Source organism: Eucalyptus grandis, chromosome 7 (genome assembly GCF_016545825.1).
Source record: "Eucalyptus grandis isolate ANBG69807.140 chromosome 7, ASM1654582v1, whole genome shotgun sequence".
Taxonomy (NCBI): Eukaryota; Viridiplantae; Streptophyta; class Magnoliopsida; order Myrtales; family Myrtaceae; genus Eucalyptus; species Eucalyptus grandis.
In genome coordinates, this window is record NC_052618.1 from 49,999,183 (window position 1) to 50,071,271 (window position 72,089).

The 72,089-nt window shown below is 40.2% G+C and overlaps 2 protein-coding genes and 1 long non-coding RNA gene across 3 annotated transcripts; 1 reads left to right on the forward strand and 2 right to left on the reverse strand.

The window, feature by feature from the left end:
• Window positions 1–18,684: 18,684 nt before the first annotated feature.
• Window positions 18,685–21,249, forward strand: LOC104443042 (putative receptor-like protein kinase At3g47110). Its single transcript, XM_010056406.2, has one exon. The coding sequence runs from the start codon at window positions 18,685–18,687 to the stop codon at window positions 21,247–21,249; it is 2,565 nt and encodes an 854-aa protein (XP_010054708.2).
• A 12,918-nt stretch (window positions 21,250–34,167) lies between these two features.
• LOC120295614 lies at window positions 34,168–37,931 on the reverse strand. Its single transcript, XR_005552978.1, has 3 exons — window positions 37,579–37,931; window positions 35,870–36,009; window positions 34,168–34,359 (listed from the first exon to the last, which is right to left on the reverse strand). It is a non-coding gene; the product is annotated as an uncharacterized LOC120295614 (long non-coding RNA).
• A 2,162-nt stretch (window positions 37,932–40,093) lies between these two features.
• On the reverse strand, window positions 40,094–40,573 carry LOC104441538 (basic form of pathogenesis-related protein 1). The gene has a single exon (XM_010054690.2). The coding sequence runs from the start codon at window positions 40,568–40,570 to the stop codon at window positions 40,094–40,096; it is 477 nt and encodes a 158-aa protein (XP_010052992.2). The 5' UTR covers window positions 40,571–40,573.
• Window positions 40,574–72,089: the final 31,516 nt, after the last annotated feature.

Here is a 72,089-nt window from a genome sequence, read left to right on the forward strand (position 1 = left end):
GTTGTGAGGGGTTAATAGACGGGTTTTGAGTCCAATAAAGAGCTTGTGAAAAGAGAATACGAGAGGTAAAAGGCAAGAGTGTGTAAGCTTAATTGAGGGTGGAAAAAGCCTAGACTTGAGTTAAACACGAGGGGAGTGACAAACACCTTGAGAGAAACACGTGAGGGAGCAATTGGTGAGGATTTTTTTTTTTTTGTGATTAACGTTTACTTGCAGGTCTAAAATATGTCACGCAAAGAAAGAGTGAATCAAAAGGAGGTTGACTCTATACGAAGGGATGAAGCACTCATGGAAAGCATCCAACAATTGAGGGCCGTAGTGGAGGAGCTTAGTGGCCGAATGATAGGGAATGGTATAAGGGTTGATGGTGACCAAGAACTACCCCGGGGAAGGCCGTAACATCAGTGAGACGCCTCTAAAACACGACATAGAAGGCATCGGCATTATGATGATGATGAGGCCGACATGGAGGATGATCGATATGCTCGATTTGAAAGGTGGAATGGAGCCCGAGGGTTTAGACACCGATAAGATAATGAACTTAGCAATATCAAGATGAAGATTCATTCTTTCCAAGGGAAGAATGATCTCGATGCGTAAATAGAGTGGGAGATGGAGATGGTATTTGATTACCAATGATACTCCGAGCTCATAAAAGTAAAAAATTACAGCTGTTGAATTTACTGATTATGTTATAATTTGGTGGAATCAACTTGTGACTACTTGTGACTAGTAGGAGGCGCAATGGTGAAAGACCAATAGAAACGTGGGATGAGATGAAGGTAGTGATGAGGAGATGTTTTGTACCAAGTCATTGCTATCGAGATTTGTTTCAAAAGTTACAAAATCTCACATAAGGCAATAAGAGCGTGGAAGAGTATCACAAGAAGATGGAGATTGCCATGATCCGTGCTAATGTGGTGGAGGATCGTGAGGCCACAATGTCAAGATTTTTGAGTGGTTTGAGCCGAGACATGGCAAGGGTGGTGGAGCTGCAACATTATGTTGAATTGAAGAAATTAGTGGACAAAGCCATCAAAGTTTAGCGACAATTGAAGTTGGATTGAAATCACAAGAGTGGAGGAGGTTCAAATTATAATTGGAGATCCAATTTGAAGAGAGATGAGAAGCCAAATTGGAGAGGAAACAACACCAAAACCGAAACCTCAAAGGAGAAGGAGAGGGACGGTATAGTTGGAATGAATCTGGCTTTAGGTAAAACCGAAAACCCTAACACTAGAACTCATGAGATTAAATGTTTTAAGTGTTTGGGCAAGAGTCATATGGAGAATCAATGCCCTAAGAGGAGGGTGATGATTATGACTGGACATGGTGTTATTGAGTCCGAAAGTGAAGGGGAAGAAGATGATGGGATGCCACCGTTGGAGGATTGTAGTGATGGAGAAATAGCTATAAAAGGAGACTTATTGGTGGTTAGGTGTTCTCTTAGTGTGCAAGTAAAGGAGGAGGAACATCATCAACAAAGAGATAACTTGTTTCATACAAGATGTGTGGTGAATGGTAAGATCTGTAGTTTGATAATTGATGGAGGTAGTTGTGCAAATGTGGCAAGTTGTATCATGGTGGATAAGTTTGGTTTGAAGACGATAAAACATCCTAGGCCTTACAGACTTCAATGGTTAAATGATAGTGGAGAGGTGAAAGTATCGAAACAAGTTCGAATCCCATTTGAGATAGGGAGCTACAAGAACGAGGTAGAGTGTAATGTTGTACCTATGCAAGCTGGTCATATCTTACTTGGAAGACTATGGCAATATGATCGAAATGTACATCATGATAGGTATACTCGTTATTCATTGGTGATGAATCAAAATACTTATACCTTGGTACCAATGACACCTAGTGAGATATATCAAGATTAGTTAAAGTTACAACGAGAAGTCGAGAGAGCGAGAGAGAGAGAGAGAGAGAGAGAGAGAGAGAGAGAGAGAGAGAGAGAGAAAATGTGAGAAATCCGAGGGCTTGCGTGGTGTGTCTGAGATGCAAGGAAAATGAGAGGCCGATAGAAAGATTGTGGTAAAAATCGAGGGAAAAAGAAGAGAGGAAAGAAAATAGGCAAAAGAATTTTTATGCAAAATCGAGTGAGGTGAGGAGAGCTTTAGTTCTAGACCAACCAATGCTTGTACTTTTGTACAATGAGGTTTTGTTTTCTACTAATAATCTTGACCCAAGTTTGCCTAGTCCTATTGTATCTTTATTGCAGGAATTTGAAGATGTCTTTCCTGATGAATTTCCTAGAGGGATACCACCGATTCAAGGCATAGAACATCAAATTGACTTGAATCCTTGGGTGCCATTACCTAACCGACCTGCATATCGAAGCAATCCTGAGGAGACAAAGGAACTTCGGTGGCAAGTTAGCGAACTATTGGAACAGGGTATGTGAAAGAGAGTCTTAGCTCGTGCGCTGTCCCTGTTTTGTTGGTGCCAGAGAAGGATGGAACTTGGCAAATATGTGTCGATTGCTGAGCAATTAATAACATTACGGTAAAGTATCAACATCCTATTCCTAGGTTAGATGACATGTTGGATGAGTTGCATAGTTCTTGCATTTTTACTAAGATCGATTTGAAAAGTGGCTATCTTCAAATTAGGATGAAAGAAGGTGATGAATGGAAAACTGCATTTAAGACCAAGTATGAATTATATGAGTGGTTAGTCATGTCATTTGGATTAACTAATGCACCGAGCACGTTTATGTGACTTATGAATCATGTTTTGCGTGCTTTTATTGGTCGATTTGTGGTTGTCTATTTCGATGACATCTTGATATATAGTCGAGGCCCTGATGACTATATTGAGCATGTGCGAGATGTCTTGTAGGTTTTAAGGGCCGAGCAATTGTACGCTAATCTAAAGAAGTGCTCTTTTGTTACTAACAAATTAGTATTTCTAGGATTTGTTGTTAGTGCTGATGGTATACAGGTTGATGAAGAAAAGGTCAAAGCAATCCGTGAATGGCCAACGCCTACGATCATAGGAGAGGTGCGTAGCCTTCATGGATTGGTGAGTTTTTATCGGCGATTTGTGAGAAATTTCAGCACCATTGCCGCGCCTTTGACCGAGGTTATCAAAAAGCATGTGGGTTTCACGTGGGGAGAAGAGCAAGAGAAAGCATTTAATCTGCTAAAAGATAAGTTAACTAATGCTCCTTTGTTATCTTTGCCGAATTTCAGTGCTACTTTTGAGATAGAGTGCAATGCTTCTGGTACAGGAATTGGAGCCATGTTGATGCAAGGAGGGCATCCCATAACTTATTTCAGCGAGAAATTGAGTGGAGCAACATTGAATTATCCTACCTATGATAAGGAAATGTATGCTTTATTGCGAACTTTGGAGACTTGACAACATTATTTATGGCCAAAGGAATTTGCGATCCACACCAACCACGAGACCTTGAAGTACTTGAAAGGGCAGTAGAAGTTGAATAAAAGACATGCCAAATGGATGAAGTTCATCGAGACTTTTCCATATGTGATTAAGTACAAGAAAGGTAAAGAGAATGTGGTAACCGATGCACTTTCCCGAAGGTATGCGATTCTAACTATTTTAGAAGCAAAATGTTTAGGTTTTGAGCATATCAATGACTTATATACTGATGATAATGACTTTGGAAGAGTGTTTGAAGCATGTGAATATACTGCATTTGATAATTCTATAAGCATGAAGGTTATCTTTTCCATGAAAACAAACTATGTTTGCCTAAGTGTTCTTTGCGTGAATTGTTGGTGCGAGAAGCACATAGTGGTGGTTTAATGGGACATTTTGGCATTAATAAGACTTATGAAGTGCTGCATGAACATTTTTATTGGCCACATATGAAGAGAGATGTCACACGTGTTTGTAAGAGATGCATTGCTTGTAAGCAATCGAAGTCTATAACTAAACCGCATAGCTTGTATACACCATTACCTACTCCAACGCATCCTTGGATTGATATTTCTATGGATTTTGTGTTAGGATTGCCTAGGTCTAAGTATGGTAAAGATTCTATTTATGTGGTTGTTAAACGGTTTTTAAAGATGGCTCATTTCATACCTTATCATAAAACTGATGATGCATCTCATGTTGTTGATTTGTTCTTTAGGGAGGTTGTACGTTTGCGTGGCATGCCTAGATTGATTGTTTAAGATCGAGATTCTAAATCTCTTAGCTACTTTTGGAAAACATTGTGGAAGAAACTATGAACACGGTTGTTATTTTCTACTATTTGTCATCCACAGATCGATGGTGAAACTGAGGTAGTTAATAGAACTTTAGGGGTATCGTTGCAAGCTATTATTAAAAAGAGCATAAAATCTTGGAAAGATTGTTTGCCAAATATTAAATTTGCATATAATAGAAGCATGCATTCTGCTACTAAATTTACACCATTTGAGGTTGTCTATGGTTTTAATCCGTTAACTCCGTTAGATTTAACCCCTTTACCTGTTGATGAGCGTGTGGACTTAGATGAAGCAAAGAAAGCCGAATTTGTCAAGGCGTTGCATGAGAAGATGTGCGCAAATATTGAGTGCAAGACTGAGCAATATGCAGGGCAAGCCAACAAAGGGTGCAAAAAAGTGGTGTTTGAACTTGGTGATTGGGTTTGGGTTCATATGCGCAAGGAGCGATTTCCTGAGCAGCGACATTCTAAGTTATTACCGCGAGGGGATAGACCATTCATGGTGTTGGAAAGAGTTAACAATAATACCTATAAGCTTCATCTTCTAGGTAAGTATGACGTTAGTGCTACATTTAATGTTTTTGACTTGACTCTTTTCAATGCAAGTGATGATTTGAGGACAAATCCTTTGCACGGGGGAGGGAATGATGTGGACATCGAGCTGTATTGAGGAGGAGGTGCTAGGGACCCATTGTCTATTCCGATTGGTTCGATCATTCGAGCGCGGGCCAAGCAATTTAGGCAAACCGTTCGTGTCATGGTTCATGCTCTTTGGTGTGGAGATGACTTTGGATCAAATCTTGAAGAATCTTGCAAATCTTGGCGTAATATTTGGCGTGGAGATGGCCGAAAATCAAATCTTGAAGAATTTTGGAAATCTTGGCGCAATTTGATTATCTGGTCACCAAATATTTGACCAAGTAAAAAAAAAAAATTATCTTCTTATTTAGATATTTTCTAGAATATAACGCATTAGATTTCTAAGGTTGGTTTTAGGGTTTGTGTGGCAACTAGAAGGCCTATAGTAAGGACTGGTCGACTTTCTTTGGGAGACAGATATATTTTATTTTTGAGGAAAAGAATTGAGAGATTCTCTTTTATTGTTCTTTTGAGGACTTGACCTTATCAAGATTCTCTTGTGGCAATCGATTCGACTTATCGAGCGAGATAGCGAATTCTTTCGCTCGTGGCGTCTATAACGCTGGTTGGTTGACACGCGTTCGTCAACAGGTCACGTTCATAACAAGATTGCCAATCACAAGGTCGATTGGAGGTCGAGATTTGCAATTCGCACCATCCGGGCCTTCGTAGAACGATCTTTCCGCAACAATTCACATTAGGTTCGAATCCCCACATTCTCAAGCAGGGTTGGGGTGGGAACGCATTAGTTTTAGGAGTGGGCTTTGACTCCCACGCCCGGCAAGGAGGCAGGGCAAAAATCTGAGAGTGAGCGTTAGAATAGTTGTAGAGTAGGACCAAAAAAAAAATGCAGGAAAATAATAAGAGAAAGATAACAAAAACCACCAAATGCTTCATTCCCGCGAGCAAAGAATTTTCCTTTTTTTTTATTAAGACATTTTTGCCATTGATATTTTGTAACATATTTGAAATGTTAGGTTGAGCGGAGCTTTGCTCAAGCCTGACAACCAGAAGTGGGAGGTGAGCAGTCGGTTATTAGGCTTGAGCTAAGCTCCCTCACCTTGCAGTGGTTTTGACATCACTGCAACTCCCCCTGGACGCGAAAAGTTATTATATTCCCCTATTTGATGGTAGTTAGTATCAAAATATTAACACGTAGTCTATCTTCCCACCAATAGACCCCCTGACTCTAACTCAAGCTTTTCTTTTTGGGTGAATAGGAGTACAAGAGGTGATATTGCAGGGTCTCCCACCCTGCTCTCCTGTTTCTTCTCCCTTAATAATAAGGAAGTTATGCCATTGATGTTTTATAACATATTTGAAATGCTAGGCAGCATCTATCTCCGGCATTTTGGCAACTAAACAAATTGCGATCCCATGCCTGCAACCTACGTGTCCTATGCCTCCAATATTTCGTCTTTTAAATTCTATTGCATATTCTTTTTCTTGCCTTCTTTTCTTCTAAATATGATGAGGAACCACAAATTCCAATCTATAGAATATCCGACTAACCTCAATAATCAGATAAGACATGGATCAAGACATCAAACGAGCACCCGAACATGAGATTATTTATACTAGTAACGTATGGATTTGAGCTGATGTCTTGCTTTTGATCCACACCTCTGTGTCTATTCTTTTGTCACTAAGCCAAAATGAGGAATTGCATGTAATCTTTTCTGCAATCGAGTGTAATGTTTTTTCCTGAAATGGCGGGTCTTCATCGGTCGTGCCCTAAAGCAAGAAGTTTAATTGTGACATTATTCCTGAAATTGCATAAAGCTACTTCATTATAAGTTCCATTAGGTCAATAATTTACTGTCGTCTTTGTCGGTCGTGCCCTAGGACACTCCCGTTTTAGTTCTTATTAATTTGTATTAACATCAAAACACATGATCTACAACTTTGGTTAAAAAATTTTTAGTGATTGACTTAAGGAAAAAGTGTCAATTGATGTTATAAATTAATCGTAGACTTGATCATAACTTTGACGACTTGTAGGTATTCCGATAAAATGGGAGGTTTGATTGAAAATTTTGCGCTTTTCAGCGGGCTCAAGCAATGCATTCTAGGGCCTTGTTAGTGAGTGGCCTAGGCCTAAGCAATGGCTTTGAGGCTCGGCTTAGTTCGCCCATTAATTTATTAAAAATTACATCGATAAAATATTTAATTTAGTTTATCTACCTCAAAATACAAACTTGGTAAATATTGAAAGTGAAAGTGAAAGTGAGGCTTAAAACAGAAGAAGAAAAGTATTTCATGACACAATTAAAGTACAATACCAAAAAATTATGGAATTATTATCTAATTATGTTTCCATTTTATCTATTTTTTAGCTCAGCTTTTTTGCTTTAAAAAGCAAGACATTCCCCATGTGATTGGGCCAATGAATTCAAGTGAGTGAGCTTGGTACTTGTCAAAACCCGCTGGATTGGGTTTGGACATGGCCCATAAAAGCTCGAACCAAACTTGTTCAGTGATAAGGTCTAATTAAGTGTATATTGTCACATCATTTTTAGATATGTTTTCCTCTGTATCCGATGTTTTAGCGTTCGTGTCATATGAAAGCGCCACTACCAGCCCTAAGAAAGGATGGAATAGGTCCCTTGACCACGGAAAAAGTACTAAAAAGTCATAAATTTATGATATTAATATCAATTCAATTATAAACCTTTTGATTAGACCAATTTAGTCCTAAACTTTTTCACTTATTGGTTAATTTGATTCCTAATTTTTTTATATAATATTCATGATCAATAATTTTTTTTACTATGACGCTTCTAGTTTTCAAATGCAGAGAAATGAAATACAGTCCAAGATTTCACCCCAAAAAAAAAAAAAAAAAAACGGTCCAAGATGCTGCAAAATCAATCAATTTTTGGTTAGGGGTTGAATTCTAGACTTATCAGCGAAGTTGGTCCCTAATTATTTTTTTTTAAATAATTGCAATAACGATCAATCCATGAAAACTTACATGTCAACGACTTTATAAAATGTCGTCATTAAAAAAAATCCAAATTTATGATGTTTTGTCGTTAGTCATTACAGATCATCGTCAACCTTCATAAAACATTGTTTTATATACATATCGCATTCCAAAATTAGTGTTCCAATAATAAAACACCAAACTAGTGTTAAATAATGTACTGATTTAGCAATTGACCTCAAACCCGTCTCACTACCCAGCACCAAAAACTCGTTTACCTAACATTGGAGTGATCGGATCCCTGATTATGTACATGCCCGCTTGCTTCCCTAGGGACATTCTTGACCATCGACTAAGGATCTTCACTAAATAATGACGCATGTTGTTCTCCAACCTTTTAAACTTCAATATATAGTGTTCTGCGCTAAATTTCAAATATAACCCAAGATGTGTCATCTTATTGGAAAACGACATGCTCCTTTTGTCAATCTAAACATGTAGGAGAGGAATGGTGCGATCATGATATCTCCTCGTATTTTCAGCAATTCTCAAATAGAAAAACTCTAACGTCCAATCTTATTTATTTATGAAGTTTCGTATAAATACTAAGACTCCGTTCATTTTACGAAAAACAACTTCCTCAAAAATAACTTTTTACAAAGTATTTTTGAAAAACGTGACATCTTCCGCGCAAAATTGACGGGGACTAACCATTGTGTGATTTCATAGAGTCTATCATGTGCGCGCAGATGTCAAAATGAATTGACATAATAGGACCGTACTGAAGAAACTCCGGAACGAAATCCTGATCCACATGTTGAAGTTGTCCTCCTCGCCAAGCTTACTGCATAAGCCTTCTCTCTCTTGGGCGTGTGGCTTCCTTTAGAAGCTGGGGACCGACTTTTCCTGTCCACACGCAGTACGTCGGCGGATCCCAGGGCTTTGCGATTCGGACAGCCAATCTCCTCATTTCTCGCTCTCTGCAACTGCTTCCTCGGAAGCGACAAGCACATAACTCACAATTCTTTGTCTCGGTCGTGCGAGTTTTCTTCCTTTACAATAAAGAAGACACGCGTTCCATACGTTCTCAAAACTTGATTACTCTATGATTTCACCTATGAAGTAATGATTTTAGATCGACCTTCATGAGAGTAATTTATCAGATCTTTTTGTGGTGGGAAAACGACCAAGCCAGGGTTTGATTTTTTTTATTGAACATATGAATGTAAGAAAAGGCGAAAAGTACATAAAAAGTCCTAAATTTATGACATTAATATTAATTCAATCTTAAACTTTTTAATTGGACAAATTTAGTCCTAATTTTTTTTTTTTTTACATTTGTATAAATTTAGCTCTTTCGATCAATTTTGACTAGCCTATGCTAAAGTGGATGTCAGCCTTTGTTGGCCGTCCGGTCAACGTTGATGTTGATCAATTTTGACTAGCCTATGCTAAAGTGGATGTCAGCCTTTGTTTTTTAATAATTTTTTTAATTTTTATTTTTTTGAATTTTTGTATGAGGTTTTTTATTTTTCTTTTTTCTCTTCTTCCTCCTTGCATTTCTTCTCCCTATAGTGGCCGGCAAGGCTCCAACAAAACTCGCCAGCCATTGGGTGATGGCTGCAAAGCCTTCACTCACCACTAGGCGATGGTAGCAAAGCCCTCCAAAGTTGTCTCATTCGTGACCTTGGGCAAGGTTGGATGAGGTTTGCAACCCTCGTTGATGGCAGGTGAGGGCTTCACAACCCTCTCCTAGTGGCCAGCGAGCCTTGCCGGAGCCTTGCCAACCACCGCAGGGAGAAGGAACCTAAAGAGGAAGAAGAGAAAAAGAAAAAGAAAAAGAAATTTAAAAAATTTAAAAACGTAAAAAATTTTTAAAATTTGCCTTGTATAGCTAGTGTTGGTTGGCATCTACGTTAGCACCGGCTAGCCAAAATTAGCCGGAAAAATTGAATTGGTATTAAAGTGAAAAACTTATGACTAAATTGATCAAATCGAAATATTTATGATTAAATTGGTACCAATGTCATAAATTTAAAACTTTTTTTGTACTTTTCTCCCTTGACCATAATTGACTTGGGGATTGGGACTAGATGCCCCTTATTTCTTTTTTTTTTTTCTCTTCTTCCTCCTTGGTGGAAAATATTTTCTAATATATTTTCAAATTTGAGCTGAATATCAAAAAACATTATCATTTTTTTGAAAAATAACTCTTTAAAAAATATTTTTGAAAAACGTAGTATCTTCCGGGAAATTGACGGAGTCTGACCGTTGTACGATTTCACTGAGTCTATCATGTGCGCGCAGATGTCAAAATGAATCGACATAAAGGGTACCGTACTGAAGAAACTTGGGAACGAAACGCCGATCCACACGTTGAAGTTGTCGTCCTCACCAAGCTTACTGCATAAGCCTTCTCTCCCTTGGGCGTGTGGCTTCCTTTGGAAGCTGAGGACCGACGGATCCTGTACACACGCAGAACGTCGGCGGATCCAAGGGCCCTGCGATTCAGACAGCCAGTATCCTCCTCATTTGTCGCTCTCTGCAATTGCTTCCTTGGAAGCGACAAGCACATAACTCACAATTCTTTGTCTCGGGTGGGCCAGTTTTCCTCCTTTACAGAGAAGAAGACGCGTTGTGTACGTTCTCAAAACTTGATTGCCATGTGATTTCACCTATGAAGTAATTATTTTAGATTGAGCTTCACGAAAGGAATTTATCAGATCTTTTTGTGGTGGGAAAACGACCGAGCCGGTGTTTAAGTTTTCAATTGAGCATATGAACGTAAGAAAAAGCAAAAAGTACCAATTTTGATTGGCTGGTGCCGACATGGGTTCCAGTAAGTGAACGCTGATATAGTAATTTTTAAATAAATTTTAATTTTTTTTTAATTTCTGTATTAAATTTTTCTTTTTTCTTTTCCTTTTCTTTTTTTCTCTTCTTCCTCCTTAGGTTTCTTCTCTCTATAGTGGCTGGAGAGGCTTGTAATTTTTATGTAATTTTTAATTTTTTTTTCTAATTTTTGTATTAACTTTTTCTTTTTTCTTTTCCTTTTCCTTTTCTTTGTTTCTCTACTTCCTCCTTGGGTTTCTTCTCCTTATAATGGCCAAAAAGGCTTTGACGAGCCTTGATTGGGTCAGGCAGGGCCTCCCTCACCCGATCTGGCAAGGGCAGCCTGCCCTCGCCGGTGCCCAACGTTGGTGAGGGCGGCCCTAGCTAGCCCAGGCGAGGGCGACCCTCACCTAACGCAACCAAGAGCCGCCCTCGCCTAAGTCTAGCTTCCCTCCACCGGCCATGGCGAAGGGAAGAGAGAAGGGAAAAAAGAAAGGAAAAAAAAGAAAGGAAAAACAGAAAAAATAAGACAAAAATGCTATTGATGCGGTAAATGTGTTACGGTTAGCAAAGTTTTGGATTTTTCATATCACAAAAAAAAAAAAAAAATTGGGCAAATTTGTCATTTTTGGCAAAGTTTGAGATTTTTTATAATCTTTTCCTTCAAATAAATATCAAAACCCTCGTACATCACATCATGATTAAAGAAATTAAAATTAAAGTACTTTTGCTTTGCTTTTTCATTTCTAGATTGAAAAGATGCCGAAACCCATATCATTTGACTAGGGGGAAAAATTTGTTGGATGACTTTCCCATTCAAAAAGAGATTTTGTGAAAAATCTTTCCCTTTTGGGAGAAAAAGAATATTAATATACTGAAAATGTTAATTGATTTGTGATAATGATTTAACCTTTGTGTTCATATTTACAGAGTAAATATCATTAAATGCGGGTTTTATTCATTTTTCTAGAGGTCATCCGGAGGAGGGTCATTGTTAATATGAGGCACCAACTTGTCCTTTATATGGACCCTTCGGTTTTGTTAATTATTTTGTGTTATCCCCACTTTCTTCTTTGTTATTACCTTAAATATTACTTTTTCTTCCCTAAACTATTTAGGATGTTTCTTAATCGACAATGCTATGTCATATATAAATTTATGTGCTATGCTACTTGGCAAACTATAAATGGACAATAAGCCATATTCAATAATTCATAACAATATGCCACATAACTTATTATGCCAAATGTATAAAACAGTTTTAATGTTCTCTTTCTTGTTTCTGTGGTAGAAGTGAAAACAAGCCAAACGTTGGAAATATGAATAACACTACAGGTATTAAGACTTTACTCGCGTTTCCTACAGTAAATAGCGAGCTATGTGGCTTGCGCCATGTAATCAATTATGTGTAGAATCAACATAGGAATAATCTTTGTAAAAAGGAAAAAAAAAACATAATTGGGGCAAAATCATTTAAAAGAAATTTAGTTTTTTATTTCGCCATCATCTCTTCTCAAAATTACACAAAAATCTTCAAGCATTATTTCCAACTGCCATTAAAGTTTGTCTGACCAACGTTGAAACTATTCGAATGATTTTTAAATTGGTATACCGAAATGCATTGTAATTATACTTTTTCACGTTGATCTTTACTATTTCACCATATTTATATAATTTTTATTAACTTCGCCTTCACTAGAGTTAACGTTCACGCTGAACTTAAACCCAAGAAGATAGAGCTTTATCATGTGACCCCAAAGACATATCAAAATAGTTTATTATAAATAATATAGTATGAAGTTGAAAATCTTGAATCATATAGCAGCTGTATGTAGATGGTCTTCAAAACGAAATTTTGTTTGATCATCCTTATAAAGTTCAAATTTCTTCAATACCTTTATTTCTTTTTTCCTTTTCCACAATCACTTCCGCATTACTCTTATCTTAAGTGACGTCCGCCTCATCGTAATATCTCTCATTTTCGTCATGCAAGATTAAGTCACGCATAGGTGAACCAAATTGACAGAAAGAAATATGATATTTTAGGTCTGATTAATACTTATGTTTTTGAAAAGCTCTAATTCGTATTAATGGGTGGATACGTATTAAGTGCGACCTTTTAAAACTAGGTTATATTATCACGAAAAGTGATTTTTCGCAGACTTTGTGAAGATTATTTTGAACAACTTATCTTTAACCAAAATTGGAGAGTTGATTATGAAACGCAATAATAGAGGTTGAAATAGCGTGGTGGTTGGGCATAATTTGAGGGTGGACATATTGATAACACATTTGATGGAATATTCGGTCTTCGTCTCCATGGACTTGTCAATCCTCACGTAATTGACGGGGTATCAATTGACTAGATAAGTCCATCATTATTTGGGAAATAGCGTGTTTGTTGGGCATAATTTGAGGGTGGACATATTGATAACACATTTGATGGAATATTTGGTCTTCGTCTCCATGGACTTGTCAATCCTCACGTAATTGACAGGGTATCAATTGACTAGATAAGTACATCATTATTTGGGAAATAGCGTGGTCGTTGGGCATAATTTGAGGGTGGACATATTGGTAACACATTTGATGGAATTTTTGGTCATCGTCTCCATGGACTTGTCAATCCTCACTTAATTGATGAGGTATCAATTGACTAGATAAGTCCATCATTATCAAAAAAAAGTCTTATATCTATTGTAATTGTGACAATTTAATCATAAATCTTTATTCTTCTTTTTTTTTTTACCATTCAGTCATAATTTTTTTTTGCATTTGTACTAGTTTAGTGCATTCGGCCAATTTTGGTCTGTCAGCATTGACATTGATGCCAATTGGCACAAATCGTCTGGGCAACCCTAATGTGACAATTATTAAATAATATTTTTATTTCTCTTGGAATGTTTTTTTATTTTTTTCATTTTGTTCCTACTCTTCTTTGTCTTTTTCCCATAGTGACCAACGAGGGTCACGAAGCCCTTGCCAACCATTGGGCAAGGGCAGCCTTGCCATGGCCTCACCGGCCACGAGCGAAAATGGTCTCGCTTGTGATTGGGGAGGCCATGGCGACCTTCGAATGGGCTAGCAAGGCTGCCCTTGCCTATGGCTCCCAAGCCTTCGTGAGGCACCTCATGGTCCTCCCTCCCTCCCCCTCCTCTCTCTATGTGTAGCAATGGTTGTTGGTCTTGATTGATCCTTGCTGCCACACTTCAATTTTGATTTGAGGTGGTCGTGCAAAGGCTTGGAGGCTGCGGGTGAAGTTGGCCATGGCCTTGCAGCCATGGAGGAGGCCGCCTTTGCCCGCGATCGGCAAGGCCATGGTGAGGCTAGCCTCACCCAAATCTAGGCCAAGCCACCTCACCCATAGTCCCCAAGCCTCACCTAGTGGCCAGCGAGCCTCACTAGCCACTGTATGGAAAAGAAAAGAAGAGTATGAAGAAAATGAAAAAAGAAATAACAAATAAAAAACTAATTAAAAGATTCAAAAAAAATAAAAGGTAGAAATGTTTAGTACTTAATTGGTATAATTGAAATGTTTAGAATTGAATTGGTAGAAACACAATAGATATATGAATTTTTAGGTAATTTACTCGGATTTAATGCAAATTGTTAATACATTTGGCATTTCTATGACCTCAATTAAGAGGGCACCAAATAATATTTTGGGTGGTCTAATTTTTTTATTTGTTCAAAAGTGATCAAGTCTAGTTAAGTGTATCTGATCAAGTCAAATTCAGATATATATATATATATATATATATATATATATATGTTTTCCCCTATATTTAATGTTTTATCTCATGGAGCGTTCGCGTCATATGAAATTGCAACTACCAGCTCTAAGAATAGGATAGGACGAGGCCTTTTGACCATAATTAACGCGGGGATTGGGACTAGGCGCCCCTTATTCCCTCCATCCTAGGGCTAGGGGTGAGCTCAACTAGCAAGTAATTGCATTAAAAGTTAATTAAAAAAGAACGATAATACATCAGGAGATAATTTGAATGGGAAATACAAGTGTGAGGACTCAAAACAAGCTTGTGGGTTTCATTCAATCGACCAATGGAAACTTCACAAATCATTTGATAAAGAGGATTTAATGCATATTCCTAGTACATTTAGCATTTCTTTAAGCTCAATCAAGAAGGCACCATATAATATTTTCAGAAGTTATCATCCAAATTTTTAATCGCAACCATAAATAAATATATTACTCATAGATATAATATTTTTGGAACGCGCTTTCCTACAAACACGAGTTAAAAATTGAGATTGCATCAAGCTTGACTACTTGAGCTTGATGTTTCAGCTTTTGGTGCCTGACTTATAATTGACTTGGACTTTAAACCAATTTCGTGTGAAAAGCCAAAAGAAACAATCAAAAGCAAGGGAGAAAACTTTTACCAAAGACATGACAGATGTAAAAGGAATTTTGTGGAACGAGAGAAAAGAGTTTCAAATTAACTTCACCATTTAATGAGTCTCATGTTCATATAAATCGACGGAGGTACTTTTTGTCAAGGATAAGAAAGCTTCATTCGTACTCAATCCTCTTGTGATTGACGGTGAATTATAAGGCACCAATTTGTTCATTCTTCAGTCTTTGGTCTTCATCTCCATGGACTTCATAGAATAGGAGGCACCAATGTTGATATTGCTTTTTCTCCCCTCAACTTTATAAAGGAGTGTCCTATTGGACAATCCTATCTTATATATTAGTATTAATATACCAAACCACATGGCAGATCAAAAGCGAATAATAAGCCATATTCGATAACTAAATACCAATATGCCATGTCACTTATTACACCAAATTTATGAAACATTCTTAGTGTTTTTGACATTTCTCTTTCTTGTTTTGGTTGTAAATGTGAAAACTAATGAGACATTGATAAATGAATGACACAACTACATGTACTAAGACTTTACTCGAATGTTCTAAATGAAATGGTGTGTAGTGTGGTATGCACCTATGTCACCAAATAAGTGTGGAATCAGCATTACTATGGAGTTTGTGAAAAGGAGAAAAGAGATAAATTGAGCGAGATCAATTTAAGGAAATTTACTTTTCTATTCCACCGGCATTTCTTCTCAAAATTGCACAAAGTGCTCTCACGCATTACTGGGAGCCTCCATTCAAATTTGACTAACAATAATTGAAGCAATCCAATGATGCATATAGCACTTTGCCTTTACAAGATTCAAGAAATAACTCCCAAGGGGTGGGACTTTGTCCCAAGTGATACTTAGTTCTAGAGCTGAGGAAAAACAAAAGATCTAAGCATGAGTTGGCTTAGATCAGATGGCCAACATTTTCATATTCAAAGAGGTCCGACGTGACATTTAGGACTCCCCCTATCCTTCTTTGTTATTACTCCCAACTTTTTTTTATGGTGCTTCCTATTAGACGATGCTATGCTATATATTAATGTTTGAATCGACGGCACAGCGGAAGCGGATCGTAATTTTGTAATTATGTCGGGAGTTATAGAAATCGTCAGAAATAAAACGAGGAACATTAAAAAAAAAAAAAAAGGACACCAAAAGTTTACATGATTCAATCCGAATATCGGAACCTACGTCCACGGGAAGAACTAACAAAATAATCCACTATAAATCGGAGAATTACAAGATTACAATTACTTATACACTCAAATGTTTCCTAGCCCTACTTTATACCCGATACACACGGTGTTTAACAACTCAGCTCACTCGACTCTGCACAAACCTCTCTGAGCTCACGTCTCTCTCTCTCCCGAGCTCTTTATTTTCGCTGCTTCTCGAGCTCCAGACGTCTTCTCCTTTAATCGGTGGAAGGGAAGGAAACAAAACAAAAATTGTCAACACCGTGTGTGAGCGTATGACCATCATACACTGACACAAGAAGAATAGCTTCCGCCTTCCCTCATTTATCCACAACAAGACGAAAGAAGTTCACAAAAGATGACCAAGAAGAGGGAGGGAGTTCGGCGCCTACATGATAGGCTTCTGAGGCAGCAAGTGCTGACCGACTTTTTCTACGAGCATGTATGCACATGGCCATGTGCATGCATTTAATGACGTGGAAGAAATTCGGACGATCAACCCATAAGCCTTATTAAATGCTGACAAATGAGAAGAATCCCATGGATTGTAGCCTTCATTTCCAACGTGAAGCGCAGATCGAGGGCGGGATCCTTTCGAGTCCTATCACACGCCATTTCTCATTAAAAGCTTTGCGGACGTCCTTTCTCATTTTGGCATGTAAATGTTTTGTGCATATCGGGTATTGTATATGAATTCAAACTCGAGACATAATTTAATAATTAATACTAGTATACTAAACTGAATACCAGACTCTGAGGGGACTATAAGTCATATTTGATAACTAATAACAATATGTCACGTCAAATTCATCAAACAATCTTACCATCTGACATTTTTTTTCTTATTTTTATCGTAAAATTGAGAGCAAGCAAGACTTTAAAATAAGAGTAACACTACATAAACTGAGACTTTACTAGAGTTTCTCGGTAAATGAAATGGGACACTATGTGCTGTGCGGCATGTGCGGCATGTCGTCAAATAAGAGTGGAATCAGCGTTATTTTGTAAAATGGGGGAAAGTGATAAATGGGGCAAGTTCAATTAAAGGAAATTTTGTGGCAAAAAAATTAAAGGAAATTTTGTCAGCCCTCTAATATTCCGTGCAATGTGTAATATGCTTTGTTGGCTATACTTCTTGGCCATACTGGTAATGAAAATGCCTGTATTACCCTTAACATCAGCAATATGAGGCGAGGTGACGTTATAAGGCAAAGTCGGAAGAAGGGAAATATCCCCAAACCTCCGCTCTGTTCTCCTTGTTTTCTTACAAATCTTTCTCTTCTAGGTCTAGTGACATTGGAAGGATAAAATTGCAATTTTGATCATATAAGATGAGTTGGTTCAACAAGTCTGCTCTCTATTTGTTATTCAAATCCTACGGATGAGAAAGCTTTTCCAAGGCCATGAAGCCTTTGGTTGAAGGCTAATGATATTTTGGAGACCATCAAACAGTTTCATTTAAGGACTAAAAGAGGAAAGGGCATGCATGCTAGGATAACATACATGTCCCAAATTTCATTAGTCTTCCTCTTTTTTTACGGTTATATGCTTTGTTAGCTTATTCCATTTCACCTTTTTTATTTTTCCAATGGGGTAATTGTCGTCAATTACATGCCATTTCTGTTGAAATAAGTTACATGTCCCTATCCTAGTTGTCTTCCCAATCGTTATTAGATTGATGGGAAATATGAGGCACCAGTTATTAGATTATGACTTGAGTTTGAACTAGGTACGAGATCCAACTTATTTAAAGGATTCTGATTTGTTCAAAATATTGTGTTCCTTTTTAATCAGTGTCATATTTTGATTTGTTGGGCGGTGCTACTTAGCTATTAAATGCATTGAAGGTTTGGTTCTGTTGAAGATAAATATCCAAGTTTAACCGAGGGAGCAAACATTAGTCGGACTCCACTTGACGCGTCCAGTTTTAGGCCTTTTCTAATATCCTGAAGAAGACGTACTGCTGAAGTCTCCATTTTATATCCCCGCACGAGAGGACTCTCTCTTTAGTGAAGAAAAAAAGGGGATGCACCAGTAACGCTTTCTTTGATCGCACGGACTTCTGAAAACGGTGGATTTTGTGACGTGAGTCGCACAACGAGTTGTTCTATCAATAAACACTATGAGTTTGGATGTAATCAAGGCATGGAAGACACTCGAACTTGCGAGTAAATGTAACTCTATGGTTCTCCGAGTATCGGTGGATTATAGCTGCTTGCTCTTCCAGTTGCGTAAATATCGATTTTTAGATCGAATCATGTAAATCTCAGAAGTTCTTTATTATTTCTCATTTATTTCTCTGGTGATTTCGCATTAATTAATTAATTACAAAATTTGGTTAGTTTCCATATTATTTCACAAGTCTTCGGTCTTCAGTCTTCGGTCTTCGGTCTTCAGGAGAGTGAAAGTTCACAGAACTTCCCATGATGGAGTTAGTCAATAATTGATTTGTGCGCAGAGTAAAGGTTTATAAATTCAGCTCAGACTGAAAGTGGATCAGTGGATCACTAGACGAGATGGGAAAACAACTATTTCTTATTCTCAACTTTGTTCTCTTGTGGTGGTGGAGCTCAATCACAATCTCCGGATCATACTCGCAAAACCAAACGGATCGGCTTGCGTTAGCCTCCTTCAAAAATGCAATACATGAAGACCCGTTCGGAGTCTTGAGCTCTTGGAATGATTCTACCCATCATTGTGAGCGGCAAGGTGTTTTCTGCAGCAAAAGGCATCCTGGGAGGGTCACGTCCCTAGTCCTAAGATCACAAGGCTTGGAAGGCTTCCTATCTGCTCATATAGGTAACCTCTCTTTCCTAAGGGTCATGGTTTTACAGAACAACAGCTTCCATGGCGAAATCCAACCACAGATCGGCAACATGTTTTGGCTCCGTAATCTCGATCTTAGTAACAACTCATTTGGTGGGCCAATACCCTCCAATCTTTCCCACTGCTTGAACCTTGAGATCCTGAATCTCATAGATAACCAACTTGGGGGAATTCATTTCGATCTTGGTTCTTTAACAAGACTTAAACAATTGCTCTTGTCTAAGAACAGTCTTGTAGGTCCTATTCCTCGTTGGATTGGAAACCTCTCGCAGCTACAAAAGCTCTCCCTGGCAATAAATGAGTTGAGCGGAGAAATACCCAAGGAATTGTCCAAACTCAAGAGATTGACACTTTTCCAACTATTTTCCAACAAAGTAACCGGTGAGGTTCCAACAGGGATTTTAAACATCTCTGACCTTCAAGTATTCAGTGTTAGTCATAACCAGTTGCGGGGAAGTTTTCTCAATGATGTCGGCATCACTTCTCCTTCTCTCTACTTCCTTGGCGCCAGCTATAACTTGTTCACCGGGATGATTCCATCAACGTTAACGAATGCCACAGGTCTTGAGCATCTTATACTTTTGAACAACAATTTCCATGGGCCAATACCGAAAAATCTAGGAAGGCTAAAGGGCCTTTACGTAATTACATTGGCTTATAACCACTTGCAGGATGACTTGAGTTTTATTTCTTCTTTGGTTAATTGTTCCAACTTAAAAACTCTCGAGATGAGAATGAACTTGATTCACGGATCGTTGCCAAGATCCTTCTCCAATCTTTCCACCAGCATGAAGGAAATTTCTTTGTCAAACAATCGGATCCAAGGATCTATTCCCTTAGCCCTCAAAAATCTCTTCAACTTGTCTGCCTTGGATTTGAGCAATAATTTTCTAACCGATCGCATTCCTCATTCCATCGGAATACTTTCCAACTTGGAGCAACTTCTTTTAAGCGCTAACAACTTTACTAGAGAGATACCATCTTCGATTGGTAACATTACGTCATTAGGTCGCCTTGACCTTTCCTCCAACCTTTTCCAAGGCTACATACCGCAAAGTCTTGGCAACTGTAAGCAACTAATTGAGCTTGATCTTTCGAATAATAACTTAATTGGCTCAGTTCCTGCCGAAATCGTGGGCATTTCTTCCTTGTCGATCACGTTGAGTTTAGCAAATAATAATTTAAGTGGATCTCTTCCATTGCAAGTTGGATCTTTAAAGAACCTTGGCAAATTAGATCTGTCTTATAATAGACTGACCGGCTTAATCCCGGCATCCATCAGTGAGTGCTTGGTATTGGAGCGACTTCACTTAGAAGCTAATTCATTTCATGGTCAAATCCCCGAAGCTTTACGTCCATTACGGGGTCTACAAGAGCTGGACCTTTCCAATAATAATTTTTTTGGTTCAATCCCAAGCTTTCTGGCAGAGCTCCCACTACTCGAGTACTTGAATTTGTCCTTCAATCAACTAGAAGGACAAGTTCTAGAGCGTGGAGTTTTTCTTAATGCAAGTTCTGTATCGATTTATGGAAATACGAAACTCTGTGGAGGTGTTCCCAGTCTGAAGCTACCTCTTTGCAAATCATCAAGCTCTAAGAAGTCTTCTTCAACCAAGGCTAGAGTAATATATTGGGTTGCTGGCAGTTTGTTATGTTTAGCTTTGTTGCTCCTATGTTTGTCTATCTTTTACCACAAAAAGAAGCAGACGACAACCATTGCCTCCACTTCATTATCTTTCGAGAACCAATTCTTGAGGATTTCTTATGAAGAACTCCTGAGAGCGACTAATAGATTCTCTGAGACCAATTCAATTGGTAAAGGGAGATACGGCACGGTTTTTAAGGGGATTCTTGATGGTGGTGCCACAGTGGCAATAAAGGTGCTCAATCTAATGCAAAGAGGTGCTTTGAGGAGTTTTATCTCCGAATGTCGAACTCTAGGAACCATTAGACACCGAAACCTCGTGAAGATACTAAGTGTCTGTTCAGGTGTGGACTTTCGTGGCAATGACTTCAAAGCTCTAATATATGAGTTCATGGCTAATGAGAGCTTGGAGGAGTGGCTGCACCTTGGGACTATGGGACGAGATGATGAGTGTAATGAATCGAGAAATCTGAGACTAGTGCAGAGGTTAAACATCGCCATCGACATAGCTACTGCGATCGAATATCTCCACAAGGGTTGTTATCCAGCAATCGTTCATGGAGATTTGAAGCCAAGTAATGTGCTTTTGGACAATGACATGGTGGCTTGAGTTGGAGATTTTGGGCTTGCAAAGATCATTTCAACAGTGTGTGTCGAAGCCACAGGAGTTCAGGACCAGGGTAGTTCAACTTCAACCGCAGTCAGAGGATCCATTGGCTATGTGCCTCCTGGTATGAAATTGTCATATTGTCATATTTTCTCGATTATTTGTTATTTGATTGCGATAGTAACATGAGAGTGCCAAAAGTTTGAATAAACAATGATTCTTGACGTTATGTTATGTTTTGTATGCTCGGACACCTCTTTCTCACAGCTCAATTTCTCTTTCCCCAATTAATAGCATACGCAGAAAAAGAAAATACATATCTTTTTGTACAAAAAGATTACTAGTAGCTTGTTCTAATCGTATTTGAAACTAAGATGAGAATGAACCATTGTAATTTTGACCTGAGTGGAAAATGTTTGGACAAAACTTGTGAATCCATGCGAACAAATAGATTAAGCATATTGCGTCATCTCATATTTATATTTTCTTTCTATAATAAGTATTTTGTCTCACATAACATTCATGCCACTAAAACGGATTGTGATTCTCTTTTGGTATGTCATGACTTAAGGTCTTGACAATAAGTAATTTTTCCTTCATGGCAGACCCTTTCATGACCTATAATTTAATATTTGAAAGGTATATTAGATGACATGACATTTACGCTAGAAATTATTGGAGGATACACTAATTGACAACATGATAACATGATGAGCTCTATCCAACTTTCACTTTCCCTAAACTTCTTGGTTAGAGCATATTAAGACAAATTTACGCATTGACAAGTATAAATCCATCACCGTCGACAAATCACTCTAAGTCTCTTCTTTTTCCCCCACTGTGTTCGTTTTTTGCCTGTTCTTCTAGGCAATTTCTTCTCGTCTTTGCATAAAAGAAAGTGTGGTATAGGTATTAAACAAAATCTGGATCATGAAAATAACAAGCCCCACGTGGATCTCACATGTTTCCACTAAAAAAATCAGCGATTCAAATTTAGTTAACACATAAACTTCTACCAAGGCCTTCATCTAACATATTTTCTTCTTTTCCTGTTTTCACCCGTACCTTACTAGAGGACAAAGCCACTCTTGATGTTTAGGCAATTTGTGTAGCAAACATACGACAACTTTGGTTGCACTTAGTAGTTTTGGAGAAGAAGAGTTCATATGTTGTTAACTGATCTTTGGTGCACTTTTTATATTCTAATATCTCATTTCTCTTCTGTTGATGCATTTCTCAACGGTTGATGCACTTTATAAGAGTTCGTACGACAGGCACTAGACATCAGCCATGTACAGAAAACTAAACAAAAATTAAACAGGGAGAAATGAAAGCTAAAAACCAGTAGGGGCTTTGGGACCCTTTGCCTTGCTCTGGCAGACGATCCATTGGCTTCTGCCGCGCATGGCAAGCCCGACAGAGAAGTCAGTGAGGGCTTGCAAGGCATCGCCTTATGTTGGTAGCGATTGGTGCGAGCCCTCACAACTGTCCTTGGCAAGCTCTTGCAAATACATCAAGCAAAATCCCATGTGATTTAGGAACTTTTTCTATACAATTAATTCAAGAAAAAGTGTCTATTCATTCCTATTTAATGTCTTGATGAAATTTGCAGAGTATGGCATGGGACACAAGGTTTCCACACTTGGGGATGCATATAGTTACGGCATTCTATTATTGGAGATGTTCACTGGCAAAAGACCCACCGAAGAGGTCTTTGGGCACCATCTTAACCTCCACAACTTCGTCCGAACGGCTCTTCCGGATCGGGCAATGGACATCGTAGACTTAAGCCTTTTGAGTGAAGCTGGTGATCGACAACAGGAGATCAAGATCAGAGATTGCATTTTCTCCATATTCGAAGTTGGAGTTGCATGTTCGATGGAATCACCGCCGGATCGGATGGATATGACTGAGGCGATCAGGAAATTACACTTGATCAAGGCAAGTTACGAAGCCAAAGAGAGGAGGATAGGTATGTAGTTAAATCAATTTTCTCATTTCATCTTGGAACTCCTTCACTAGTAGAGAAAATCATCTTGCAAAGGTAGTGCTAGCAAATTGACATGAACGTCTCCCTCACTAGCCTGCCTACCCATACCCATTATGTGTAATTTTTTATAATTACACCAATATCTATATTTAATAATCATAGAAAGTGGATGTATGGAGTTAAAGTCTATCTATTTCCACCAAGTAACCGTGTAAAAGTTGATGAATTTTCTTATTTGTTCGGTTCTCTTCATTTCTGATGCCATTGTGGATTGATGCATTGCTTAATTACCATGGCTGGGTTGGGTCATTGCCCTTGCCCATCTCTCTCCACATGCTTGTGTACTAATATGTGACCTCACTGTGAGGTCACAAGCTCAAGGTCAACTCTTAATGTCATGCTTAACCGAGAGCCTACGGTCAATTGGAGACCAAGCTTGATCAAATCCAAAGACAAGGAGAGGGAGGCAACCTCATTAGAAGATCATGAGCTCAAGGCCAACTCTTAATGTCGCCATTGAGAGTGAACTCACTGTCAATTGGAAACCATGCTTGATCAAATTTGGGTGACGTTACCATCAAAATTATGTTGTGGTCATGTTGCCGACACCGGCTGCCACCGTGTGTGACCCATACCTCTTCTCCAGACCTCCTTTTCTTTTATCTTTTTTATTTGCTATGTCATCAAATTACAAAGTTTTTATTTTTACTTTTTTTTGGTTGATAGAGATATAGTGTTAACAAAGGCATAAATGGGACAAGATCAAAAAAGGGAACATGGATGCATATATGTTGCACTTGTCAATGTGCTTATCACATTGTCTAATTATCCTTGTCAAGTCTTCCCACTCAACCAACCCCGTCTCTTTCTTCACCATTAGCCACTGTCTCTGGCCGTTGCGGCCAATTGTCATTACAGTCGGCTCCCCCACGTCTCGCCGCTTTCTCCTTCGTGTCATCCACAACCATCTTTGCTCTCTCTATTTGCTGACCCAACACTCTCCCTCACTCTCTCTCTTCCCTCACCACCAAATCTCTGTGAGGTCTCGGCACTACCATTGATGACCTGATCTGGCCATGGCCTTGAGATCTCACCAAGATCTTAGTGGATAGGCCAGATAAGGGGCAGGCGTCCCCAGATCTGGAGACGACCCTCTAACCTCATCACTGTCGACAACTTAATCGTATGACTAGGGGAGCTTGATGCGAGGTCTTGAGACCAGCCAGAGGCATGAAATTGACGTTTAGGCAGCTCAGCCACCCTTAGAGAGAGAGAGAGAGAGAGAGAGAGAGAGAGAGAGAGAGAGAGAGAGAGAGAGAGATTGGTGTTGGGATTTTGAGAAGTAATGGTGTAAGGAGTGAAATTAATAAAGAGAGAATTGTGTCTTGGTTTGGTGTTGGAGACAGCGGATAGGTACATAAATGGTACAATGGATCTGCATCCAAGGGACATAAATAGGGATGATGAAGGCCATAAAGTACAATGCCTTAGATCTAACATAAAATATGTAACCATACGGCATAGTCACAAAAACACAAAGCAAACATAGACTAATTCATAATATGAACGGCCTGTTGGAGAAATCCTCTTGAAGTATTTTGAAGCTGACAAAACTTTTCTATCAGTCTAGTCTGAAGGCTTGCAGACTCTGATATTTAAAGTCTGAAGACTTCCGGACAGCCAGACTCAAGACTCAAAGTCTATCCTCATTGACAGTCTCTAATCCGTTGAAGAAAGGTTATCCAGAACTGGATGTTCCGTTAAGGATTTAACCTTATCATCTGGAGAAGATCTCGTGGCTGGAAAAGACGTAACAGAATCCTTTGATTGATCAAGATTGATTCAATGATTGAAGATTCGATGATTGTCTAAATATTATTGGAAGGTTCTACTTATGGAAACCGAGATCCCGATTGTATGGGCGAACAGATTGATGGGCTATCAACACGTTCCTTTAATAGCTCGAACAATCTTCCTAATTGATTCCGTCCAACGGGTAGATTGGAGGAATTCCTTTGGTAAGTGCCAACGGGTATGATGGCATAAAGGAGTATATAAGGAAGACAATCTTAGTTGTTCGAGGTGTGCGTGATAGAAGAATTCCAAAGTCTGAAGCTCCTTTTTGTTTAGACAATTCATTTTAGCGAATACTTGTATACAAAAGAGAGTCTATATTTGTGAGAAACCTTGAGGAGGTGTGGTAGAACACCTACACTGTGGAATCAAGGCAAAGTTGTGTTGTAACTTCTCTTTTGATCATAGTGAAATCCAGCCGGTGGGCTGTCAGTGCGGAAGAGTGGACGTAGGCTTGGAATAAGCCGAACCACTATAAATCCTGTGTTCAATTCTCTCTCTCTACCTCGATCGTATTTCGATAAATTGTTTGTGCACCTATTCACCCCCCTCTAGGTGTTTATACTAGCTATCTCAATTGGTATCAGAGCTCGTGTACTCACTTTGTTTGAAGTGTTTTACTTCGAGTTAAAGATCCATGGCTAGTATGCTAGCACCGGTGGGCGATGGAAGGGCAAAGCAATACCAGACCACCCTACTTTGATGGAAAGGATTACAACATCTGGAAAAACAAGATGAAAGCTTTTCTACGATCAAAGGATCCTCTGGAATGGGACGTTGTAGAAAAAGGAATTACTCCTACAGCTGCATCAGTCTCTAAAAGAGAGAAAGAAATTGTCAAGACCAGCGGAATGACTCAAGAAGAAATACACAAGAGACAAGCACTCGATGCAAAAGCAATTTACTCTTTATATTGTGCTTTGTCACCAACTGAATATAATAGAATATCTTCTTGTGTTACAGCAAAAGAAGTCGGGGACAGATTGCATATTACCTATGAAGGAACAGTCGAGTGAAGGAAACCAGGATTAATATTCTTCTCGGTCAATATGAAGCCTTCAAAATGAAACCGGGAGAATCTATAACCGACATGTTTAGCCGTTTTACAGATATTGTCAATGGTCTTGAGAATCAAGGACAAAAAATTTCTGATCCTATGAAGGTAAACAAGCTACTGCGTGGACTCTCCAAGGATTGGAATCACATAAAGACTTCGATAAGAGAGCCGCAAAGAATTATGCCACTATCTGTCGACGAGCTGATTGGAACTCTTCAGTCTTATGAAGTGGAATGGATCAATGAAAATGAAGATCCAAAAGGTAAGAAATCCATTGCATTAAAATCAAATGATGATTCGATGATACGAGTCGAAGATGATATGGACGATGATGAGCTTGCTCTCATGATAAGAAGATTCAGAAAACTGAATAGAAAAGGAAGAAGGTTCAACTCAAAGAAACAAAGCTTTCAAAGACAGCATACCAAGTATGTTGATGATGAGGAACCAAATAAAGATGTAGTCTGCTTTGAATGCAAGAAGAAGGGACACATCGACCAACCGTCCTCTTCAAGAAGAAGAGAGGAAAAGCTGAAAAATTTCGAAAAGCTCTCAAAGCCGAAACGGGAGTGATACCGAGTGTGAAGAAAGTGATAATGAATATGCCAATCTATGTCGATGGCACAACGGACTCGGACACTGGATCGACTGGATCGACTCGACATGTGAATTTGAGGCAAGTAATTTCAAAATTCCTGTCAAAGTTTCTAAATACATTGATGAACTGTGTTTTAGTCTTAAGACTTCTCTTAAAAGAATTTCCGAACTGAAAAAGGAAAACTCAGCTCTAAAACAAAAGGAAAATGTTTTAGTAGAAAGAGTTAAAAGTCTAGACTTGACTGTTTTCACTCTTAAAGAAAATGAAGATAATATTTTAAAAGAAAATGCTATTTTAAAAACAGACTTATCAAATATTTCAAAGAAATTTTCAATAGGGTCTCGAGAAACTTGAAAAATTCTTTCAGCTCAAAGACCTTATTTCAATAAGTCGGTCTAGGTATGTCGCAGAAACAATTCCCTTGATTGATTTTCCTAAAGTAAAAGAAATGATTAAGAAAAGACCCTCGAGAGAGGCTTACAAAAATCATTTCAAGAAAGTTTTTGTAAAACCTGTAGGAAGAAATGCTCTCAGATGTTCAAAGTGCAACAGTCCGGATCACTTTGAAAAAGAGTGTCCTATGGTATGGAAACCTGTTAAGAAAGTATGGGCTAATACTGTTTATATTACTAACACCAAAGGACCCAAGAAAATTTGGGTACCAAAGAAAGCTTGAGACTTTATTTTAAATGCAGGTCTCCGTCAAGAAACAGGTAAATTGGTATCTTGACAGTGGATGTTCAAGACACATGACAGGAGACTCAAATTTTTTTATAAAGCTTGCTCAAGTAAATGGTGGAAAAGTTTCATTTGGAGGAAACAAAGAAAGGAAGTATTGTGGGATTTGGAACCGTGAAAATTGGAACTCTCACAATAAGTAATGTTTCCTTAGTGGAAGGACTCAATTACAATCTTCTCAGCATTAGTCAATTGTGTGATACTGGTTTCAAGATCTTCTTTCAAGAAGGAACATGTTCGGGAATCGCAAAGACTCTACTCGTCTTTCATGGGTCGAAGACATGGAAATATCTATCTTCTGGATGTGAAACCAAATGAATCGCAATGTCTTATTTCAATTCAAGACGAAGCAAGCTTATGGCACAAAAAGCTTGGTCATGTCAACATGAAGCAATTAGCCAAAATCTCATCAAAGCAGCTTGTTCGAGGACTACCCAAATTGCCATACCAAAAGATTGATCCATGCACTCCATGTATTCTGGGAAAACATGTAAGAAATTCATTTAAGCCAATAAATCATGTCTCTACTAATCATGTACTACAGTTGTTGCATATGGATCTCTTCGGACCAACGAACACAGTATTGGGGGTAAGAAATATTTGCCTAGTAATTGTGGATGATTACTCCCGTTTTACTTGGGTATATTTTCTTGCAAGTAAGTCTGAATCCTTCTCGTATTTTGAAAAATTTGCTAAAAAGGTTCAAAATGAAAAAGGATGTGTTATCTCAAGTATAAAAACAGATCATGGAGGTGAATTTGAAAATCAAGATTTTACAAAATTTTGTAATGAATCGGATTTAAGCATGTGTTCTCCTCTCCATATACTCCTCAAAGCAAAATGGAGTTGTGGAAAGAAAGAACAGATCTCTTCAAGAAATGGCTAGAACTCTTTTAATTGAAAGTAAAATTTCTTCTCGATTTTGGGCTGAAGTGTTTCAACAGCATGCTATATCATCAATAGAGTCTTCTTAAGACCTATTCTTGAGAAAACCCTTATGAGTTATTCAAAGATAAGAAGCCTATTGTTTCATACTTTCATGTATTCGGTTGCAAATGTTTTATATTGAAAAATGCAAAAGATCGAGTTGGTAAGTTTGAAGAAAGATCAGATGAAGGTATCTTCCTTGGATATTCTTCATCAAGAAAAGCCTACAGAGTCTATAACAAGAAAAGCCAGTCTGTGGAGGAGTCAATGAATGTCAAATTTCAAGACTCAACGCAAGATGAATCAAGTCGACTCATCAAGAAGAGTCCGAACCCGCTGCACCTTTCAAAGCTTACAACTCAAGAATCATCTCGGACTGGAAGACCAAAGATCGATTGTTAGTGAAGATCCAAATAAAGAAAGAGATCATCAACAGACAAGTCAACAAGTAACTGGAAGCATAAGTCCAGTCATCCCAAAGATCTTATAATTGGCGAAATTAATGAAGGAATTCGCACCAGATCCAAAAGGCGAGAAGAGTCTAGTGTTGTTGCTATCGTTTCTGAAATTGAACCAAATAGCATAGAAGAAGCTTTATCTGATGAAAGCTGGATTGAAGCTATGCAAGAAGAGCTCGACAGTTCAACATTAATGATGTCTGGGAATTGACATCCAAACCAAAAGGTAAAACGTTATTGGAGCTAAATGGGTGTTCGAAACAAGATGAATGAGAAAGGAAAAGTCGTACGAAACAAAGCAAGACTCGTGGCCAAGGGATATACGCAAGAAGAAGGAATAGACTATGATGAGACTTACGCTCCAGTGGCAAGGTTAGAAGCTATTCGACTATTACTTGCGTTTGCTTGTTATAAGAATTTCAGGTTATTTCAAATGGACGTCAAAAGCGCCTTCCTAAATGGATTTATCCATGAGGAAGTTTATGTGGAACAACCACCAGGGTTTGAAGACCCAAAGAAGCCGGACTCGGTCTTGACCGAAAAAGGCTTTGTATGGTTTAAAGCAAGCACCTCGGGCTTGGTATGACAGATTAAGTAAGTTCTTAATACAAAATGGTTTTGTCAAAGGTAAAGTAGATACGACCTTATTTATCAAAAAGGAAAACAAAAGTTTCTTACTTGTTCAAATATATGTGGATGATATTATTTTTGGATCCTCTAATGAAAGTCTCAGGCAAGAAATTTTCTAAGTCTATGCAGGATGAGTTTGAAATGAGTATGATGGGAGAATTAACATTCCTTCTTGGTCTTCAAGTAAAAAAATTGAAGGAAGGAACTTTTATTTATCAAGAAAAATATGTTAATGATCTTGTCAAAAGGTTTGACTGAAAAGTGCAAAAAGACCGACATACCAATGTCAAGTTCTTTAAAGATAGACAAAGATGAAGAAGGGAAGAAAGTTGACCAAAAGCCTGTACAGAGCATCATTGGATCACTCCTTTATCTTACCGCTTCTAGACCCGACATTTTGTTGAGTGTTTGCATCGTGCTAGGTTTCAATCAGATCCTAGAGAATCTCATCTCAGTGCTGCGAAACGCATCATTAAATACGTTGCTTCATCATCAAGCATCGGTCTTTGGTATCCTAAGAAGGGAGACTTTAATCTTCTGGGATATTCAGATGCAGATCTGGCCGGTTGCAGAGTTGATAGAAAGAGCACTTCGGGAACTTGCCAGTTGCTTGGAAGCAGGACAATGTCTTGGTTTTCAAGGAAACAAAGCACTGTGTCTCTTTCAACAACAGAAGCAGAGTATGTAGCTCTTGGAAGTTGCTGTTCACAAATTCTATGGATAAAACAACAACTAAGAGACTTTGAAATTGAAGACTCATGCACGGAGATTAATTGCGACAACACCAGCGCTATCAACCTCACCAAAATCCAATTCTCCATTCAAGAGCAAAGCATATAGAAATTCGACATCACTTTATTAGAGACCATGTTCAAAATGGAGATGTTTCAATTCAGTTTGCTGACTCAAAGGATCAACTAGTGGATATATTCACAAAGCCTTTGGAGAAAAATCAATTTGAATCTATACGCTCCAGACTCAACATTTTGAGGTATGAGGATATCAAAGTCTAAAGACTTTCAGCATACGTACTTACAAGACTTTATCCGAAAGACAGTCTTGGCACGACCGTCAGACTGTAAGTCTTTCTCTCTCTAATTTAATCTTGAAAAGGTACAATCGTCAGACTGTGTTTTAATTATTGCTATATTTAATCGACGTAAATATTGCATCGTTTCATTTTCAAAAAGGAAGTTATTTTTGAAATGGCTATTTTTGCGGAAGAAGACAGTTATTTTGAAAAGGCATTTTTTTATTTCCTTTGTGACGGTTCGTTTATTTCTCTTTTTAACCGATCGTGCACTGTCGATTCCTCTTCACTTCACTCTTGAAAACCCTAGAAAGCATCGATCCTCCATTTCCATTTGTCTTCTTTGATTAATCTTCAAAAAGTTGTCATCTTTCCTAGGAAAATCAAGCAAGGAATCTTCCAAAAACTGAGAAAGATGTCATCTTCGAGAAAGTCTTCGAGAATCGCAAGCAGGGGTCCACGGCAAATGAGTGAGGGGCCTACGCACTTCGATCTTACTGAGGAGGAAGATAATCCAGAACAGCAAGCGAGACCACAACATTCTCAGCAGCGTCATTCTCCACCATCTAGTCCTCAAGGTGTTGTTCATCAACATCAGGAAGAAATCATCGAGGATGCAGACCCCGTAAGAGTTCAAAAGCCCGCTTTTATTTACAAGCTATATCGTGCCTTAAAAGGAACTCGTACTCCTTTGAACTATGTTGATGACTTCCTTAAAGACAAAGGATATAGGAACGAATATATTTTTCTGCGGAAAATGGAAAGTTTGGGAATTGCTCGTAAAGGGGTGGCTGAGGAAACCCTTGCGAATATCCCAAGTGATCCTCGTGACTAGGGGCCGAATCCTGTAGATGGAAATGATGATGACAATTTGTACAGCCTATTTCAACCGAAAATGGGTATTGTGGCTGAAACTCAAGGAAAAAGGGGAGATTTGTTCAGATCAAAGGAACAAAAGGATCTGTACTCAAAATTGCCGAAGCGTGGGGTAATAAACCCTAGGAGTGTGGATTTTGATTTTCTGGATGCTGTGAGTGTGAACTTGAGGGAAAAGTTCAATCATCTTCAACTTGAAAAGTTCTGTTCTGACTATACAGAGGCTTATGCTGAATTGACTGCATATTTCTATTCAAATCTTAGCTTTTTGGATGCGAATAGATTCTCCTTCAGCGTTAAAGACCAAGATTATGTTGTGGACATGAACATGCTGGCAGATGTGTTAGGAGTTGAAAGAGGAAAATATCAATCGATCAAAGTTTCCATTGCTCGAGCCACACTTGAACTGGTGAAGGACAGGAGAACAGATGAGAAGATCACCTACTTAAGGATGAGTGCATTCAACATCTTGCTTCACAAGATTGTGATTAATTGCCTCCGACCGAAATCAACCTCCAAGACTGATGTTTCAAGTTCAGAGGCCAAGCTGATGTATGCCATTCTCTTTGGAAAAGGTTTTCTCTCCCTCACACTGTTATGTTTCACATGTATAGAGCAATGATGAAGGACAGAGGTCAACTCCCTTACCCAAGCCTTGTTACGAAGTTATTCAGACATTTGAATATTCAGCCTCCACAAATCTTTTGTGTTCGACCATGCGATCATATGGTGGTAAGACTGAAAATGGTGACCAAAATGCGTCTGAAGGAACTGAGCAAGGAATTGGAGAAATTCAAGGAGAAGACTCCTGCCAAATCTCATCAAATCTCTTCTGCATCTAAGAGAAAAGGGAAGGAGCCCATGGTTGCTCCATCCAAGAGAAGAAAAGCTCTCCTCGTTGAGGATGAAGATGATGACGAAAACATCACCATCTCTGCAATGGCTTTGAAGAATTTGAGTCGTCCTGTTCCACAGAAAGAATCGGAACAAATGACGAAAGAAGAGGAGAGAAGGAAGAAGAAGAAAGAGAAGCTGAAAAAGAAGCAGAGGAGGAAAGACTGAAGAAGAAAGAAGAGAAGAAGGAGAACCCGAGGAAATCTCTTCTCCACCTATAGGCATGGAAACGGGGAAGATCAGGAGAAAGGAGGAAAGTCTTCATATCCCGATGCAAGTGAAGGAGTCAGTCGTTCGCCTGCAGACCCAGAGGATGTTTATGCATCTCAATTTCCAGAAGAAGGTCATGAAGCTTCATCGCCAAACCTGCGAGATTATGCTGATCTACCATCGTCTGCATTTACTCCATCAGATCGAGCCGAAGCAAGTACTCAGACTGATAATGGAGCAGATTTTCGCAGAATCATGGATATTCTCTTGGAAATGCGAGGTCAAATTTATGCCTTGGGATGCGAAGTTCAAAGCTTGAAGAATGAAAGTCAAGCTTCTTCCTGTTCATTGAATGATAAGATGCAAGCCCCTCTGTTCGAGAATCAGGCCAATGCCAAGAGTGAGGAGATTGCACAGCTGAAGGAAGACTTCAAAAGGCTGGAAGGCATCGTTCAGTCTATGGAAGATTTCCAGCTTGTCCGCGTTCCCAAGCAATCTTGACTTCATCTCATTCTTTTTAATGATGACAAAAAGGGGGAGAGATGCAAGATTTGATCAAACTTTATCATTAAACTTTTAACTGTTTGTTGGATTGTTTGTTGTTTTAACTCTGTTTGACTTTGTTTTGTGTCTGGATGAGAACTGAACTAGACTTGGACTTGACTGCTTCTATTAACGAGTATTGATATCTTATGGATGGCTTTATTATATACTAGACTAACCTATTTTCTGTGTTTGCAGATTCTAGTGTTATTCTTTTAGCCATTTATCTCTATAAGATATGCATATGTGTTTGAGAAATGTTTTGCAGGTCAAAGTTATCCAAATCTGCAGGAAAGTTTTGTCACCATCAAAAAGGGGGAGATTGTTGGAGAAATCCTCTTGAAGTATTTTGAAGCTGACAAAACTTTTCTATCAGTCTCGTCTGAAGGCTTGCAGACTCTGATATTTAAAGTCTGAAGACTTCCGGACAGCCAGACTCAAGACTCAAAGTCTATCCTCATTGACAGTCTCTAATCCGTTGAAGAAAAGTTATCCAGAACTGGATGTTCCGTTAAGGATTTAACCTTATCATCTGGAGAAGATCTCGTGGCTGGAAAAGACGTAAGAGAATCTTTTGATTGATCAAGATTGATTCAATGATTGAAGATTCGATGATTGTCTAAATATTATTTGAAGGTTCTACTTATGGAAACCAAGATCCTGATTGTATGGGCGAACAGGATTGATGGGCTATCAACACATTCCTTTAATAGCTCGAACAATCTTCCTAATTGATTCCGTCCAACGGGTAGATTGGAGGAATTCCTTTGGTAAGTGCCAACGGGTATGATGACATAAATGAGTATATAAGGAAGACGGTCTTAGTTGTTCGAGGTGTGCGTGATAGAAGAATTCCAAAGTCTGAAGCTCCTTTTTGTTTAGACAATTCATTTTAGCGAATACTTGTATACAAAAGAGAGTCTATATTTGTGAGAAACCTTGAGGAGGTGTGGTAGAACACCTACACTGTGGAATCAAGGCAAAGCTGTGCTGTAACTTCTCTTTTGATCATAGTGAAATCCAGCCGGTGGGCTGTCAGTGCGGAAGAGTGGACGTAGGCTTGGAATAAGCCGAACCACTATAAATCCTGTGTTCAATTCTCTCTCTCTACCTCGATCGTATTTCGATAAATTGTTTGTGCACCTATTCACCCCCCTCTAGGTGTTTATACTAGCTATATCATGGCCTAGGCTATTTTAGGCTACATTACTAGCCAACTGTCAATAGAGTGCGAGGTCTTACAATAGCGTGCCATCAAGAAGCTCAAGTTTGGCATTAAGATCACCAATATCAGGGGCGGTAGACTTCCTGGATTGAGATCAAAACAAGAACAATATAGTGAGAAAATGTTGAATTGTGTAGTGCTTTAATGAACAATGTATTACATTATACAGGCACATGTATCCAGAACAATAAACACAAAACGAGAAGTAAGCTAAATCAGGATTTAATAAAAACACCGGAATCAATTATGACCAATTATAATCCACACAAAGTCACATAAACTTGCACATTTCCTAACGATTGGAATTCATCATAACAATAAACAAGTGCTTTTAAGAATTTCTCTATGAAAGTTTGAGGTTGAAATTACTCTCGCAAATTTGTTCTATAGCTTAGAAACTTTTCTTCTTCTTTTTTTCACTTTTTTGGTCAATATAGTAGACTGTTGAGATAAGTGGCCCTGGCTATATTATAAACGAAGCAATGGAAGGGTGACCACGTCCTATGGTAAATCAAAAAAGAAAACGGCGCTCTCCTGCAATTAGCTTACGATTAGCCAACAACTACCTAACAATCATCACATGAGCCCTTCCTCTAGTAGCATGTAGCATAAAAGTTGAAAGAGCAAGAGTACTTGAAATCTGCAATAGCCATTTCAAGCAGTCGCAGAATATTGCTAATCTGCTTAAGTTGCTTTTAAGCACAACATGTTATGCATCCATATTTTTCAAAACTAGCTATTTCTAATACTAAAATCTAACAACCTAATCAAGGCCTATTTTTCTAACCAATTTCCCATTTTTATTTTCCAGAATTATTTTCGTTTTCTTATCTTATTCTCGATCCCTTCTCTGAATCAAATCTTCACTCAGATACTCCATGAATTTCAGCATCACTTCAGTCAAAGCAATTGGTAACAAACATGCCCAGTGATTAAGAAATTATGAAAATAAAAACACCACATCGCGGGTAACTAGAACAACACTTGGATGGGCTTTGGATCAATTCAATCTACACCCAAAAGAGAGTGACCAGCAAAGGAATGGTGATGACAGCCCATATCCGGCGAGTTCAAGGCACAGCAAAATGGTTATTTGTTGAAAAAATTTCACCAATTCACCTAACAATCTCCTAAATCATCATACATGTTCAAATGATAAAAATGACATCACAAGAAGTCCAAATTGAACTCCAACTAGATAAGCCAGCAAATCCAAATTTCATTCCACTATGATCAAATATGCCAATGGTTCTATTTCTTTCAAAATTGACATGTGTTCTTAACACCCATTCATTGCCCACTAATTTTATGAAAAGTACATGCAAGTATCGGCTATATGAATAAACGTCCAGGCTGCAAAGCAGAATACAAAACACACACTCCCATTATGATTTAATATCAAATCAAAACTTCGTTTAATCCCTGGCTTCAATCAATCGAATGAGTTTCTGTATCCATAAAGGTGCTGAGGTAACTGTTAAGCAAAGCCTACTAAAAACTTGGTTTCAAATTCGCAAGAAAAGCAAAAAGGGAAAATGAGGAGAGAGAGAGAGAGAGAGAGAGAGAGAGAGAGAATAGGAAAGAAGGATTCACCTGTACTGAATTGATCTTTCCTCACCAAATTTACGTGCATATACCCGTACTCAAACCTTTCAAGTTAAGAGCAATGCGGATATGGAAAGAGCTATAGTTTCTCCCAGTGCTGTCCAACTTCGACTTCATCCTCCCAGGGCCTTGAAACACAGCAATAACAAAGATGTGAATGACAGACAGAAAAGAAAAAACACATGTAATAGAGACAACGAAAAGCAGAGAGAAGATAGAGAGTCCATATTAATGATCGTGGCCTCGTCAAGTCCAGTCAACAAGCTTCTCTGAACTTCTATCTTGAGAGATAAGCTCTCGGCAGCATATTCAGCAGATTTCAGCGAAAACCATTGCTCATTCACAAGGGAGACGTGTCCAGTAATCATAACATTGTAAGCACTAGTAGAAAAAGATGACAAGTCTAATCCAACAAAAATAGTATAACAAGTTTAAACCAACAATAAGCATATGAACAACAGAATCAACACGGTTCCACTCGAATTTGGCAAACATACTTCAGTATCGATTTAGTTTCATATAGGACTCGTGTGCAAGAATGGACAACGACCAATGTACCACTGATTAACTGAGGACCGAAATTCTTTACAATCTGAAAGCATGAATAGCAAACGGAGAAGATGTTAGCATGGCACTGTGAAGATTTAGCTAAAAGATACTCACTTCTTTATTCTTCACTCATTAACACACATACATGCACAAGCACTCCCCAAGCACCTCACTGCTTTCTGTTTTTCCTCAGGCTTTTTGATGTTAGTTCATGGCAAAGAACTAATCCATCCAAGGTTGGACCTTCCGGCTCTCAATAGATTCAAGAGTAAGACATCTCTCCTATTTACCCCACTCAGAATTCACCAGTCCATGTATTTTGCACGACAAACGGTTTTACCTTCCGGACGAAATCACATTATGATGCAAGCCAATAGGCGCATCTAGCTCTTGAGAAATTTTCTATCCTATCATATCAATATGAAAGCTTCCCTGGCCACTATGATGAATAGCAATCAGTGCAATTGAGAAATCCTCGATTAGCCCACACAACAGCTCAAAGGAAATTCACGGGTATAATCAAATTCACAAGTGCATAATTATTAAGCATCGTTAAAGCACATACCAAATTAAGACCACAACACCAATCAGCTGAGCAAGAGAATACACAACCAGCGAGCATGATCTCAATCCGGCGGATACAATCCATCAGATGCCAAAATGAATTCATGACCCCTTGGGTATACGTAAGTTGACATGATTTGCTCATCCAGATATTTGATTAACATGAATCTATACTTTGCATAATATCAGAATCAGAGACAACATATTTGGATGGATTTGAACAACAATTCAAGTAGTCATGGCATATGGAGATCTTGGCCATAGTCCAAAATCACTGGAAACAGAGGAGCCGTAAGTGAGTCGAACATGTACATTATGCAACAATCGTTCCAGACACTAAATAATAAGAACGCTTCTCAAAATTGCATTCCAAATTCGTTCAGGCATTTTAACGAATATTTGGTGGTCAGTTCAAAAATTAGAACACAGAGTCATAATCGAAGAGTCAATTCCGATATAGATCACTTCAATGACATCAGAACGTATTTAAACTACTAACAGATCCACAATCATCATTCTACTTTCACTCATAACCTTAATAACAAATCTCGGATTCAACTGAATAAAACAGAGCAATGACGTACATCCCTCGGAGTCCGTCTTTGGCCAAGAACAGCCAAAGACGTCGTCACAGGTGATCTGCGTCCGAGAAGAAGCTCCAGAAAATCTCTCAGCTCGTCGGACTTCACGGCCTGAAGATTTGAAGAGGTCGGGGCCATCGCGAGACATGGAACCGCACCTCGATTGCGTAGCATCGCGCGCTGGTGGAAAAGCCAACGTGCGAGTGTGTTGTAGACATGGAATCGGGAAGCAAACCTTCGGGCGTTCTGGGCGTGCTCAAAGGAAACAGCGATGAGGCTGAAAGAAAAAGGAATAGAGAAGAGTAATAAGGAGAAAAGGAAAAGAAGACAGTCGCCTGGGGGGTCGAAAAGAAAGAAAACAGAAGTGGATGTATGGAGTTATGTTTACCTATTTCCACCGAGTAATCATGTAAAATTTGATGAATTTGCTTATTTGTCCTATTCTCTTCATTTCTGATGCCACCGTGAATCGATGCATTGCTTAATTACCATGACTAGGCCATTGCCCTCACCTTTCTTTCTCTCCGTGCTTGCTTGTGTACTAGAAGGTGACCTCACTGTGAGGAGGTCATGAGCTCATGGCCAACTCTTAATGTCACACTTAACTGAGAGCCCGTAGTCAATTGGAGACCAAGCTTGATCAAATCCAAAGACAAGGAAAGGGAGGCAACCTCATCACAAGATCATGAGCTCAAGGCCAACTGTCAACATTGCTATGCCAACGAAATTATGTTGCGGTCATGTTGCTGACACCGGCGGCTACCGTGTGTGGCCCCTACCTCCTCTCCAAGCCTCCTTTTCTTTATCTTTTTTTCTTTGCCATGTGATCGAATTACAGAGTTTTTCTTCTTCTTTTTTATCAATAGAGATATAAGAGATATAGAGTTGACAAACACATAAATGAGACAAGATCAAAAAGGAAACGCAGACACATATTTATTGCACTTGTCGATGGGTTATCACATTGTCTAATAATCCTTGTCAAGTCATCCCACTCAACCAACCCTCTCTCTTTCTTTACAATTTTCCACCATCTCCACCCATTACAGCCACCTATCATCAACGTTGCCTCCTCCATGTCTCACCACTTTCTTCGTCGTGTCATCACGTCACCCTTAAATGAGAGAGGGAGAGAGATAGCTACACGTGGTTGAACTGCCAGAATCTCAGCTTTTGAGGTGGATCTCGCGCTTCTTCTGGCGATGTTTTGTACTTTTGATTGTGCTTTGTGTTACAAAACTAACGGCGTTGTCGTCCCAGCAGAAGATCACGGGCGTGGACCGCAAGTGTGTCCCACCCTCCTTTTTCTTAATATACACCTTCCTCGTCATTAACCTCATCACCGTCGCCACTTCTGTCACCGCCGTCGCCGCCTTAGGAGGGCCAGTATGGCGTTGTCTGCAAAGAGGCCGTGAGGCCACCATGTGTTGGAGATACGTGACCCCTTGAAGAAGATGCCGCTCCGACTCGGCACCTTCAGCACCCCGAGGAGGCTGCTCTCGCCAATGACGATGCCGCTGGCAGCCTCCGCGGCTCGAATGCCAAGACCAACTTCCTCCTCCTCCTCCCTCCGCTGCCTCCGCCCTCTCCCTCGCCCTCAAATGACACAAGCCTCGCGTGGTTGTGGGGTGGGCTCCATAAGGAGGGAAAAAGATGGGGAGGAGAAGAGAGAGCGGTGTTGGGATTTTGAGGAGTGATTGGGTGAGGTATAAAATTAATAACAGACTCATGTTTTGATCTGGTGGTGGAGACAGCAGATAAGTAAATTAACGTTACAATGGATCTACATCCAAGAGACATGAATAGTGATAGTGAAGGCGATAAAATATAATGCCTTAGATGTGGTATAAAATACATAACGCGACGGCATAGTGAGTAAAGTATGGAGCAAACAAAAACTATCTCGCAATATGGACAACATAGGCTATATTAGGCAAATGTCCATGAGATATATACTAAACTGCTGATCAACTGTCAATAGCATACGACAACTTGTAATAGAATGCTGTCAAGAAGCTCAAGTTCGGCATCAGGATCAATATCAACATGGATTGAGATCAAAATAGGAACAATCTAATGTTGATATGGAGTCAGAATGTGAGAGAATATTGAATTGTGTATTGTTCAATTGAAAAAGGGAAGTAATCTAATATGGGATATTTAACTCCAAACCATCGGCACATCCATGAATCGCCACATGTAAAAAGCCCTTTCTCTTATATCATGAAGCGTAAAAGCCGAAAGAACACTTACGAAGGTATATGTAATAAGTTGGCGATCAAGAACACTTTGAATCTGCCAAAGCCATTGCAAACAGTCGCACAATATTGCTACTTTGCTTGTAATAATCTGTTTAAGTTGCTCTTATGAGCAACATGTTATACATCCATATTTTCCTAAACTAGCTCATAAGTCATATTAAGCTAGTCGCTTTTATTTTTCCTTTACTTTTTATATAATACCCTATGACGCGTATAATAATAGGTCATAAGTAAGCTTGTCGCTCTAAAAGACTTTCCTAGTATGGAAGTTCTCCTTCATAGTTGCCTGGAGGATCATAGTTGCACACAACGTACCACCACCCGTTGTTACACTGAACCCTAGCGCACCCGACTCGGACCGAGTCACGCCAAACCATCTGAGTGTAGTGCAAGCAGTCACACCCGCTCGAGCAAGTGTTGGTGTTGTAATTGTAGTTTTGCTTCCCTGCGACCCACAAGCTAACGGCATAGGTGCCGGTGAATGTGCTAGTGCCCTTGGCAAGGTTCTCACCGTAGGGCCCATTGGAGTGCACAAGGCTGCAGTCGCCGACCCGTTGATTTGCGTAGCTTTGGGCGTAGGTTGCAAGGGCGTTGTCCCATGTCACATTCGCCACACCAACTTGCTTCCGAGCAACATTATGAGAGTCAAGATAGTCTTGGGGTGAGTTTTGGGCATGGCTAGGTTGAAAGAGAGAAATGAAAACAAGAGAGATGATGATGGTCAGAGAATTCATGATGCTCAAGGAATTAGCTGATGTTGGTTCAAGGTGATATTTTTGGTGATCATTAGGCTATTTATAGAAAAAAAAAAAAAACATGGAGATTTTCAGGGCTTCAACTCATTGTGTGCGATGAACTTATCCGGAACATCTCCTTTGGACAGTTCAACTTTGCGTTAAAATCCAGACTGATCAAGAAATGATAAAATTAGTAAATGCGGCATCTAGGTAATTGGTTTTGCATGTTCTTTCTTTCCTCAAATGGAAGTAAAGTAAAAGGCTTTAGCAAAGTTTGAAGTTTCAGCAAGTTTGATGCAGTAATTAAAGTATAATGTTAGACGTTATTTGGAGTAATGCTAAAGAAATTGAGATTAGTGCATGAAATTAAATTATTAGGGGATCTAAAAACTTTGTCCAAGTGTGATGAACAAACAGGTCTTTTCTCTCTCTCTCTACACCATTCAAAAGCCACCACAACTCGTCATCGTATCCATCTTCGTTTTTTAAGATCCACTGTCCATCTTCAACTAGACTTACGATCTCCAGCGTCCCCACCTTAAAACAATACGTCACTATCCTCTCATAGGAGAAATACATCAAAGATACCAAAAATTATGTATAGCACTCACTTTAATGTCAAAAATTTTCGTCGAATACTTAAATATCAAATCTAACAAAAAACGATTAATTATGTCTCCAGAGAGAAATTCTGACTAAAATATATATGTGACATTTATAAATAAAATTTTAATATGAGCTGGGATTTAAAAAAAAAAAAGTCTGTGGCATTTCCATGTGTACATTTCTCCTCATCTCCCTTCACGTCATTTTTTTTTTTCCTTTTTTCTTCTCTTTTCTCCCTTGTGCACCCTCACTACTTCACGTTGTAAATGGACTCGACCACAACTTCATCGAGGCCCACCCATCACCGCCTAAACCTCCGAGCTGCGCCACAACCTCAACAAACGACACCAAGAATCGATGAATGATATGGTCCAGGCAAGGAACGAGATGGTTCAGGTCTATGAAAGGAGTCTTGTTCAGTCAAGATCGCTTGGTTTCATCGAATTAGAAAGCCATGAAGCACGTCCAGCAATCAATGAATGCCCAAGTTGGACAGAAAACCAAGAACAAGCGCGCGAACCTCTCCCAGACATTTCATCGAACACCTAAGGGTACAACAACCAGAAAGCATTCAGGGCGCAAATTCATGCCAGAACCAACCATAACCAGAAAAAAACACTAGGAATACACAGAGAAAGGAATGAGCAGGCTCAGAACGCGCGAACCTGGGGCCGGTGAGCCCCATTCCATCGATTCGACAAAACAGGGGAAAACGAGCTTGGGCGTATCCTGTGAAAGGAAAGTTGCCGGACGCGATTGCTAGGTAGATAGGAACAAAATTGGCTCTAGAAACCGCTTCGAGGGACTTGGCCGGTGAAGGAAGCAACACCAACCGCAATTTGAACTTGCCGAGAATGGATCCAACCGAGCCTCTAGTTTGTAGTCGGGTTTTTCCATGAATCGGCTTCATTAACGGTGGATTTTGAGGTGGCTTTGATGAATTTCCGAGATAAGAAGCCAGAGAGAAATTCCCTGCTGTGCTCCCTGAAGGCTTTATTTGATTTGGGCTTAAGGCCCATCCGCCAAAGTTGGGCCCAGAAAGCCCGGCCCACGGGAATAGGGCCCGTGGAAAGAAGGGGGTATAAAAGGGAGAGAGAGAGAGAGAGAAGACGTTGGTAGAAATCAGAATTCACGTCGTCTCTCTCCCGCGCGTATTCTCTCTCAAAAGGAAAAAGCAAAAGACAGTAAGCATACGGCTTGTTCTTCCTCCCTTCAAGGCTTCATCGGATCGAATTGCTCAGTTTCTCTTCCTCCATCAACGTCGGTGTCTAATCTGTGGCAATCAAGGTACGCTCGAATCCGTGGTGTGCTTTACGATCGGTGATACGTGTCGTTTTCTTGGGCTTCGCTTCCGCATTGATTTAGGGGTTCGATTGAGTGTCGAATCCGTTTTTCTGGGGATCAGTAATTCCCAACATTGGTATCATAGCCCGCTTTCACGTTTTTCCCGATCAATTCTGATGTTTTTGTTTGAGTTTTCGCGAAGAAACTTTCGGCCGTACGGAACCGGGCGAAAATCCCGACACCCGAGACTTCTTCGGCCATTTTCATGAGATTTCGAATGTCAAAAACAAATTCTAAAAGAACCGGGAGAAAGGCGACGTGGAGACGAGTCCGGAGGTGTCTCGAGCGCCGCCGGCGACGCGCACGCGCCCACACGCGCGGCCGGGAAGGCGCTGCGCGTGGGCACGACGCGCCCGAAGCGCTCGAACGCCAGCGCGTGCGGCAGCGCACGCCGGTCGCAATCCGGCGGCGTGCGCGCCGCCGGCGAACCGGCACGCGCCCGGTCCGCGGATCGACGCGGCCGACGCGTCGGCATGACGTCACCAACGGCCGAATCCGGGATGACGTCATCGATGACGTCAGCGATGACGCTTCGGTGTCCGGCGGCGACCCGACCCGCGACCCGACCCGACCCGACCGGCCGACGATGGCACGCGCGTGGCACGTGCCGCCACGTCCGCGTGACGTCATCCCGCACGCACGCGGCGGCACGTGCGGCCGGCCCGCCCGAACGGTCCGACGGTCCGTTCCGTCCGATCGTCCGTCCGGTCCGACGACCGACGACCGGCGACGACCGTTGACCTGACCGTTGACCGTTGACTGACCGTTGACCGTTGACTTTGACCGTTTGACCGTTGACCAAAAAAAAAAAAAAAAAAAAAAAAAAAAAAAAGGGAAAAGAATGTGTTTCTTTTTCAATTAAGTCTATGTGGATTATTTGTAATCCCTTATTTGTTCTGCATTTGTTGCAGGAACAATGCCTCCCCGAGGTTGCGCACACCTATTCGCGCAAGGACCGATGAGCAAAAAAGGAAAGGTTTGTCTAAGTTGATTAAATGGGACGATCATCGATGGGAGAGTGGTGACTTAATTGATCACGTCCTTGAAGTCAACGGGAAAATTCAACAGGTCATATGGAATGGTCGTCCTATGTCACGTCGAGAGATGGTGCGATTTTTCATAAATACTCTTCCACCTGAATGGCAAGATGTGTTGAATCGCATATGGGATGTCAACGGAGCTGCTTCCTATAAGAAAATTGTGATGGATTTTGTAAATGAATATTATTGTATTGTTTCAAGGGAAAAGATCAAGAAATTGAACAAAAGAGGATCTTTCCCGGTTCGTGTGCCGACTTGGTGTTAGTTGTATTTCCGATATATGTTAAGTGTGATTTGTGGACATATTATGTAATGATTACTACCTAATTGTGTTAATTGAAAGCATTATTGTTTTTATTGGATGTTCTATTATATATTGCCTTCTGTTATTGTTGGTTGCTGTGGGTAATTAGCTGTGGGTAGTTTTAAGAAGTTTTTGTAGCTTCATAGAATTGATTTTGCATAAGACGATTATATTGATGATAGTTTTAAGTTAGGATTTTGGAGGATGATTGGAAACATAGTGACCTTTTGATTCTGAAACCTTACTTGAAATTATTCATTAATATGATGGGTCTATGTAAATAGGGATGCATAAATGATAGGCATTAATAATTCGTGCATGTTTGTCCGATTTGTTCGTATCAATGGCTTCAGCCACAAAGAGCATAGTTGCCGAGCTGAACAAAGGTGAAAAGCTCAATGGAGACAACTATGAAATTTGGCAAATGAAAATCCAAAGATGTACTTGGAAGAGCAAGAAGCACTTGAGGCTCTTGTCATGACCATGGTAGAACCGAAGAGGGAACTACCGCACAAAGCACAAAAGAAACAAAGAAGCTTTTTCTGCGTGGAAAAGAATGAACTCTCTAGCTCGCATCACGTTCTGTTGAGCAGCATGGAAAATGACGTCATGCGAGAGTTTCGGCGTTTTGACAATGCTAAGGAATTGTGGGAGGCATTGGCAGCTAGATATGGTCATACTTCGGTGACTAGATCGAGGCAGCTCACTATCGGTTTGACTTATAAGAAGCCTCATGGTCGACCATGAAGCAACATCTTAGAAAGATGTCAAACATGATAACCGAGCTGAAAGATGCCGCCATGTCCTCACGGATGAGCAGCAAGTGCAAGCAGTGATTCGTTCCTTGCCTCGAGTTGGGAGCATATGAAGTGCACCCGACTCATAATGAAAACATCAAAACCTTTGAGGATGCTATGCGTCATCTTGAGCTGGAAGAGGACCGCCTGCATGTTGCTGCTAAGCCGGATGCTTGAACTCTATTATGCTTTGGTTCTAGCTCAAATGGAGCTTCGAGCTCCAAGCGCAAGCGCCCTAACCTGGGTTTGATAAGGGGAAAGGCAAGGAAGAAGCGGTGTCCTTCGGGGAAGAAACCCAAATTCAACCAACATGGAAGAGGGAAGCGTCCTCGCATGAAAAAGCTTGCAAGGGTGAAATGCTACAAGTGACAAGAAGGGTCACTATGCTCGCGATCGTCGTGAGCCAAAGAAGGTATGCACCCCTTGTACTTTTCAGAACTTTACTTATGTGTCGAGTTCTGTGTTCCTAACTGAATCTAATCCTTTGTGGACTGTGGATTCAGGAGCGACAGACCATGTAGCGAAGGATAGAGGATCCTTCGTGGAATTCCGACGAGTACCAACCGGAACTAAGTGGATCTATGTGGGAAACAACTCAGAGCTGAAGTGAAAGGAATTGGCACATGCCAACCGAATATGCGTGGTGGACGCACCTTGTTTCTTCATGATGTATTGTATGCTCCGGAGATTCGCGGAATTTAGTGTCTCGTATTAATGTTGGTTAAATTAGGTTTTAATATGAACTTCTCGTAGTAGAGGTGTGAATTTGTTTTTGGAGACAAATTACTATGGTTGTGGCTATTTTCTGGATGGTTTTATTGTATTAGATATTGATTATGTTAATGCTAATGGTTGTTATTCCTTATCACATCTTCTAATACCTATGATAATGATGTGAATGTGTGGCATGCTAGACTTGGTCATATTGGCCAACAACGTATGAATAGACTAGCCAAAGAGGGCTTGTTGGGTAACATTGAAAAAGTCGATTTACCCATATGTAAGCATTGCCTAGAAGGAAAAACAACACGGAAACCATTTGGGAAAGGGAAAAGAGCTGAATTTCCTTTGCATTTAATCCATTCGATGTCTCTGTGGTCCAATGAATGTGAGAGGAAGGCATGGGGCTGTTTATTTCATCACCTTTATTGATGATTATACTCGATTCGGATATGTCTATTTGATTTCTCATAAGTCTGAAGCAATAAGTTGTTTCAAAAGGTTTATGAACCTGGTAGAAAATCAATTAGACAAGAAAATAAAAACATTGAGATCCGATCGAGGTCGAGAATATTTATCTGATGAGTTCAGAAAATTATGTGATGAAAAAGGAATAGAAAGACAGTTGTCTATTCCGTATACTCCTCAACAAAATGGTGTTGCAGAGAGAAGAAACAGAACCCTACTGGAAATGGTTAGGTCTATGATGGCGCATGCTAACTTACCTATCACCTTTTGGAGTGATGCATTGTTAATCGCTGCCTATATACTTAACCGGGTGCCTTCCAAATCAGTTACTTCCACTCCATATGAGTTATGGACAGGTAGAAAACCGGACTTAAGTTTTCTTAAGCCATGGGGTTGTGCTGCCTACACACATGAGTCCTCTCACAAATTTGGGAAATTAGGTCCCAGAGGAAAGAAGAGTATTTTCATAAGATACTCAGAACACTCAAAAGGGTATGTGTTCATAGGTGAGCAAGAAAGTGGAAGTATAACTGAGTTTGAATCACGAGATGTCACATTCTTAGAGGATGAATTTCCTAAGAAGGGCGAAATAGGGAAGATTGTTCTCTATTTGAAACCTTGGATCGGGATAATGACCTTAGTGGACTTCGTCCAAGTGGGAGTAATATGAGAAGTGATGAATTGAATTCAACTTATTCTCAATTGCAACCACTTGATGAGACGACATCATTACCTAATCCAAGTGGGAGCATAATGGGAAATGATGTGCAAAGTGTACAATCTCCCATTAGGCGAACAAGTCGCCAAAGTATTCCCCCGTCGACGTTTTGGCATTGAAGGGGAAACTTTTATGGTTGCTCCACAAGATGAGGATGAGCCAAGAAATATTAATGAGGCTCGAATTGCCCTAGTAAGGAAAATGGATCAATGCAATGGAAGAGGAAATGGAGTCAATGAAATCAAACCAAGTCCGGGAATTGGTTGATTCGCCAAAAGGACGCGAGCTATTGGGAACAAATGGGTTCTCAAAATAAAGCGAAAGGCTGATGGCTCGATTGAAAGGCATAAGGCTCGCCTTGTGGCGAAGGGTATAATCAACAGGAAGGAATTGATTATGAAGATACGTTTTCTCCGTAGTGAGATTTACCTCATTCGCATTATTCGGCAATAGTGGCTAGTCCTGGATCTTGAATTACATCAAATGGATGTAAAGACTGCTTTCCTCAATGGAGAATTAGAGGAAGAAATATATATGGAACAACCTGTTGGTTTCATAGTGAAAGGCCAAGAAGAAAAGTATGTCGACTTTTGAGGTCGATATATGGTCTTAAGCAGTCATCAAGACAATGGTATATACGCTTTCATAATGCCATAATGGCATATGATTTTACGATGATTGATGAGGATCATTGTGTATATATCAAAAGATCCAAGGATCAATTTGTGATCATATCATTATATGTTGATGATATACTAATTGCTGGAAGCAATATGGAGTTTGTTAAGACTGTCAAAAGTTGGTTGTCTTCCAACTTTGAGATGAAGGATATGGGTGAGGCTGCATACATTCTTGGAGTTAAGATTTCAAGAGATCGTTTGAAGAGATCGTTGTCTCTTTCGCAAGAAACTTATATAAACAAGGTTCTAGAACGGTTTCGTATGCAAGATTGTAAACCCATAGACACTCCTATTGCAAAAGGTGAAGGATTGAGCCATAGCCTCGTGTCCAAGGACTCCACAAGAGAAGGAACAAATGAAACATGTTCCTTATGCAAGTGCTGTTGGGAGCTTGATGTACGCTATGATGTGTACAAGACCCGACATATGTTTTGCAGTTGGAATGGTGAGTAGATACCAATCCAATCCAGGTCCAGCACATTGGAAAGCTGTCAAAAGAATACTAAGGTATCTGAAAGGAACTGCTGATTACAAGTTGAATTACCAAGGAAAGGATCTGCGACTTGAAGGCTATTCAGATGCTGATTGGGGAGGAGATTTAGATGAAAGGAAATCTACCTCAGGATTTGCTTTCTTACTGAGCAATGGCGCAATATCATGGAGTAGTAAGAAGCAAACCTGCATAGCCTTATCCACGATGGAAGCTGAGTTCGTGGCATTATCGCAGAAGCATAAGAAGCAGATTTGGCTTAAGAGATTCTTGGATCATTTAGGTGTTATTGAGAAAGCTGCAAATCCATTGTTGGTTAACTGTGATAGCCAAGCAGCTATAGCGTACACCAAAGATCCAAAGTATCATGGCAAGACCAAACATATAGATACCAAGTATAACTTTGTAAAAGATATGGTTGTACGAAAGGATGTGAACTTACAGTACATATCTACGCATAGAATGGTAGCAGATCCTATGACAAAGCCAATACCTAGAGATGTGTTTTGTGGTCATGTAAAATCTCTAGGATTGCGTAGAGTCTGATGTACTGAATTGTAATTTCCCTGAGTTGTTCACATTTATGAAACTTTGTTTTTTCATTGATTAATGCCTATGAATCTTTGTATGATCTTTATGCATCTTAATGCTTAGTGCATTACTTTAAGTTGAGAAGTATGTCGGACAGATATAAGATTAGCCCACTCACACGGGTAATCGCCTCTATTTACTGTGTGATAAATAGAGATGAGACTGTTTTTAAGCTTATTATCTAGGTGATAATCGAGAGCTCAAGCTTAAAACATGTATGTCGCCTTAACTGAGTGTTAAGATGAGGACATAATACTTACTATGTCCGAAAGTAAAAATATCCCACATGTTTTACTTTATCTGTCTAAAATGCCAGATGTGAGTTCTGATGAATTTTGTGAATGAGTAGATACGTGAACTCAAGTTAGACATTGGGTATGTCTGAACTATCATCTGTACGGTATCGAAAGGTGTAGACATACGCTCCATGGGAAATGAGTTAATACCGTAATACGTATTTCATACTACGTATGCATAAGACGACCAATAAGAGTGGCAAAAAGTTTGATCTCAACTTTTATGACGTGTGAGACTCTTGAGGAAAAGAGTTCCTCAATTTTTGTCCCCTCATGACTCTTACTTATTCTCAAGATTTCTATTTAGTGTTTGCTATCTTAGGATGTTGCCAATGGTCATGTGTTTGATTCGATCTAATGGGACATTTCTAGAAAAGCAAGCTGAACTGAAATTGAGAGTTTGAAGGAAAGAGGAAGATCGATTTTGGAGAATCACATTATAGTTTTGTATTCACTGGTCGACCAATTATAATTGTCTTTGTGATAATTATAATTGTGAATACAATATATATCATTGTTTAAAAGAGATTAAGAGAGATATAAATGTGATCGATCGATCTAGGGTACTGCATACTAAATCTACTTGGAGTGTGACGCCCATTATGAGCTGCTATATATTCCTAACAGATGTATAGTAACGAGCTCTCAAAGTATGCTGGTCGCACGGATTATTCACCAGTATGAATGTTGAAGAGAGGTAAAGAGAATCTTGTTCGGCCCACCATGTTAAGAAAGAGTCTATGATGGATTATTCTCGATGGGCCCGAGTAGGGCCTGTCCGCCCATGTTGGTTTTGACCACCATGTGCGAGTGGGAGATGAAGGCTTTATTTGATTTGGGCTTAAGGCCCATCCGCCAAAGTTGGGCCCAGAAAGCCCGGCCCACGGAATAGGGCCCGTGGAAAGAAGGGGGTATAAAAGGGAGAGAGAGAGAGAGAGAAGACGTTGGTAGAAATCAGAATTCACGTCGTCTCTCTCCCGCGCGTATTCTCTCTCAAAAGGAAAAAGCAAAAGACAGTAAGCATACGGCTTGTTCTTCCTCAACGTCGGTGTCTCCCTACGCTTTTCCACATTCATCCGTTTTCCTTTCCGTCGATTGTTCAGGAAGAAATTGACTTTTTCTTGTTGGACAAAGTCGATTTTTCTTTTGGGTCATGCAGGCAAGTGAAACTTGTTAAATGAAGTCATTTTTGAGCTTTTTATGCTAAGTCAGACCACCGACGAGTCACGTTAGTAGAAAAAATATCAAAATATTACCATACCAAATTTCTGACATTTGAGATCGGAATTGATAATTAAATTATCGTTTTATTTTTTTTAAAGTAACAATTGAGTGATTTGAAAAAACAAAATTTGACACCAAAATGAGCGTCGTATATAACTTTTGACACTTCTAATAAACTTTTCCCCTCTCCTACTCATTGCAATGGCTGCCGTTGAGACGTCAACGAGCCCTAACCGGCCCTTGAGGCCTTGATGCTATTGAGGTTGCGGCAAGCGTCCAAATTTGGAGGTGCATCCTCCTTATCTTTTTAGAGACTCAATCCTTCCACACTAAGTCTAGAGGAAGTGGGATCCGGACCCGTCGTCCTCAGCGGGCAAGTGGTCACCATTGCCCATTGGTCTTCCCGATTGTTAGTCATATTTTTCCCAATAAGACGGCAAATTATCATGTTGAAATAATGCCCCATTATATGAGGCAAGAGCTTTAGATGCACCAAAATTAAATAACGTCATGTGAATGGCGAAGGCAATTCCCTTCACCGAAGAAAAGTTGATCTCTTTCAAAAATTATTTCTTCTTCTTTTTTCTCGCAATTTCTGATTTTCAAGCGAAGGAATTTTGATCCTTGATCTAACATCCTAAGCTCCAAGCTCCCAAGCATATCACCATCCCTATCAAGCCCCACGTCACATCGTGAAAGAGAAGCTAAGTATGATCTCTATGGTGCATTTCTCTCTTGAGTTCATCCTATTACATCTTTCAATCGATTCTGGTACATAACAATGGCCATGTCGACCATATAACGATACATTTTATTCATTAAGCTGATAAGAGTTAAGAAAGAGAATTGGGATAAGACCCACGAAGGAAGTCTCACCTTAGAATCTAGGTTGAGTTCCTTAAAAAATGGAGTCCATTAAATCAGATAAAAATATATAAGAATACGGGACAGGTAGAGTTTAATTGTCTGGACTGGGCGGTAATTCGTCGATAGATTTTATATATTGATGAATTGACCAAGCAAGTATATCAGCTCTAATTAATGAACAAAGTGTTAGTAAGCTTTTGACCAAATAACAAATTAGGTGTCAATGGTCAAATTGCCTAATTTTGTATTCCATTTCAATCCATATTATCTATTGCAGCCTAGTATATTACTTAGAAAGGTCATAGACTCATCATAGCTGGAAAATCCTTACCCGCTATAATTTACCTCAAATAAATTTTCATTTTATCTCGAATCACGTTGTTTTAATATTAAGACACAAGAACACACCAAAATTTGCAGTCAGTGAATTCGAATTTACGAGTTTTATGCTTGCAGATTCAGTCACCGGAATCGATATGATGTTGTTGTATATAACTTGGTGGATGAAATGATTAAGCTATACTTTGGGAAAGTATTGCGAAAGCTCTAGAAATCCGAACTGTTGGGACGGTGCAATACAAATTAGATACCTTTATTTGGAAATTTACAGAAAGAAAAAGAGCTCACAATCCGAGCTCATTAACAAATCCCAGTAGATGACAATGATTTTGGTAGATCTAGGCTCTAACATTCATCGGCAGTATTGCGCATGCATGTTAAAAACCAATAATCATTGACTTTAAGGAAGTTTTAACACTATATTTAGTCTTTTTCAATGAAGTCGTTTGAGACAGAAGTTGGGGCGTCACGACCCAGCACTAGTCACCAGTGAGCCAAGTTCATCTACGGACAGGCCGATTGTGATTACCTTACCAATGTTGCTAGTCGAGGTAGAAGTAAACTCCAAACATCTACTTCCTATTTCAAAGAGAAAGTCATTCTTTTACACTCGAAGTTCTGATTTTTTTTCTTCACAAGTCACAAAATTTGCGCTTTGCATAGGCATACCTGGATATAAATGTTTTATCTGCATATATTGGTATTTTTACAAGTTACCTTGATCCGTGTTAGCATGTAAGCGTAATTACTTAAAATCTCGACAACGTTGGTACTTATGTTATTTTTACCAATGTGTTGGATCTATATCAATGCACAGGAGAAGTACACTATCAGTGCTATAAGTTGTGTACGGTACTCACTTTGACGTCAAAAGTTTCTGTTGGATCACTTTAAGTGCCAAAAAGTTTGAAAAACGCTCACTTTAGTGCCAACTCCGATCCGGTTGGCCGGAAATCCGACGTGACACTTTTTTATTAATTTTTGAAGCTGATGTGACTCGCTGGAGAGTCCAGTCAGCATCCTAACACCAAAATGACGCCGTTTGGTGTCTCCCCCAATTCAAAACCCTAACACCAAAACGACGCCGTTTGCCGTTCTCGACAGCCCCTGCGCTTGGTGGCCACAGCTCCGACCTCAACCTCGACCCCGACAATGGCCACTCGGCGGCCGTAGCTTTGACCCCAACCACGACGATGGCCACTCGGTGGCTGCGGCTCCGACCCTAACCTCGACCCTGACAATGGCCACTCGGTGGCCACGGCTTTGACCCCGACCCCGACCCCGACGATGGCCACTTGGCGGCTGCAACTCCGACCCCGACCCTAACCTCGACCCCGACCCCGATGATGGCCACTTGGTGGCCATGGCTCCGACCCTGACCCCAACCCCAACCCAGACGACGGCCACTCAGCGGCCAAGTCAAAGGCTGTGATCTAGCCGATGCTCGGGAAGGCCGCCGATGAGTGCGCCGCCATTGATGTCTCCCTCTCCATCTCCAATCTCCTCGATGAGTGCCTGGCCTACGTCTTCCAGTACTTAGGCTCCGGCGACCGAGGCTGGTGCTCCCTCGTGTGCCATTGAGGGCGTCCGAACAATGCCAAGCAATGGCGGTTGAGCGAGCGACAGTGGCTCAGCGACGGTGGAGGCCGAGCAACAAAATCCTAATTTCAATCCCCAAATTAAAAAAAAAAAAAATCCCCAAATGAGTTAGATGGCGTCGTTTTTGTGAGGCCATCCATGTAGGACGGCAAAACGAGGTCGTTTTCTTAAGGAGGACCGAAAACGGCGTCGTTTAAGGCCTTGTCGATTTTTTTTAAAAGAAGCCGCGCAATCATTTTGGCTGGAATCTTTCGACGGTGACACCAAAGTGATAGTTTTTCCTCCGATTTGGCACTTAAGCTCCGATGGAAACTTTTGGCACCAAAGTAAGTGCCGTACACAACTTATGGCACTGATAGTGTACTTCTCCCATCAATGCACAAATATTTAAAAAAAAAATACTTATGACTTACGGCCAGTAAAAAACCGAGCTTCCAAAGGAAGAAATTGAATCTAGTTCTTCATGATACAAGTCAGCAACACACACCTATATCCAGCACATATTGAGAAGCAATTCTCCATGCAAACAAGCTTGAATCAAGCTGGAACTCGTTGATTCTTACCTCAATTGATGAACTAATTCGTCATACCAAAAGCATCATCTTCCTGCATAAACATGACAAAATCAAGCTTCATCTCCTTGGAAACCCCAAAATCATCTTCTCGATTTGTCCCTCTTTCCTCCATCCCCTTCTTTCTATTTTTTCTTTTCCTTTTTCTTCTCTCTCCCTTGTCTTGCTTGTCTCCACTACAACAAGGAGACCCAATTAGATTAGCCACCTTAATGAGTCAGTAAATCCAATTAACTATCCAGGTGTCCAAGATAGACTTTAAAACCAAGATATAATGAACTAACGTATTTAGATGCTTCATTCGCCACTTTCTAGAAATCAAAGAAACCATGTAAAATTGTTATTCATTATTCAATTTATGGATCCACTTTTATTTCTTGAGCATTTACATAATTTACGTAAATACAAGGTACTTTTCAAATGTTCACTGAACATTATATTTACATGGAACCATGAAATCAACCCGTCTTATCCCAAGTTGCAAAAATATTCCTTATTGTCATAACCTCATAATGTCTCATACCAATGTCGACATGTCACTAGGTGTCAAAATTTCAGCATGCAAACACTATTAGTGAGTTACCCTCAATGTTGAGCAAACAAATTATCGACCGAACAAGTAATTGCCCGCCTATTCTTGGTCGGCCACTTTATAGGAATCAAAGAAAAGAAAGCATATAACAGCAGTATTAATTATTAATTTTATAGGTACACTTCTAATTCTCGGTCACTTACTTGATTTGCATAAATATGAGGTATTTTCCAAAATTCAAGAGATGACTATCATGATGTAGCACTTTTTCCAATGTGGCATTTAATTCTAGATGCAAGCAATAAAGACCAAAAGCCCAAATTGGACGGGCTAGAATAGGCCCTGATGGGAGTTCGGGCTACCCCTTTTTTTTAGGCCAGTCCGAGCCTTCAGGCTTGAGATGCTCAAGCCTGAAATGGCCCATCTCCAAATTAATTTTTTAAAAATAGAATATGCAATGTAGGTATAAAATCTAAAAACTTTAGAAAGTTGGTTGTTTATGTTCAAAATAGTTTAATAAAGTCATGAACAAGTTCAAAACAATTAGATAATAAAGTGATTTTTGGGGCGAAAAATATATATTTATTTAATTTAAGTAAAAAAAAAAATGGCTAGGCTTAAGGGGATGTTTGAGAGGACATTCGTTACAACATTGAAAAGAAAGTTAAAAATACAAGAAGTCAAATTTTCTTTCATTGATCCTACCCTTTTTATGTTTATTTCCCATTTTAATATAATCTATAGATTGATTACCGACTTCACACCTATTTGATGATATGGCCCAAGCCACGCAGCCACCGTGTCATTTAGTAAGAAATTTACATGTAACATAATAATTATCTCACTATGCCCATTAAAACATGCATTTCTAGACACTTTTTAAGTTGGGGCAACATTTTAAAATGCAACAGGTGTTCATGCCAATCTGGTGCATCATAGTTCTCAACTGGGGTGGTTGATTTTCACGTGAGACTAATGGACATACTCCCCTGGTGATTGTATTGGCCAAGAACTCTTGAATTTTCTTGATTGGAATATTTCCAATAATTAGGTTCAACATTGTCTTAAAATTGTAAATTATCCTAGAGATTTCACCCCAAAAGCTTCTTTTTCATACATCATTTGCGAAAGCTCTTGAAGAAGAATCCACTCCGATGGAAAAGAAGCATATTGGTGCAGTTATGGTGCTAAAGGAGAAATTTATTCATCTTCCCCCACTGTTAGTTCCTTTTGATGGCAAGCGAATCTTGTGATGAAAAGTTTTGGACAGTAATTTTGCTCGAAGTAAAGGAATTTGTATTCAAAATGATTGGTTATCATTTCTTTGTCAAAGAAAAAAAGAAAAAGAATTATGTCCTTCCCCCATCCCAAATGAAGTTTAAAGCCAAACTACTTTCTCATCCTCAACTTATTTGATGTGTAGAACAATTTTCCCAATATTCTTTTGAAACCAAACCCATCGAAGGAGAGAAGAACCCCCTTGTAAATCTTCTTTGAAGACCCAAAGACTTCTCATCCTTTTACATGTTCACTTTTGACCGATTGCGAATTGATACCGTAAGGGAATGGTGAAAAGAGCCCCATTGGGATGATATGCCCAATGTCCTCCTTGAAAACCACAATATTTTCCTCGTCAGACGACATTTTTTACATGTAATAATAATAAATGCTAAACATATTGTAAGTGTGAATGCATTGAAAATTTGGCCTCCTTCCTTTGTTAGAGATCTAGCTCCTTCAAAAAAATAGAGTGTTTGTAGATAGATTGTAGCTAGAATTTCTGTAGTACATAATACCTTGTAAGGACCACTTCTATCAAATTTTTCCCCTAATAAATACAATCTCACAAACTTGTCCCTCGAAGAGGATATTTGTACTTTGCAAGTATAGCTGGGCATGTTTTCAATTGAATGAGATCGATTGACTACACAAGATCTCATAATGAGCTAGGGCAGAAACGACAAGAACAACATAAAACGCAGTTGATGGAATGTTTAGTCTTCATCTCCATGGACTTCTTAATCCCTCCCATAATTGACGAAAAACCGACGGAAAACATGAGGCACCAATTTGTCCAGTCTTTGGCCTTCAATTTGCCAATTTCTCCTTTTTTTGGGTTTTGTCCTCCCTTTCTTCTTTCTTATCACCTTAAATATTGCTTTCTCTCTCCAAAACTTTTTATGGTGTTTCCTATTGCACAATACTATGCTATTAGTGTATAAAACCACATAGCAAACTACGAGTAGACAATAAATCATATTTAATGCATCTTCCCTCATTGCCAAATCTTTCTGATGGCAAACGAATCTTGCAAATTGATGATAGTGAAAAGTATTGGACAATAATTTTGCTTGAAGAAGTCAAGGAAAGAGATACATCTATGAACATAAGAGCGGACAATTTTTGTGACATCCAGATTTTCGGGTTCTAATTTCGACTGGATAAATGGGGCCGTTTTCATTCAGTTGAAGCTAGGAATTGTGAAATTGGGATGCAAGTGGGCTATATTGGTAAGGAAAAATACCAATTGGAATGATGAGGTGTTGAATGAAATTATGGGAGTCAATTTGATTTAATTCAAGAGGAATTAAGGCCCAATTGGAAAGAAAACCTAGCAAAATTCGTATGCCACACTTACCCCCACATTTTGGCCTATCTAAAGGCTTCTAGAAGGGGCATTTTTGGGCTAGAAATGTGGGTGGATGACAGCCCATGGTGGCTCACGTGCATATGACATAAGAGAGAGAGTGAGAGAGGAAAAAGGGGAAACCGGTTCCCCCTTTCTTCCTTGTCGCTGCCTCTCTCCCCTGCATCTTCATCTTCAGCTGCACGACGCCATGGAAGCTAAAGACCAGCGAACCAGTAGGCCGAAGCAGCGATTCCTCTTAGCGCCGTCGCAGCAAGCATCTGGAGCCGGAGTCACCGCCGTCCACCGTCCTGCTGCCTCGCGCAGCTCCGCCCCACCCTCTCCCTCTCACCTTGCGAACCAGAGAAGATGAAAATGGAAGCAGCTCGCCTGGGTTCGGAGCAGCAACCGACGTCGCCGGGAGCCGCCGCACGCCGTCGCACGCCGTCGCTGCCCGCACACCCTCCACCTTCCTCTTTCCCTACTTCTGCCGTTGAATTCTTCTTCTTCTTCTTTGGGTTGTCCGAAACCCAGCAGATTTGGGAAGCCGAAAGAACAACCAGCAATCGAAATCGGAGCCAAGGCTGTTGTTGCCGCCTCACGCCATGCGCTGTCACAGCTCCGCGACCGCCCAACCGCACCGACCACCCCGTTCAGTCGAGCTGCCGTCCACGAACCGCCTGGCCAGCTGTTGTTCGGTGGTCATGAGGGACGGTAGAGACCCACCGGAGCTCCCTCCGACCACCTCCGGCCACCGTGAAGTCTCGCCTAGGTCTTGTTCAACCCCTCCGTCCATTTCCGATCCAACCCAGCTCCAAATCCGCCCTCCTTCGCCCCCAACCAGCAGCGCACAGAGAGTGCAGAAATGGGTATGGTAGCACCTTCGTGGCCCGTTTTGGCTGCCTTCCCAAGCCCGGATGCTCGGCCCGCTTTGAGGAAAGTCAATCCTCGCGTCAAGCCCGTCGTTTTGGGTGAGTTTTACTCACTAATGCCTTCTTAGTACGCTAATTATACTTAAAGGTTGATTAGTGTTAATTAAGTGTAATTAGGTTGTTAGATTAGAATTGATTAGTGATTATTAGTTAATTGCTTTGCATATTAGTTGTGTGATTAGTGTAATTAGATAGAGAATTGCTTGTAGTATTTATTGGATGCTTCTTGGGATTTTTCCCGTCCCTTATCGGGTGTTAATTAGGCAATTCGGGCCTAATTGGAATGTTTAGGAATTAAATATTAATTTTCAAAATTAATTATTTAATTATTTATCTTCCGAAAATTCAACTGGGATGGCCAGTGACCGGGATTTTATGCTGATGATGATGGTGGCGCAGACCGTTTATTTAATTGAGCTTCATATTGTGCTAAATTGGAATTATTGTGTTTATTTATTTATTTTTCGGAATTAAATTAATTAATTAATTATTTTCCAAAAATTCAACTTGGATGGTCAGTGACCTGAATTTTATGCTGATTGTCGTGGTGCAGTCCGTTTATTTAATTGAGCCTTATTTTGTGTGGAAATGATTTATTTGTGAATTTAGGATTTATCCCCTAATTTAAATAATCTTGGAAAATTAATTGGAAATTAACCGGGCATCAGTTAATGATACCAAAAATGTTTTAGTGGACTACAGAAAATGGTGGGATTTATAAAAAGGAAATTATTATATTTTGGCTAGGGCCGATCGTGTACCACACACGACATTTTATCGAAAAGGATAAAATCGGTTATTTGATTGTTTGCTTGGAATGGCATGTATACCGGCTCGATGACTCTACGGAGCATCTGGAGACAGTACGGTATGATAAATTGTGTGTATACCGGCTCGATGACTCTACGGAGCATTTGGAGACAGTACGGTATGATTAATTGTGTGTATACCGGCTCGATGACTCTACGGAGCATCTGGAGACAGTACAGTATGATTAATTGTGTATATACCGGCTCGATGACTCTACGGAGCATCTGGAGACAGTACGGTATGATAAATTGTGTGTATACCGGCTCGATGACTCCACGGAGCATCTTGAGACAGGACGGTATGATCTACTGGCTCGGTGACTCTACAGATTATCTTGAGACAGTACGGTATGATATACCGGCTCGATAATCCTATAGATCATCTTGAGACAGTACGGTATGATAAAGGGTTGACCAAGAGATAATTTGGATGACATGTAATCAACTAGGTCGATTGATTGATGATTCGATCTGAGTGTGATTTAATGTGATTGATCATTGCCTTGATTTGATGTTGCAAATTGAATGATGGAATGGAGATGACCATGGGTGGTCTTTTTGGTGTGTAATCGGCTAAGTCGATTTGATCGATGCTTTGATCTGTGATGTGATTGTTTTGGTGCCTATTTGATCTGTACTAATATGCAGGTGGAATCTGAGGCTAAGATAAGTCCTCTGACTCATGTTGTGCGTAGGCAGCCCTAAGGTGTATTAGTTTACTAATCGGGTCTTAAGAGGTAGAACTTGCTGAGACGTTGTCTCAGTGGTTATTGAATAACCATTTCAGGACCTGGATGAGGAGCCTAAGGAGCATGAATCTGAGGAGGAGATCCTTGTTGAGGAACCCGAAGAGGAGTACGTGGAGGAGGACCCCGAGTATGACATCGAGTACGACCTGGATGAGGACCGAGACCCTATCCTGTCTTGTCAGACCTTGTCTGCATGTGATTAGGCGTTAGACCAGAGTTGTGTATATATAGTATTGTAGAATACTATGTATGCATGTAAAAAGATGTAGTAGTGAATTTTCAGTAAGAAAAATATATGGCCTGCTTTTCTATCCCATTGCTTTATTGTCTGAGGAATTATAACTGCTTCCGCATGTGCATATATAAATGAAAGGGTCGGCGATACATAGTCCTGGGATATCGCATTTTAAAATCGACCAAAAGTAAGGGATGTGTGCGTGCCTGTGGGTCGGGGCGTGACAATTTTCACCTGCTGAACTTCACTACCACTAATTTGTCATGGCGTCCAGTTATGTAATGTCTCTCTCTCGACTCTGAGAGTTTTCCTCTACCCCTTTGGTAGCTTCCCCCCAAAATCCTAAATCTCTAGTAGATTTTCGATACCCAAAAATCACGATTAATCCTTTTTTAACAATGAAACCCATCACGTAGTCCCCCCACCTGAGAAGTATTGGGTCCCATCCTCTCCCTTCGGACGGATCCAAGTAACGTTGGATGAATCGGAGCTTCGGCCTCGCAAAAGGTTGGTTGTTGTCGTCATTCTCATGGATTCCTTTTGGCCTCTCTGATTTTGATGAAGTGGAATAGATTCTGAGGTTCCCAACTTCACTGGAAAACCATCTTACCAAAAAAAAAAAAAAAAAAAAAACTTCACTGGAAAACCAAAGATAGAAGTAGTCTTTTAAGTTGGGTATTGAGTGAATGGCAACTATTTGATCTGTAGTGATTTTGTTATTTGTCCGAAGCTGTTAAGACAAATGGATGATTCTAGAGAAGTGGATACTCTCTGGCTGCTCTGTCTTCCTTTTACTCGATACACAACCTTCTAATTTTCATACCCACCAGCCCACTCATCTATCCATTCCCACCACAGAGCTCCCTTCAATCCGTATCTTCTATAGATTTACCAAACCTCAAACCTGCAGGAAAGAAAAATGGAATGTAAAGAGGAGAATAAAATGCGAATGGCTGCCTTATGTAAAAGTCTAAGCCACCTGTGGTCGGAGAATGATGTAGTAGAAGTGACTAAAGAGACCCCCCAGGAAAAAAAAAAAAGGGAAGAATGCCATCATACCGTATTTGGGAAGCTATTTTCCAAACCTAACGTCAACTTTCCAGCCTTCCTAAATACAATGAAGAGATCATGGAAAACAAAAGCGGTGGCTTGTACACAAAAGGAACCAGGTTTTTTCTCTTTCGTTTTTCAATCGGAGGAGGAAAAAGAGAGAATTATGAAATTCGGACCCTTGTCTTTTGCCAGTAATTTACTAGTACTTAAACAATGTGAACCGGATATCCCAAAGCACTGTTATGATTATTCTCGATGCGCTTTTTGGGTGCATATTGGAGGGATTCCCCCTAGGTGGATGATAGAAGAAGTGTTTATTGACCTGGCAAAAAAGGTAGGCAAAGTGCTGGAAATTCAGGTGGATTCAAAAGGAAACGGACCACAAAAAGGTGGAAGAGTGAGAGTGGAAGTAGACTTGTTAGCTCCATTAAAATCAGGTGCTATTCTGGACATAGGAAACAAGAAGTTATAGGTAGAGTTTAAATATGAACGTTTACCACACTATTGCTATTCGTGTGGAAAAATTGGGCATTATGCTACTAATTGTGAAGAAATTCCTTACGAGCAAACAACATGGGCTGAAAATAAAGCTGAAAAATTTGGCCCATGGCTTAAGGCGGAAGTGTGAGATCATAGCCCTCACTGGGAATCGCTTTATGGCAAATTAGAAGAAGAAATTGTTGAGGAAGATACGACACTAGATATTCCTCCAATAACCTATGGAATGGATATAGTGGCTAGAGATGAAAGTGATAATAGGGAAGCCCCAAATCGCAACAAGAAAAGAGCATAAAATGCAAACATACAGGAGGAACCAAACGATACAGCAGTTACAACTATGAAAAATACAAATCATGGCAAATAGATTATGTGTTCAGAAGTTACTAAGCCGATCCCGTCAAAGGTTGGGAAATGTAGCAAGAAAATATATGAAGGTGCAAAGGGCAAAAAAACAGAAATGCATAGTAGAATAGGTTTCTTTTATGATCGACGATACGGAGCTTTTGGAAACCCCAATTCAGTTGATCAAAGATGGCAATGAGTGGATTGTGGTAGCTAGCCCTAATAAGTCACTGGAGACGATATGAAAATTATAAGCTGGAATTGTCAGGTGCTGGGCAATCCCCTGACATTCCAGGAGCTAAGAGCTCTAGTAGCTCTTGAAAGGCCCAATATGGTCTTCTTGATGGAAACAAAGAACAAAGCAACGATGGTGGAAGGTGTTAAAAGGAGACTTAAGTTCCAAAATTTGTTCCTAGAAAACCCGGAAGGAATTGCGGGAGGCTTAGCAATGTTATGGAGTGAGGAATTGGAGTTAAAGGTAAATGTCAACTCTAAAGATTTTATTGATTTGGAGTGTAAAGATCCAAAAAGTGGCTATCAAATGAGAATAACTTTTCTCCATGCATCGATGAATTTCAGGGAGAGACTAGAGCTACGGCAAAAATTGAAGGATTCCCGGTCAACAAACCATTTACTGTGGATTTATATGGGAGATTTTAATGAAATTTTATATGTTTGGGACAAGGTGGGGAAAAGAGAAGCAGATAATCATAGAATAGCAACATTTCGAGAGCTATTAAATGAGTGCTCCCTAATGGACATGGACAGCAAAGGTTGTGCCTATACTTGGGCAAACAACCGGGAAGGGGAGGCCCTTGTTAAAAAAAGACTAGATAGAGTTCTGTGTGAAAGTTAGTACGAGCACCTAGAGGGGGGGTGAATAGATGTAAAAACAAATTTCCCCGAGTGAAGTGTGTAACTTAAATCAGCAATAGATTATGAAAAGGAAATTAGACTCTTGTAAATAAATCGAGTTATGATAAAAGTAAAAGAGCATAGGGAAGAGAATAAGAACATAGGGTTTATAGTGGTTCGGCTTAATCCAAGCCTACGTCCACTCTTCCGCACTGACAGCTCACTGGCTGGATTTCACTATGAAACAAAAGAGTTGTTACAGTGAAGCTCTTCCTTGATTCCACAAAGCAGTAGAGACTCGCTACACTTCCTCAAGGTCTCTTAAAGATATAGACTCTCTTTTGCGTACAAGATTTCGCTCAATAGTTTAATTGACTAAGAACAAGGAGCTTCAGACTTTGGAATTTTTCTATCGCGCACACACTCGAACAATTGGAACGTCTTCCTTATATACTCCTTCATGCCATCACACCCGTTGGCACTTATCAAAGGAATTCTTCCAATCTACCTGTTGGATAGAATCAATTAGGAAGATTTTTGAGCTATTTAAGGAACATGACGATAGCCCAGCAATCCTGCTCGCCCATACAATCAAGATCTAGATTTCCATAAGTAGATTCTATGTATACTTCGCAAATCAATGGATCTAAAATCCCTGAATCAATCTTGATTTGAATAATGGATTTCGACATGCTATATCCAGCCAAGAGATCTTCTTTAGTCGACAGAAACAAATTCTTAACGAGATATTTCATTTCGAATAAGCCTTCATCGACGGTCTAGAAACTATCAATGAGGATAGACTTTGAGTCTTGAGTCTGGCAGTCCAAAGGTCTTCAAACTTTGATGGAAGAGTCTTAAGTCTTCAGATTGGACTGATGGAAACGTTTTGTCAACGTCAAAACACTCAAGGAAGTTTTCTCCAACAATCCCCCCCGTTTTGATGGTGACAAAACTTTCCTGCAGATTTGGATAACTTTGACCTACAAAACATTACTCAAGCAAACAAGAATATCTCACAAAAGATAAATGGATTAATAAAGATAACATTAGAATCTGCATCCACAGAAAATATGTTAGTTTTGTAAATGAACAAAGCCATGAGATATCAATAGTGCTTAAGATAAACAAACGTTTAACCAGTCAAATCCAAATCTAGTCCAAATCCAAACAGCCAAACACAAAAGTCAAGTCAATAAAACATAATCGACACAAAAGTTCAAAAAGTCAAGAGTTCAAAGTTCAAAATCAAATCTGTACCACATCTCTCCCCCTTTTTGTCATCATTAAAAAGGTAGAGATGAAAAGAGAATGGCTTTAAGATTGCTTAGGAACACGAACAAGCTGGAAATCTCCCATTGACTGGACAATCCCTTCCAGCTTTTTTAAATCCTCCTTCAGTTGCGTCACATCTTCACCCTTAGCATTTGCTTGAACTTGAAAAGCAAGGGCATTGATCTGATCATGCAAAGAAACTGAAGAGGCTTGGCCTGCATTCTGCAAGTTCTGAATTTCGTATCCCAGAGCATAAATTTGACCTCGCATCTCCAAAAGAACATCAAGTATTTTGCGAAAATTTGTCGAATTGTCTGTATGAGTACTGGCTTCTGCACGATCAGACGGAGTATTAGCAGATGATGGCAATTTAGCACGATCACGCAGATTGGGCGATGAAACCTCATGTCCCTCCTCAGGAAATTAAGAGGCATAGATGTCCTCTGGATTTGCTGGAGAACGACTTACTCCTTCATCGGTGGCAGGAAATGAGGACGTACCCCTTTTCTCAGGATCTCCCCATGTTTCCATGCCTTCAGGTGGAGAAAAGTGTTCCTCATGCTTTGCTTCTGCTTGATCTCCTCTGCCCTCTTCTTCTTCTTCCACAATTCTTTCCTCCTCTGCTTCTTTCTCCAAATCTTCTCTCTCTCCAGTTCTCTGTTCTGTCTCATCCTTGTCTTTTTCCTGTCTCTCCGTTGTCTCTGGAACAGAACGACTCAAGTTCTTCAATGCCATCGCAGAAATGGTGATATCATTCTCATCCTCTTCATCCTCAATGATGAGTGCTCTTCTTTTCTTGGATGGAGCAACCATGGGCTCCTTCCCTTTTTGCTTTGTCGCCGAAGAGACTGGATGAGTCTTGACAGGGGTTTTCACTTTGAACTGCTCCAAAGCCTTATTGAGTTCCTTCAGACGAATTTTCAAAACCATTCTCAGTCCCACCACCATTTGATCGCATGTTCGAACACAAAGAATCCGGAGAGGCTGAACATTCAAATGTCTGAATAACTTGGTCACAAGTGCTGAGTACGGAAGTTGACCCTTGTCCTTCACCATTGTTCTGTACATGTGGAACACAATAATGTGTGGAAGAGAGAACTTTTTGCCAGCATTGATGGCATACATCAACTTTGCCTCCGAGTTTGAAACGTTGGTCTTTGAAGTAGATTTTGGTCTAAGGTAGTTAATCACTATCTTGTGAAGCAAAATGTTGGACGCATTCATCCTCAAATAGGAAATCTTCCCTTTCGTTGTTCTATCCTGAACAAGCTCTATTGTTGCATGAGCAATAGACATATTTATGGGTTGATATCTCCCTCTTTCAACCCCAATCACATCAGCCAATGTATTCATGTCAACCACATTGTCTTGATCTCGAACACTGAAAGAGAATCTATTCGCATCCAAGAAACTGAGATTCAAATAGAAATAAGTAGTAAGTTCAGCATGAGCTTCTGAATTTTTTCACAGAGTCAAGAAAATCAAAGTTCACACTTCTAGGGTTTATCACCCCACGCTTTAGCAACTTAGAGTACAGTTGCTTGTGTTCCTCCGAGCGAAACAAGTCTGTCCTTTTGCTTCGGATTTTTGCCACAACACACATTCTAGGTTTAAACTGACTGTACATCCTATCATCATCATTCCCATTAGGTTGACTCAGCCTTCCAACACGTGAATCGCTTTGGATATTTGCCAGTGCTTCTTCCGCCGACCCCGTAGGGGCAATTCCCAATCGTTCCATTGTGCATAAAAAGAAAGTTTCATTTCTATACCCTTCATCTTTAAGAAATTCATCAATGTTGTTCAACGGAGTACTCTTCAAAGCACGGTAAAGCTTGTAGGTAAAAATGGGCTTATGAGTACTTACGGGTTCTGCATTTTCGATGATTTCTTCCTCTTTTCGATGTGCAACATCCTGAGGTCTAGATGGAGGAGATGGACGCTGCTGAGAATGTTGTGGGCTCTGCTGCTGTCTAGGAGATTCTTCTTCCTCGGTGAGATCAAAGTGCGTAGGCCCCTCACGCATTTACTGTGGTCCCCTGTTCGCGATCCTTGAAGACTTTCTTTGACACGACATCTTTCACAGTCTTTGAGAGATTCCAAGCTTGTTTTCCAAGAAAGATGAAAACTTTACGAGGATTAAACAAGAGAAGAAGACAGAAGTGGAAGATCTTGCTCTCTTAGGGTTTTTGTGAGTAAAACGAAGAAGAACCAACAGTATATAAGGCTGTCGAAGTGAGGCATACATAACGCTGTAAAAAGGAAATATGAAAATGCATTTTAAAAATAACTGTCTTTTCAAAAATTAGATAACTGTCATTTCAAAAATAACTTCTTTTTTGAAAAGGAAGGATTGCACTAATCACAAAAATTGGGAAAATAACGCCAATCAATTTTGGATAGATGATCGTACCTTTTCAAGATTTGAACCAAGAGATAAGTTTCTAAAATAGAAATAACTTGCAGTCGTAGATCTTGATTGTCCGAGTCCGAGTGACTTTAGACTTTTAGTCCTGAGTCTGAACTTCTTCAAACTTTAGATATTGAGTCTGGAATGAATAACTTCAAATTAATTTTTCTCCAAAGGCTTTGTAAATATATCCGCCAGTTGATTCTTTGAATCAATAAACTGAATCGAAACTTCTCCATTTTGAACATGATCTCTAATGAAATGATGTCGAATCTCTATATGTTTTACTCTTGAGTGAAGAATCAGATTCTTGGTGAGATTGATTGCGCTGGTGTTGTCACATTTGATTTTAGTGCATGAATCTTCAATTCCAAAGTCTTTTAGCTGTTGTTTTTGTCACGCCCCGATCCTCGCATGCGCGCACATCCTTCTACTTGGTCGATTTTAGAATGCGATATCCCAGGACTATGTATCGCCGACCCTTTTCTTTTATTAAGCACATGCGGAAGCAGTTATAAATCCCCAGACAATAAAACAATGGGCTAGGAAAGCAGGCCATATTTTTTTCATATTGAAATTCACAACCACACTTTCATTAATAGCACAACTCATAGTATATTTAAAATACTATTCACAACGTACTTGTCTCACACCTATCTACACTAAGACAGGGTTTACAAAAGGGATGTGATCTCAGTCCACATCCGGGTTATACTCAAGATCCCTCTTTGGATCATCTTCTTCTTCAAAAGTCTTTCTTCCCTTCAGGTTCCTCCTCCTTAGCTTCTCCTGAGGGTCCTGAAATGGTTATTCAATAACCAATGAGACCACGTCTCAGCGAGTCCTACCCTCTAAGACTTGATTAGAAAGCCAATACATTATAGGCTGCCTAAACACGGCACAAGCTAGAGGACTTACCTTGGCCTCAGATTCCATCTGCATATTAGTACAGTTCAATAGGTATTCAAACAATCACATCATCGATCGAAGCATCGATCAAATCCACATAGTCGATTTCATGTCAGTCGGACCCTTTCCAGGTCGTTCATCCTACTCCAAGCAATTCCTTAGATTTAGTGGCTTTACGGTCCCACTCGACCCTCTCAAGATTTAGTGGCTTTACGGTCCCACCCGACTCTCTCAAGATCTAGTGGCTTTAGGTCCCACCCGACCCTCTCAAGATCTAGTGGCTTTACGGTCCCACCCGACCCTCACAAGATTTAGTGGCTTTACGGTTCCACCCAACCCTCTCAAGATCTAGCTTAGGAGTAATTCGTAAATTCGCTCCTAAATTACTTTAGCACCAAATAAAGCTCAAATAAATAAACGGACTACACCACGACAATCAGCACGAAATTCCGGTCACCCGCTATTCCGGTTGAATTTCCGGAAAAATAAATAATTAAATAATTAATTTCGAAAATTAAATAAATAATTATAGAAAATCCAATTTAGGCTTGTAATGCCGAATTGGACACCGAGACAAGCCCGAAAAATTACCGAGACTCGTTCCATAAATAACATGGCATGTCTACTTGCTAATGTCTATTTCTAACCAGCTAATATGCATCATTAAGTCTCTAAATTAATTGATCTAAATTAATCTAACAACCTAATTGCATTTAATTAAATTTAACAAACCTTAAGTATAATTAGCAAACTAAGAAAGCTTTAGTGAGTAAAACTCACTTGGTAAAAGCGGAGATCGAATCACCGCAACGGCGGTCGAAATCGGACTTTCGACGACACCGGCGGACTTGGGCCGGGCCTTAGGCTTGGCCCAACAAATCTCAGTTGAAATGAGATTTGTTCTTGCACTAGAATGGGCTTGCTCTTGGACTTGGGCCTAGCTGCGATTGAGCTTCAAAAACTGGGCTTGAAGACTACAATTGCTGAAAATGGGCTGCTCTCTTTCGGCTGAAATGAGCCAAAATCTTGTGGACTATTGGACTTTAAATGGCCTGACTAATGGGCCAAAGTGCTGCTGAGAGATGGGCTGAGTTGGCTGCTGATTTGCAATGGCTACATGAGCAGGATGCTGGCCTGAATTCCAGCAACTGCTGGGCCGAAATTACTAGCTTTTTTGGGCCCAAGGGTTGCTGGATCTCACGGCCTGCTTCATGGATCTTGCTGGCCACGGATTGAACCAAACGGAGAGGAAGAGATGCAGCTTCGGCGTCGTTCGGTTGAAGACACAGGCTGGAGGACATGCGGGTGAGGGGCAGCACCGAGTGGAGAAGCAGCTGCTGGCGTCGGTCTGCACGTGGCTTCAAATCAAGACTCCGTGGGCTTCGCTGGGCCAACGAACAGGCAGAAGAAGCAGCTTCGGCGTCCTGATTCGTGGAGATGGGCAAGCTGAAGGAGTCCGCGCGGCTGAAGACTGAGCAGACGTGAGAGATGTGATGGCCGAGAGAAGCAAGGGGGTTGCGTGGCGTCCGCTGGTGAGTTCACCGCCGGAGGCCCCCGCCGGGCGACAGGAGGTAGTGGAGATGGGCATTGCTTCAGAGGTCAACAAAAGCTGGTTTGTTGATTGCATATGGAGACAAGAATAAGTGGAGAGAAACGTGGACAAGGGTGGCTGGCTGCAGGCGTGCGAAGGAGCTGCGGGTTCTCGCGAACTGATGGATCAACGCCAGCTACAGGAGGATTCGGGACTAAGGGTAGCTTCGGTGGGACGCCTGGCAGAAGACACGGATGGAGAAGCAGCTTAAGTTTCTCTCTTCCGCTGGCTGAGGTCGTCGAATGGAGGGTTAGAGGAGAGAGAGAGAGAGAGAGATGGATAAGAGTGAGAAGTGAGGGCTCCACAAAGCCTTGATATTTTACAAAATATCTCCCAAAAAACCATTCTCAGCCATGTATAATTTCCTTGGCTCACAATGGACCTCTCATGCATTCTTTTAGAAGCCAAATTGGTCCAAATGTTGTGGCTAGGTGGGGGTACACGAATTTGGGGGGAAATTGGCTTAAATGACTCAAATTCTCTCTTGAATTAATCTCGAATGACCTCAACAAAAATCACTTGACCTCTGAATGCCTCAATTAATAATTTTCTTCATCCAATAATCTCTCACACTTCTCAATTCCGCAATCGAAAACCACCTTCGGCATTTTCTCGCACAAAAACAACCCAAATGACGACTTTTTCCCAAAATGTCGGGTGTCAGAAAAATCTTCTGAGACTGAGTTGATGCTCCTAAAATTTATTGTGACATGGCCAAAACTTCAATTTTTGAAATCGGACTCAAATTGGCAATTAATTTTCATTCGGCGTGTTTTTAGCGTGACCTAGACTATCGGGTAGTTTTCAGAACTTTTCAGGGCAATTGACTCGTGGTCAATTTTCTTCGAGCCATAATGAACCCACTCGACACATTGGCAACTCTCGATTATCGTGAAAATCTTGAGGGCTCGATTACAAACACAGGGTACCAAAACGACAGAAAAATCAAATTAGTGCCGGTCGACGAGAATTTTCCAATTTAGTGGAGTCACCCACGATCGGCCACACATCTCAGTTGAACCGACCTATCTTTGATCTCAATTCGATTTTTAACTGTGCAGTAATGACCTCTAAAGATGAACACGGTCGAGAAGCCGATTCCTGGTCGAATTCTCAAGTTTATTGCCTTAAAATTGCTTAATTACTTACCCAAACAATCTAGTTATTTCAAGAGTGATCGGCTCTGAAAATAGCCCTATAAATGCGTCAACGAAATGCCCAATTAATTCAGTAGAAAACAGGTTGAGAAATTCAGGATGTCACAACTCTTCCCCTCTTATAAAAATTTCGTCCTCGAAATTTAAACCTTACAAGACTTGATCAAAAAGTGGGGGTACAATTCTCTCATTGACTCCTCAGTCTCCCATGTCGCTCCTTCTGTACCGTGGTGTTGCCAGACCACTTTGACCAACGGGACGGTCTTTGTACACAGAACTTGCTCTTTATGATTGACAATTTGAACCGGTCTTTCGACGTATGACACACGGTCATCCACGTCCAATTCCTCGAAATTGAGCACGTGGGTCGGGTCAGGCTCGTACTTCCTTAACATCGACACGTGAAAGACGTCATGCACTTGCGCCAATCTTGGTGGCAACGCAAGACGATACGCTAAGGTCCCGATTCTCTCAAGAACCTCAAATGGACCTACGTACCTCGGACTCAGTTTGCCTTTCTTACCAAAGCGCGAAGTTCCCCTCATTGGTGACACTTTCAGAAAAACGTGATCACCAACTTGGAATTCCAAAGACCTTCGACGCTTATCTGCATAACTTTTCTGCCTGCTCTGCGCTGTCTTTAATCTGTCTCTGATAACTACCACGGCATCTACTGACTGCTGAACCAACTCTGGGTCTATTATCTTTCTTTCCCCAACTTCATCCCAACACACTGGTGTTCTGCATGCTCTGCCATACAACACTTCGAATGGAGCCATCTGAATACTCTGTTGATAACTGTTGTTGTAGGCGAATTCTACTAGATGAAGCTGATCTTCCCAACTTCATTTGAAGTCTATTACACAAGCTCTCAGCATGTCCTCGAGAGTTTGAATTGTCCTCTCGGACTAGCCATCCGTCTGCGGATGATACGCTGTACTGTACTGGAGCTTTGTACCAAGGGCACTCTGCAAGCTCTTCCAAAAAGTAGCAGTAAATCTCGGGTCTCTATCAGATGTTATCGTAACCGGCACTCCATGCATTCGAACCACCTGACGCACATACAAGTCTGCGGGCCTATCTAGACTAAGGTCCTTTCGAACTGCAATGAAGTGAGCCGACTTTGTCAGTCTGTAGACTACCACCCAGATCGAATCATTCCCTCTCTGACTCCTTGGTAGTCCAATCACGAAATCCATCGTGATATGCTCCCATTTCCATTATGGAATCGCGAGAGGTTGCATAAGTCCTCCCGGCTTGTAATGCTGAGCTTTTACTTGTTGACATGTCAAACACTTGGCCACATGCTTGGCGATGTGCGCCTTCATACCTGACCACCAATAGTGTTGACGCAGATTCTGATACATCTTAGTGCTTCCGGGATGAATGCTGTAACTGCTACGATGTGCTTCAGATAAAATTTCTTCTCTAAGGTCGACATCGTCAGGTACAACCAAACGTCCTTGGAATCTTAGAGTTCCGTCATCAGCAATCTGAAAATCAGCCTTCCTTTTATCTACGTCTTCCTAAAGAATTCTCTGTACATCTGGGTCTGTCGGTTGGAGTTGTTTGATTCTAACCTGGACATCCGGTTTAATTCTGAGGGTGGCCATAAAACTCGAGAGGTGGCCTACCTCAAATTTGAATACCGAATCCCGAGCTTTTTCAATTAAGTTCCACTCTTTAATCAGTATATGAGCCACTGAAGACTTTCGACTTAAAGCATCGGCGACCTTGTTTGCCTTTCCTGGGTGATATAAAATATCACAGTCGTAGTCTTTAAGCAATTCCATCCATCTGCACTGTCTCATGTTCAACTCCTTTTGAGAGAATAAATACTTGAGACTTTGATGGTCCGTGAAAATCTAAAACTTTTCCCCGCATAAGTAGTGTCTCCAAATCTTCAAGGCAAAGATAATGGCTGCGAGCTCTAAGTCATGCGTTGGATAGTTCTGTTCATGAGGTCTCAACTGGCGGGAAGCGTATGCAACAACCCTACCATGTTGCATCAGCACACAACCCAACCCTCTAAATGACGTAACACTATAGATCTCGAATCCTCTAGGACCAGATGGAATTGTCAGTACTGGTGCAGTAGTCAGCTTTTCTTTCAGCTCTTGAAAATTGCACTCGCACTTGTCTGTCCATATGAACTTCTCGTCTTTCTTCGTGAGCTTAGTTAGGGGCGATGCTAACGCTGAGAAACCTTCTACAAACTGTCTGTAATAACCTGCCAATCCCAGAAAACTTCTGATTTCTGTCACTGAGGTCGGTCTTTGCCAATTGATCACGGCTTCCTATCTTGCTCGGGTCGACGGAGATTCCTTCTCCGGAAATCACATGACCTAAGAACGCGACACGAGTCAACCAAAACTCACATTTGCTAGACTTAGCATACAACTAATGCGTCCTTAAAGTCTGGAGCACTAATCTCAGATGATTCTCGTGCTCTTCGTCACTTCTCGAATAGACCAAGATATCATCGATGAACACGATCACAAACTGATCCAGAAATTCCTTAAATATTCGATTCATCATATCCATGAAGGTAGCTGGAGCATTCGTCAACCCGAATGGCATCACTGTGAACTCGTAATGACCATACTGAGTACAAAATGCTGACTTAGGAATGTCCTCTTTCCTAATTCTCAACTGATGATATCCCATCCTCAAATCAATCTTTGAGAATATTGATGCTCCTTACAGTTGATCGAACAAGTCATCAATCCTTGGGAGGGGATATTTATTCTTAACGGTTACCTGGTTGAGCTGTCTATAATCGATGCACAAACGCAATGAACCATCTTTCTTCTTTACAAACAAAACTGGCGCTCCCCAAGGTGATGCACTAGGACGAATAAATCCTTTGTCCAACAATTCCTACA

Coding starts and splice junctions, on each gene's coding strand:
- LOC104443042 (XM_010056406.2), top strand. CDS start 18,685: ATGGGAAAACAACTATTTCTTATTCTCAACTTTGTTCTCTTGTGGTGG.
- LOC104441538 (XM_010054690.2), bottom strand. CDS start 40,570: ATGAATTCTCTGACCATCATCATCTCTCTTGTTTTCATTTCTCTCTTT.